Source organism: Diceros bicornis, chromosome 14 (genome assembly GCF_020826845.1).
Source record: "Diceros bicornis minor isolate mBicDic1 chromosome 14, mDicBic1.mat.cur, whole genome shotgun sequence".
Lineage (NCBI taxonomy): Eukaryota > Metazoa > Chordata > Mammalia > Perissodactyla > Rhinocerotidae > Diceros > Diceros bicornis.
The window spans coordinates 40,414,118-40,486,206 of record NC_080753.1 but is presented as its reverse complement, the minus strand read 5'-3'; the positions used below and the strand labels follow the sequence as shown (position 1 = coordinate 40,486,206).

Below are 72,089 nucleotides of genomic sequence, written 5' to 3'. Positions count from 1 at the left end.
TTAAGCAACTTCCAATCTCTTTGTTTTTGTCTTTGATTCTTTTCCATTTTGGTTGTTTCACCATCCTAACCTCCAAACATTAATTCTTATTTTGTCCTGAGATCAGATGCGCATGCAGGCACTGCCCTTCCATAGCAGGCATTCCTGGCTTTAAGAGAGCTCTTAATTCATAAAATAAGTGGATACAAAGAAACTCCTATTCACTCTTTCATTAATTTCCTTGATGATCTAACAAACATGTAACTTTAAAAAATGTCATTTATAAATCATGGAGTCCTATATAGGTTGGTGAATTCTGTGCTTAATCTTGACTAGACTATTTAGTGGAAATCCAATCAGGATATTTAAGAGGTGCATGGTAGGTTGTGAGTGTAAGGTGTTCACTGGCCAGTTCCTCACTCAGTGTCTGCAGCAGGATGGAGACTTTTACCCATGTACTTGACATTTACAGGACCAGAAAGTGTGTGTTTCCACCTCTCTGTAAATCCATTCATCAAGAACTTACTGAGCACTGGCTACACACTAGACACAATGTCTAGTAATTCTCAGAAAAATAAAAACAGCAGCAGCTGCTATTCATTGAAGAGTTACTAAGGTCTAGGTCTTGCTCTAAAGAGTTTACATATATTAACTCATTAACTAATTTAATCCCCACAGCAGCCCTATGGATTATAGTAGTATTATTACAATCCCCATTTTCACGTGAGAAGACTTAAGAAGGAGTTGTAGTCACAGATTTCAGGAATTTCTTAGCCAAAAAGGGAAGGAAAACTTGGACAGACTAGGAGAACTCCACGTCTTGAGTTTGTTGTGTTGGCTCCTCTTCCTCTATATCCCTCACTCTGATTCACTATGTCTATAGGGTTCCATATCCTCCTTGGTCCTATTCATTAATGTCTAGGTCTTTAATTCCTTTAGGCAAATGAGCATCTGTCTTTCCCTGAGATAGCATTAGAGGCTGCACATACAACACTTAGCTCAATTATCTGCAATATATAATGGATTCTATGAATGTCTTCTATCAGGATAGGAATCTTATTTAAAAGGAAGACTTTGTTTTCTCCACTGAATGTGTCCAGAATCCAGATACAGAAGGAATTTGATCCTTTAGTGGATGCCTAAGTATTTGCTGGATGATTAAATATTATGAAGACAACTAGAAGGCTCAAAGGGAAGCACATTCTAACCAACTTTGCAAAGAATGAGATGCTTGAGCTACAATTTGATATATCCAAAGTCTTCCTTTTCCTAGATCTGAGTATCATAGTCGTGAAAACAGTGGGATGACAGTAGGACAGAGAGGAGGAAGGTTGCAGGTATTCGATAGTGGCTCTAAGGTGGTTTCCCAAAGCTGGATCGAATTTAGATTACCATTCAGAGTTCTTAGGGTGCAGGCCATATAATTAGTTAGTAGGTGTCTGACTACTTACTGCATCCTGGAACTGACTTGCATTTGCCCATTTCTCATCAAGGGCTCAAGAGGTCCCATCACACAGGAAGTGATGGCTGGTTTGCAGTTGCTAAGGGTCTAACACGTTTACCCATGGACTTGCAGGTATCTGGAAGGGGATTAGGGGCTCCTCCTCCAGGAATTATGTCGCCTGGAACCTGGTGTAGGACAAGTCAGACAGCTGAGGTTTATAGGGTGGGGAGAGTTTAAGCACCGGCTGGGACAGTTGATAACGTTTCAGACAGATGTAACAGTCTTGGTAAGGACTTCCTGTCCTAGGAACGAAGACCAGTGAGGCTAGTGTGAGGACAGAAAGGAGCCCTATCTGCAGCCATAATCCCCATCTTCCTTCAGAGTAGAGGAAAAGTCACCATGCAGAGGAGGAGGAGGATCAGATGTTGCAGTGAGTGATCATATAGCTGTGACCGACCTGGTTGACCTCCTTCGAAACTGAAACTAGAGCCTGCAAACCACTCCCACACCCAAGCTCCAAACGTGCTGGGGGCATGTCGCTCCCCACTACGTGGAACTTCAGAAGGAAATAAGGACCCTCAATTGCAGGGATTCAGTACAGGATTAAGAGCTCACCACATAGACCACAGCACACAAAACTGAAGGATGTTTTTTCTTTGATCTGGGAACCCAAAGGAAAAAGAGAGGGAAGTAAGAAGGGATGCGCAACTCTCCTGACTCTGAGAACTTGCATCTTAACCCTCACAACAGTACTTCCTTCCTGTAGCAGCAGTTGAATCCACTGGGCATTTTTTCTAACACTTGCAGAAGGTGGAAAAACTTCTTCTCATTCAGAACCACTATAGCCTGCTCTTCTTCAGAGGTCTAGGTCCAGAGTCCCGGGTCCCTTCTTCAAGATTAGAGATACCAGGACTAGCTAGTTGGCTCCTTTTCATTGGAGGTCTGAGTTTCAGCAACATGGGTGTTCCTCCTCTAAGTTTCTGTTTCAATAATTCTAGCCTCTTTCTTTGTTCCCTCAGCCCTAGAGATAGTAACTGCTTTCTGTAATTGCCACCTCTGTTATACCTGCTTCTCTCTTTTACGCTTACAGTTACCTTGCAAATAACCTTATAATTATTTAACAATTCTTCATATTAAATTCACCCTGTTGAAATAACTGATATAGTTTCTGTCTCCTAATTGGATCCTGACAAGCTGATGCAGTCAGTAAAACTAACTCCATAAACACAGTGCTACAGAAATAGTGTGTATATTTGTATATCACTATCTTTATCCCCATATCTGTCTGTCTATATAAAATTTTGAATTGTGGGGGCACTTGCATTGCCCTACTTGCCTAATGACTAGGGCATGCTGGGAAGAAAGGTGACACTGAAGGGAAAGTGGATAGGCAGGGGAAAGTGCAAAATTTGGGGGCAGTTCAGGAGGAAATCTCATGAAAAGATTTTTACTGAGAATATAATCTACTCTAGTATTTAGCTACATAAATGAATAAGAGAAAATAATCTTGCTTTTGTCTAGAAAGGAGAACAGATATGTAAGTATTTAGTTATTACTGGTAGCCAAATGCTTTAGAGACTGCAGATTGTTTGGCCTGAATATCTTTATAACCTAAAGATCAAATCATAAACATTAGATAATCAGTTGAATACATTTTAACTGGAATATTTTATAACTCATATCTTTTCACTTTCCTAATGTCGATGCAAATAATCCATAACCAATCTATAAATAAGAAAGAGTGATATTTATTGAGCCTAATGTGAGAACTAGCACAGAAGCCCTCTCTTCCAGAGGGAAGAAAGCACTCTGGAGAAGTGTGGTTTACAGCACAGTTATATACCATTTCAGAACAAAGAACAGACATCAAGCATGACAAGAATGCAATTTTTTTCCCTCAAAGTCACAGGGATATGTTTTGCTGCAGGTTAGCACATACATAGAAGACCAACTTGACCTTTGTTTTCTGGGAAGAAACGCTTATCTTCAAAGAAGTGCTGGTATCAGTGTCAGAGAAAAGGAGACATTACAGTCCTATCTTTCAAGAGTGCGTTCCTTGCTTTGGGAAAATGTTTGAAGCAGATGTACAATGCATGTTCATTGGGCCATAAGTCAGGCTGCCCTGGGAAAAACAAGTTTTAGACCAAATTAGATTTAAAGCAGAATGTCTTCCCCGTATGTGAAAACTTCTTATTATTCTTATTATTTTCATCACTAATTTCCTTTTGTAATTAGTTGGTAGGTGTCTGAGTACTTTCAAAGAGGGAGAATCCTTACTGGGAAACATATATTCTGCAAAAAGTCAGTTTTCTCCACAGTGACCAAACTCTGTCCTATGGATAACTTAGTAACTGGACAGGCAACAAAGAACAAAGGACAAACAGTCATAATTTCAACATACATATTCTAGTTTCAGATTAGAGAATGTAAGGAGGGGGCAGAACGGAGTAGAATGATGGACTAGATGTCCTAGGAGTCCCTCTCACTGCAAACCAAATAGATCCTGAAAAACATATTTCCTTCCAAACGTTGTTTGAAGTACAGGAAACTGGGGACATATTCAAAAACATGCTTTTTGAAAAGAACAATCTCAAACTTCTGTATAATAGAGAAAGTTATCAAGAAACTAACATACAAAAATGACCGATTCCAAGTGGTTTCACCTGGGCATTCCACAAAACTGTTAGAGAACAGAAAGTCCGAATACTATGTAAATTGTTTCAGATGATAGGAAACGAAAGAAAACTTTCAAGTTCTTTTAATGAACAAATATAACATTAATACCTAAACCTGATAAAGTTAGCACACAAAAAAAGAAAATTTCAGACTAATCTGTTATGAATATCAATGCAAAATCTTAAATAAAACGTTAGCCAATATTAAGAAAATGATATACCATGAACAAGTAGGGTTTACACCAGGAATGGAATGATGATTCAATATTAGAAAAGCTATTCATATCACACCATATTAATAGTTTTAAAAAGAAAAAACCCCACATGATTACATGATTACCTCCATTGATCTTGAAAAAGCCTTGGACAAAATTCAACACCTATTCTTAATAAAAACTCTTGAGAAAATATAAACTAATAGATTCTTCCTTATCATGATAAAAAAAAAGTATGTAATTCAATCCTAAAGCCAACATTTTAATGAGGAAACCTTGGAAGCATTTCCACTAACGTCTAAAATGATGCAAGAATGTCTGTTACCTCCACTACATATAACAACATTTTCCTGAAGGTACTAGACTAGAGATAGCAGTTACAGGCATAAGAACTAGAAAAGAAGACATAAAACTATTTCTATTTACAGATGACATAATAGTATACCTGGGAAACCCTAGAGCTGCAGTGTCCAATATAGAAGCTACTATCCACACTTGGCTATTTAAATTTAAATTAATTAAATTAAAAAAATTGGTTCCTCAGTCATACATTTCAAATGTTTAGTAGCCACATATAGCTAGTGTCTACTGTATTGGATAGCATAGATATAGGATATTTCTGTCATCATGGAAATTTCCATTAGGCAGCGCTGCCTTAGAGAATCAATGCTAAAACTAACTCAGACAATAATACAATTCAGCAAGACAGTGGGAGATAAAATTAAAATGTAAAAATAAATAGCATTTATATACTCAAATAATAACTGGTTAGGAGATATATCAGGAAGAAACCTCGCTTATAATAACAACAAAAAAGAAAAACATCTTAGGAATAAACTTAAAACACTATTGAAAGACATAGAGTAGTCTTAAACAAATGAAAAGACATCCCTTGTTCTTGATTAGGATGTCAACATCATCAAGAACTCAGTTCTCCTTAAGCTAATTTATAAAGGTAACGCAGTCCCAATAAAAATTTCCAATGAGCTTATGGGATGGAGCTAGAAAAGTTTATCATCGAGTTAATAAGTAAATATAAACATACAGGAATAGCTAGGAAAATACCGAAAAGAAAGAGCTCTGAGGGGAGACTGGCCCTTTCATTAAAATATACAATACAATCTCTATAATTAACAGTGTGCTACTGGCACACGAATAGGCAGACAGACCTGTGGACTAGAACAGAAATTTCACAAATAGATGCAACTGCATATAGAAATCTAGTACATGATAAAAGAGGTATTTCAAATCATTGAGAAAAGGTTTTAATAAAGGCTTTTGGATCAATTATGGAGCCATTTGGAAAAATATAAAATTAGAAATTCCTCACACCAAACACAAGAATAAACTTGGTGCTATAAATATAATATCTTTTCAACTTTTGTCTCTTTGAAATACTTTCTAAATAAAAAAAAGTTAAATAAAAATGAATAATCCCTGAGCCAAACACTGAATCTGGGGAGAAGTAATTCCAAAGCATGAACTCTCAGGGATTCCTCACCATGCCTCTAAACACCGAGTGCCTCACTGCCTTTGCTCAGGCCCTTTCCTGAGCCTAGAACACCTTCATTCTTCCACACCTCGAAAAAACTTGTTCTTCAAGAATCACCTTCAATATTACCTTCTTTTCCCAGGCATTTATGATTCACTCTGATTAGTCAGAATTAATTCCTATTCTTGTTTCTTCATCTGTTCTTTGTATTTATTCTTATGAAACAACAAAATGGAGCTGAAAAATTTTGTTCTCCTCTCTTTTCTTGAGTCATTTTCTCGTTAGCAGTGAATTTAGCGTTTTCAGTTCCAGATCTCTTGGAAAATCGAATAAAAGTTGGGCAATCTCTCCCCTAGAAAACCAGGTATTTTAGGGGAAATCAGAATTCACGGTGCCTCTGATGCCGATGTCCCGGGATGAGAGCCCCACGAGTTAAGGATTCTTCTATATGTAATTTCACCCTACATTATTGAAGAAGCGGCAATAACACTGAATGGAAACGGAACACTGCCCTACTCAGATCCATCATCTTATTTTCCAGACTGTTGTATTAGTCATGAAGTAGGAGTCTGGATTCGCCACTTCCCCTGAGGTCGACTCCAGTGGGACTGACGCCGGGAACCTCTGCCCTCTGCGGGCTCCGGGACGCACTCTCAGTCGGCGGGGATCCCACAGCAGCGCAGGACCAGGCTCCCCGCAAGCGGGAGGAGGACTATGAACTCCTGTTCGCCCCTGGCTGTCCGGACCACGCCCACAGCCTGCCCAGATTTGACGCTGATGCGCCTCCAGCCTGGAACCAGGCAGCCCGAAAAAGGAAGCGAAGACTCAGGCAAATGCGTTTCTATCACGTCTTGTATGACTCCTTTGAAAAGCTAAGCCAATTTTTTTCGTCCTCGCAGCTTTCCCACTCCAGTTCTTTGTCCATTCGTGTGGAAGCTAGCCCTCTCCACATCTCCTAGACGTCTCCAAGCCATTTTCTAAAAGTCTTTCTATTCAAGACGTCCGGTGAGTTCTCAAGTATAAACTCTGAAGTGAAGTGATCCAGAATTGGGGTACAGCATGACGAGGTGGCCGAGTGGTTAAGGCGATGGACTGCTAATCCATTGTGCTCTGCACGCGTGGGTTCAAATCCCACCCTCGTCGATTGCCTGCTTTTTGGTATGAAAAACTTCAGAGTATTTTCAAAAGTCTCCTGCTGGCATTTCCAGTTTGGAGCATATTCCCTTCAAATATCTGCTCAGTGTCCCGAGTTTCTCCTAGTGAAGGCTGCCTTCTTCTCCACTCACTAAGACCTCTGCTATTCCCTCCCTTCTGTAACTGTGAGTATTCTTGCATTTACGACATTAATTTTTTAGAGAAGATTTGTGGATTATTCCTCAATTTTACTCCATCTAACATATTGTTCTCTTGATATTTAGCAGACTCCTTGAAGGGGCTTTTGTTTTCAATCAATTCATAACTAGGAGATTAGTTAGTCAAAGGCTTTGAACTCTATGGACCATTTTAGCAATTGATCAATTTTGTTTCCAAATTTGTTGTTTCTTTTCACAATGTCATCACTAATGCTTGAGTAAGCCAGGTTCTCTGGTACAATATACAATGTACTTGCACAATGATTTAGTATTTTTATATTTATATAACGATAAGAGTATAGGTTATATATGTATAGATGTGTGAGATCTATCCAGTTAGAATGATTGGAGATTTTTTCCTTCTCATATTTCAACAGTTTTTCCAGTTACATGGTCTTCTGTCTTCTGATAGTCTTTTAAAACTATCACCTTTAAGATTATTTAGTAAAAATATTTTCCGAACTCTTTTTTTTTAAAAACAAAAAAAGTGAAAACACTTAGTATGACAATTTTAAAACACATTAAAAATTAGAGATAACAATATAAAAATATTCATAAACTCATCTCAGAGCTGCAATAGCCCCCTCTATTGTCTCACCCAGCCTACAGGCCTCCTCCCTGTCAGCTTTTTCCAGTTCTTCTCTTTTGGAAACTATTCTGTCATCAGGAAACTGAAAATCAGCAACACCTCTTCCCCATTCTCTAGAGCAGTTACCACCTAAAAACTTCATAGGCCTGCTTGCAAATATATTTAGAGTCTTTGGTTGTTTATGATGAAGAGAAAAAGAACTGCATTAATGGGAAAGAAAATCTGAACACATGACTCCTTGATGAAACACTTGGCTTCACAAAAACAAGTGGTCTGTGGAAAGCCAATCCAAACAAAATACTCTCCTCTCAAATAAAGGTACTCCACTGTATGGTATCACTTTTAGTGAAGATAATATACAGGCTGCATTTTTATGATGGTGCAATAAGGCAGTGTGTTTTTATATCTAGACATGGTGGTTCCAGCTGATTGCAGTGTTCCTTGCCAAATTTCCCCTTATTTTTCAACCTTCCTCCCTCATCTTCATACCCCAGATGATTCTTCTTCATGTCATTTCTCTCTACAAACACTGTTTATGCTTGTCCCAAAGAGTAACTGGAAGAGAACTTTATTTTATTTTACTCACCCATCCTGTATGATATATATTTTAACTCATTTATTCATTCTCACATTTATTCAATAATTACTTCTTGAAGTCAGAAAATTGGCGCCTGGTGATGAGATGAACAAAGTGCTCCTGCCCTCATCAGTCTCAAAGGCTGGTGTGGGGGTTTAAATCTAAAACAAGTCTCAAAGTGTTAGGAAGGTTTACTGAAGTATTGGAGGAGCAGTGAGACGTGTAGCATTGGAAAGTAAGGAAAGAACAAGTTGCTTCTTTAAGATCCGGAGAGCAAGGAGGGAAAGGGTAGAGGTAAGATTCGCTGAAGCTCATTATGAATCCCTGAGAGGAAAATGTCTAACACCGACAGCCTTTCTGAGCGTGGACCAGAGGTCATTCCCCACTGCTACCTCCGTGTTTTCTTTTATGACCCACAAACTTTTTCTTGGAGAACTGGTCAATCCCCTCAGCTTCCTCTGTTCTACCCTGATCTGGGAAAACCCAGAAGCTTATAAAATACAAGCCGCACGTGGTCCCTGCTGATTGCGCTGCCACAGACACTAAGTTCCATGAAGAAGGCATCCACCGACCACAAGGAAGAGGAGGAGCTTTGGAGAACGTAGGCGTTGATCCTACTGCTTCGCGCACTCTCGCGACTACCATTTGAACTATTCCACCCGAGTACCTGTTTTCTCCTTATAATTGCAGAACCTCAGACGCCACGCCCCACCCGTACTTTGGAGGCAAACCCACACGGACGATTTTGGCTGACGTGGATTTAGTCTCACTTCCATACAACTCCACCTGGACTTAAAGAGTTTTTAAGGCTTCAAAAGGAGGCTTCGGCCAAGGCCGAGGGGACCCCTCATTGCTCTGTGCATGGGAGCCTGGGAGCAAAGTGAAGGTGAAGACGGGAATGCTCTGATTCGTCAGTTTCAAGATCCTGCTTGTTAAGGGTCACTGGGGATCAAGCGCACCCCAGCAGCGGAGGACGTTGCCGATGACTGTCGGGCTATATAGCACCACAGAGCCCTAAGGCTCTATTTTCTTATTTTTAAAACAATTACAGTTGTAATGTGATTGTTACAATGTGTCCAGAGGGTGGAGGCGCTGTCTTTCTGTTGCCTTTGGTCCTCAAGATCCTCTGACCACTCTGTTTTCACGAGACTTTGGTCAGCCCCAAGCTCTTCTGCCAAGTCCCAGCAGGCTAGGGCGAGCTGTGGAGCCCCTTCAATCCTCAGCCTGCCAGAACATGCCACTTGAGCCTTTCTGTGTTTATTATGGAAAATGTGAAACATAGACTCAAATACAGGACAGTATCAAGTCCTACAACCACCATGGACCAACTCCTCAGCTTCAGTCATTACCTTGCAGGACATTTGGTCCTGTCCAAAACGTCTACAAGACATTTGGTCCATCAGACATTTGGTCCATGCCAAAAGGTCCTTGATATCTGGTTTTGTCAAAAGGCATGTAGCATGGACCAAATATGCTCATGGATGTTTTGGACAGGACCAGATATCTACTAATCGTTTACCAGGGCCATAAAACCGATAGGATAGAGGCATTCTTAAAAACGAGATGGAAATTGTGCATATCAATTCTAAGATTTTGTACTATGAATATAAGAAATTGGTAAAATAGCATCAGGTATTTTTCAAAACAGTTTGATGACATATCTTATTGCCAGAACTATGACTTCTACCAAAATGCCTATTTTAGTTCTAATTAAAAAAAAAAAAAAAAAAGGAAACCAAATTCCTCATTTAAACTAATATAGAACCAAATTGTTTTTTAGATCTTTGATGATAGTGAAACTGATATTATTGTGGGGAGTGTCCACGCACTAAAGAATTGTGTCTTGTAACAAATAACAAATTATTTTCAAAATTAATTTTTTATTCATTTTATTAAAAAAAGATATATTTAAATGTTTTAAATTTAAATACAATTCAGAAAATATAGAAAGATATAAAATGAAATTCTACCTACTGACCTTGATTTACCTAGTTTCTCTTAAATCAGGTAACGCTCTTTTAGTTTCTTTTGTATTTTTGCAGAAATTCATGATGTAGACAAAAGCAAGTTAAAAAGATTATTATATTCCATTTTTTTTTTTTTTTTTTTTTTTTTTTTTTTTTTTGTGAGGAGATCAGCCCTGTGCTAACATCCGCCAATCCTCCTCTTTTTTTGCTGAGGAAGACGGCCCTGGGCTAACATCTGTGCCTATCTTCCTCCACTTTATATGGGACGCCGCCACAGCATGGCTTACCAAGCAGTGCGTCGGTGCGCGCCCGGGATCCGAACCAGCGAACCCCGGGCCGCCGCAGCGGAGCGCGCGCACTTAACCGCTTGCGCCACCGGGCCGGCCCCTATATTCCATTTTTTAATACTATTGTTCTTGCATTGCTTTCTTTTATTAGTTAAAGTTTCACCATGGATATTATTCAGTATCAATACATTTTTAGCTCACCCATTCTTTCATAAGTTCAATAAAATCCCTTTGTGTGGACGAATCCTCTAGGATATTTTCAAATAGCCAACAAAACAGGCCCTTTTGCTGGATATTTAGACTAGCTTTTTAAAAAAATGCTGCAATGAGTAATAATTTTTGTACTGTAATTCACACATGAACAATATATGTATGTGATCATCCTACAAGTGGAACTCCTGAGTCAAAGGGTGAATAAATTAGAATTTTGATAGACTTTGCCAAATTATTCTTCTCCTCCTTACTACTGGAAGCTTGCTAGTAAAAGACGCTTCTTATCAGCAGGAGAATTTAAGCCACTTCTTGAGGGTGGCAGGATGGACAATGAGAAGATGGTGGAGTCCCTGTAGCTTATTACGATCTCATGTGTCAGCTCAGGGATGCCGGTCACCAGTTTGTTGTACGACAATATACTGTGATGTGTTTAAGCTACTCTTACTTCATTTCTTTTTTTACACATAGCATAACAAAACTGTATTTAAAAATTGTTTTCTAAGGAAGCAATGAAACAGATGTTTTCTCAAGTCTCAACGAGTGTGCCAACATTCAACCAGATGTCTGTCTCTGTGAGTCAGCATAAATGAGATGAGAGTTGCATAATCAAGGCTTAGAATTTCTAGCATATTTAATGCTATAGAATTATTCTCAAAGGAAGAATTTAAGTATAAAGAAATAATACAATCTGTCCAATGAAAGAAAAGAAAACAAAGCATCAGAAGGAGAACACTTTGAGCTGCTCTTATCTCAGGGAGAGTTTGGTAGACAACCTTGGAGTTCTGAGGTAGAGGAGATGCTTGTGGTGCTTGCAGAGAAGAAATACCATGAAACATTACACACTGAAACAGGGCATCTTGCATGACCACTATAATAAGAAATATCCACTTTATTATCTCGATTTTTGGTAGAAAATAGCAATAGTTGTCTCTTTTACTATTTTGTGATCTGTTTATGCTGTTGATGTTTTAGATGTAATAGAGTAAGTTCATGCTTATCAAGGAATTGAGGATCCAAAAGAGAAAAAAGGGAAGGGTATGCCATTTGGACCTTGGCTTCACCTTTACCCACACAGGGTCTCTGGGACTGATGGTGATGCCTTGGGCCACAGTGAGGAGAACTGGTGGCTCAGATTGAAAGTCCCCAAGTTACCCCATCCAGATAAACAACAATTTACAGCCTATATCAGCTAGGAAGTTTCTCAAACCAAAAGTCGCTACTGTCTTTGTCATTCCCTTGGAAAAAAGTATGATACTTGTAAAAGACAGTGCATGAGGATTAGATGTGTAAACTTCTCAGTGCCCCAAAAGAAAATGCACGTGTAATTTACAAAAACAAAGATGTTCCCCACAATGCCAGGTCCAGTTATAAGGAGGAATATTGTTCCTTTAATAATGATCTAAACCATTTCTTATTTCCCTGGCAGAAAAACTTTGGACCCAGCAAACACCTCCTGAAGAAAGCAACAGTAATGATGATATGTATCTGCAAAGAGTATTTCATATCATAGGCTTTTCTGGTGTATCAGAAACACTGACTTAAGGGTCATGATATATGCAATGGAGCTGATTTTTGTCCAAAGAACTCTATTCCTTTTCCTGCAGGCACTCCTCGTGGGTGATTGTATGTGGCCTGAAATGCCATCCTGGGGATCAGTATACAAGAATCTAAATTTGTAACACAGATTTTTTTTTTCTGTGCTCCACATCAGCAAAACCAACCTGCTTGTTGAAATCCGTATATATCTCACGTATGCTCAATTTAAGCAAGTGCTAAATTGAACTAAAACTTACCCGAATCTGAATGTCTTCTGGTGTTTTTACTTCATTTTATGATATTCCTACCAGCCAATTCCAAAAACTGGGGCTTATCCTTAACACCTCTACCTCATCACACCACAGATACTTTAAAAGTCCTATTGCTTCAACTTCTCTTATATCTCCTAATTTTAGTCCATTTTTTTATTCATAGAACCCCTTCTTATGTTCAACATCCATTATATATCTCATTTTGGTTAGTATAAAATTTCCTGGCTTGTCTCCTTAATCTAATTTCTATATCTCTGATATATATACCTTAATATTTCCACAATTGCCTTCTAAAACCCCACAGACTTTTTCTGTGAGTTCACTGTTTATAAATTTTCCGCAACTTTCCTAGTTCTCAAGATCAAATTAAACTGCATGATCCCAACTTCTGAAGCCTAATCAGCCAAGGGCCTCCAGAAGCAAGCCTGTGAGTGGAACCAAATGAGATCTACTGACTGGACACAGCCTGGGCAGGGGTCTAGGGGAACCTCGGAATGATGCTGTAAAAGGGTTTTTGTGAGAGATCTGTGTCCCACTGAGGAATCTGAGGAGACTCTAAGGAAAGCCTGGATCAGTTCAGGATGTGTTGATGTTTCCCAAGAGGGATTAAGAAAAGCTGTTTAACTAGGAATTTGGTGCTGTCACGAGACAAGGGCAGTTTATCAATTAGGGATCCCCAATAATCGCTGGGTATAGCAAAGCGAGTGGGGCATCATTGGTAAGAAAAGAGTAATCACTCACACAGAGGTCTTGATGGCATTTTACAGCTGCTGGATAACCTTTGGAGCAGCAATGTTTTCAGGTAATTTAGCAGCAAGCTTTACCTGTGTGTATTCTCCCAACATAGTTAAAAATAGGACTGGTTTGATCTTTATCACTCCAAGCTGATTTTCACTCTTTCAGGTTGGATAAGAATTTACTCTTTTATCATTGACCTCTTCAATCTAATTTCTCACCTAGAAATTTATATCAAATTACTGACATTTTTTTCCAAATAAAAGAAACCAGACTGTTTAATTAAACCCCCAGGATTTACATATGTTTTATATACTTGTAACACCTTTTCTACAAGCCTTCATCCTCCTCCGTATCCTACCAATCGTTAAGGGCTTGTCTTAGATTTATCTTTATCTTGAATATCTCTGGCAGCATGAACTGCATGAACCTAGGCTTGTGTCCATATTTGGTACTAGGTAGCCTTATGATTTGGGGAAAATTGGTTATTGCCTTCAGTCTCCATTTCCTCCTCAACAAATGGGGAGACAAATGCCTGCACCAAAGTGTTACAGAAAGCATCACATAAACCTAAATGCCTAGCACTTAGTGAAATAAACTATCAGCCTAATACCAAGAAAATCGGTATTAACCGATGAGTCTGGAATAAGAATTGATTAAATATTTAGTCAGAGCCTTGGAATCTGTTAAGAATGACTGTACTCAGTACACCTCAATGCCCTGATGTCCATATCAAATATTTTCCCATTTATTTTTGCTTATCGCTATATAGGGTTTCCTTTTTTTCTGGCCTTATCTTCACCTTCCTAAAACTTCAGAGCTCTGAATCAGAATTGAGACCAGTTTCTGTGACACCTGATAAATTACTTCTCTTTCTTTCTGCTTGAATAATAGGAACCATATCAAAGGAGGGAGGGATGATGACTTTCCCAGATGATTTTTTGGACATGTTAAACTATTTAAAAAGACATGCCTTGCATTCACATAGATGTGTAATGCCCAACCTGAATCTAATACCTGCTGGCTTAGGCAAGAATGTGTATCTGTCTCAGACCATTTTCTGAACTAAAAAATGAGATTAGTGCTTTCTGCTACATAAGACTGTGGTAAAATTAAAGTGGGTTACCTCAGTTTATACTACCTTACAATCTTGCAATTAAAAAGTAGGAATTCACTAAAAAGCAACTATAATTTTAATCATAAGTGTTGTTAATAGGTGCCCCATCAAGCTGGCATGTAATGAATGAAGTCGACTTACATATATGGTATAATATAGTGTATTAGGATAGGGAGACTTTAAGGATGGATGCAGGAAGAAAACCTTCAAATTAAACACATGCACTTGGGGAATTTGCAGCATAATGGGAAAGACAAAGTTGGCTCATATGCAAAAAACAGACATGCATCGAAATAGGTGTACAAATTTTACATAAACTAATAATGCTGACAGAGTCATAATGCAGGTGAAAATGTAGGCTGAAGAAAACAGAGCTATTCCTAGAAACTTGAAAAACTCTCATGTCTTCCTGATTTCTGCATAAAAGAAAATGGCAACCTTATATAAGAACCCACCGCAGAGGTCTCTTGCGGTACCAGATCCTGAACTCGGGGACAAAATGCTCAAGCATTCCCGGAGTCATATACGCTGAAACTAGTGCCCATCAGCTTTCTGGTACCAGGGACACATCTTTGAACTCAGAAGAATCAAGGTCCGCAGGCTCACAGACCCTTCTCATTAGTTCCCTCTCTTAGTCAAAGAAAGAAGCAAGATTTATGCTTCCCAGGGAAATTTTATATGGCACAAGGAGTAATAAAAGAATTGGTCAAGTGTATTCACTCTGTTACTTGAAATGCAGTCAAGCTCTTTGTTATTCCTTCAGGCAGATGAGGCCTCCTAAGCTGTATTTGTACCTTCTTGATTTGTAGAGCTCTTGTCTAACATAAACTGTAACCAAGACTTCAATTTTCAGAGTTATCACCTCATCAGGGAGAAGGAAATCCTTTGCAGAATCTCAATCCCTGAAGTACAACTCTTTTTCTCCCTCCACAATTACAACAATTATTTTGCTCAGAAATTATCTCAGTCTTAATTAAGGTTTAGTTATATTAATAGGAAGGATGTGCAGTGAGAAAACGAACAACTAGTCAAGCTTTTGTATCTAGCATCTCCCATTTTTCTGGCCCTCTCTTCATCTTCCCAAAATTCCAAAGCTGTGAATCAGAATTAGGATCAACTTCTGAGATGCATAATAAGTCACTTACCTTTCTTTTTTAAAGCCTTCTTTATGCATACGATATGATAAATAATGACTGGAACTGGAGATTCTGTTTTCTGAGCACATCCCAACCATGGATCTGGAGAGGATAAGAGTCACTTTGCTCTTCCTCTGCACATTGTGGTTAAGGGAGGAAAAATGATTTTCCCTATAACCTTCTGTGTTCTAAGCTCAAACCCCTGTAATAAAAAACAGATTAACAAAAGAAAAACAAGCAGATATTTATTATCATGTATACCTCATGCATACATAGAAGATACCCAGAGAAAAATGAATAACTCCCTGAGGTGGCTTAGAATACAGGCTTAAATACCGTTTTAATAGGGAAAGTGGAGAGAGGATGTAGGCCTCTTAGAGAGGAGTAGAGTATTTTTAAGAGAGATGAATGGGCCTTTAGAAGAATAAATGAGAGGTATGATAGTTTGTGACAATGTTTTCCAGTGCGTGGTGTAGACTTCTGTCTCCTCTCCTGTGATATGAACCAATCCTCTCTGGTTAATGAAACTCTCCAGGAGGCGATTTATGACAACTGAGTTCCTTTTGGAGGATGTGTCTTTAGGCAGATTAGGGGAGTTCAGAGAAATCTTCTCCTTGCTTTTGCTGTTTTCCAAGTACATACAGCTCAAAATAATCAATATACCAAACGAGAATATTTTGGGATGGCATGTCCTGAACTTCTACAGCCATATTTTGGGGTGGCACATTCTGCTACCTTCAAGGAGTTAGAGAGCTTTTCTGGAAGTGATTGTTTTATTCTTTGTCTATTAAAAAACAAATGGAACTCGAAAACTAGAAGGACCTCTCTTTTTTTGTTGTTACAGATCACTCCTGCCCTACAAAGCTTCATTGAAACTAACTTCTCTCACCTATAGCAACTTTCTACTCTCAAGAATGACTTTTGTGGTTCCTGATGCAAAAGAATATAAATAAAATGGACATAGTGTTGAGATTAGAGACAAGAATAGAATTATTTTTCAAGAAGTGAGAGCAGCACTGAGCTAGTCTGAGAAGGCAAGACTTCCTCTCATTTTCTGGGAGACTGTATCCTCATTAGTGACAAAGGTTCTTTGCTTGACCAAACTTTAATCATGCTCTTGAAACTTCTCCCAGGATCATCTGTGTACTTTCTTATAAAATCTAGGTTTAGCAAGAAGTCAGTTTAACGAGAAGCCCCCACCCTCAAGATCTGATCACGTTCTTATTTGATGATGTTTCTCATCCTCCACCATCCCCTAGGAGATGTCCAATCACCCTGGCCTGTCTTCAGTAAGAATCCTGTTAGGTTGTTTAAGCCAGAATTCCTTACTCCTGAGGTTTCCTCTTGGTAACTTTTAATCCACTAACACCTGCCCACACTCTGCTACTTGGCTATAAATTCTTATCTCTCCCCCAATCTGTAAAATCTCATGCAGTGGGCCCTATACCTTTCACAATGCTCCTGAATAAAGTCTGCTTTACCATCTTGAACAAGTGTCATTGAATACATTTTTTCTTTTACGTTACCTACAGAGGTACCTGAAACCAGCTAAAAAATACTTGTGTAATAAATAAAAAATAGCCCTTTGAGGCTAGCCCCAGTGGCCTGTTAGTTAAGTTCCACGTGCTCTGCTTCAGTGGCCCAGGCCGGCTCCAGGCACATACCTACACCACTCGTCTGTCAGTGGCCATGCTGTGGCAGTGGCTCCCATAGAAAAAAAAGAGGAAAATTGGCAGCAGATGTGAGCTCAGGGAAAATCCTTTTCAGCAAAAAAACAAAAAGAAAAAGAAATAAAAGAATAAATAGCCCTTTGAGATAAAGTAATATTTTCATTCCTGATTTTGAATGAGGAAATTCAGGCACAGACAGAGTGCATAAGTTGCCCAAGGACACTTCTAAAGGAAATAGAAAAAAAATAATTTACCCTGGTGCAAAAAGAGAGACTTCCTTTTCTCCCTTTTCTTACAGTATTTTTTTTTCTTTTTGGGTGAGGAAGATTGGCCCTGAGCCAATATCCACTGCCAATCTTCCCTGTTTTGCTTGAGGAAGATTGTCCCTGAGCTAACATCTGTGCCAATCTTCCTCTATTTTGTATGTGGGATGCCACCACAGCATGGCTTGATGAGTGGTGCATAACAGAGCATGTGAACTTAACCACTACGACACTGGGGCAGCGGCTAGAACGTTTTTTTTTTTTTAACTTGTAATTGTAAATTTTTTCTCTGCCCCTTTGAAATGTATGCATATCTTTTAAAGAGCTAAAAGGCTCTTGCTAGTTTTACAACCCAGCAATGTTTCTCTCAAGGATCTGTGAGCCATCTTTTAAAATGTAATCCTTAAAGAAGACAATGCCCCTATCTCCCAGTTTCTCTGGAAGAGTAGGAGCCCAACTTCCATGGAGACCTTATGCCAAATTGAAAACTATATCCTGCCATCAAAATATGAGAAATTTATTTTTTCGTTGGATAAAACCAATTAATTTACATAGAAAGTCACCCAAATCACCAAGTGAATTTAGGATGAACTATGTGTGACATGTGGTGCTGTCATGTCCTCTTATTTGAGGGTTAGTTATCATGTATCTTGAGAAAATGTATGTAATGGGTTGTATTTGCTCAGCTATATAAAAGGTGAGATTTTTTTTTGTTCTTGCAATTTCTTTAGTGGATTGGCTGTGATGCACATTGCATTATGGTTTAATACTTTTTCAATAATAAAATAGTTTTCTTTCTTTTTTACTTTTACAGAGAGGTCTTGTGGGTTGGCAGGAGATTTAGTTTCTAATTATCTTTCCTCAACACACATACATAATAGATAGGTGAATCAAGAATTGAACCCAGAAAAATCTAACACCAGAGGATGAGCTCCTGACTATCAATCATAGCTCCCTATGCCTATTGCTTCATATGTGTCCTTCTGGGTCAGTCTCTCTTTCACTCTGTCTCTCCTTCTCAGAATGACTCCCATCTCTTCTAGCCTCTGCCTCCATCTTTCTCTCTGCATCTCTAAATGTGTGTCCCTCAGACTTCTATTGGGAGTAACTGCCATTGGTGGCAGCTCTGGAGTTTAATGTGGACTCCACTGATTCTTGGCTAAGTCACAATGGATGAGTGACATTTGATGAGTCATTTGGCCTATACTTTCTCTTATGTTATGTGAAATGGCAATGAAAAAAGACCTATCTCTGTGAGTATTTGTGAACATTCAGGAAAAGGTTGTAGGTCAACAATCAAGAAATCATTGTTATGTATGTTTAAAAGGGAGAAAAATCATGTCTTCAATCTATATCTTCCTTTTCTTTGTACAAGGCACATCCACCAAAGGCTGTTATTTGAACCACATTCTTTACTGCTTATTTCCTTGCTATAAATTTAAGACAAACAAAAACACTATTAAAAACTGTGGCATATGCCAGTAATTTATTTGATAACTTTCATTTAAGAGTTATGATCAGACAGTTTGTGTTAAAACTCTTTCTTCTCTCCTCTCACCCCCTGGTGTGTAGAGATTTCAGGATAAGGACACCATGCCCCTGTACATCCCCTGTAGTGCTAAGGAGAGCACAGAACTCAGCATGAAACTCATGTTGCCCCTCTCAGGATTCTGTCCACAACCCTATCTCTGATTCATCCTGATTGAGCATCACTTTTGATGCTGTGCATAAACCTCCTCTTTGTTCTTCCTGTCATCTTTTCTCTTTATGGGTACAAATGTTTATTTCTTCCTAGGCCCAACGGCTCCTCCTGAAGTCCATATAATAATATAAGTAGCTATCAGTTCCCAAATTTGAAGCCTGAGATTTCTTTATAAATACAGGCAGCTAAGCAGTTAGATGAGCATCCTGAAGGAAACTAGAAGCGATCTCCTACTATTAAACTGCCAAAATAATTTTTGGTCCAATTGGTTAAGAAGTTGTCTCTGATGTGCAATCAGGGAAAAAATATTGTTTACTCAAAATTCACCTAGTACCCAGATTTTAGTCCTACATACCATTCTCTGCTAAAAGGAACCAAAGCTTTGTAGAAAAAAGGTTGATTCAAGGGCTAATTCAGGGAAAGTGCAAGATGAGAACAGAGTATGTTGTGTCAAAAGTAAGGAAGTATTCAAAGAATGATGAGGATATGTCAAATAGGGAACCAGCCTGAGGGGACTTCCTCTGGTCAAATCTAAGAAAATCTGAGAATCACATTTAATAATGATTTGAAAGATTATAACCTATTGAATAAATTAAGAATCTATTAGTCCACCATTGAAATGAATGAATTAATGAGGGAGAAGGAAAAGCCCTAACTTTTAAAGAAAATCCAACTAATAAATATAGAAGAAATAATAAATTAAAAATCACCATTAGGTTGCTTCCAAGTCTTGGCTATTGTGAATAACGCTACAATGAACACAGGGGTGCATGTACCTTTACAAATTGGTGTTTTCAAGTTCTTTGGATAAATACCCAACGGTGGAATAGCTGGATCATGTGGTAGTTCTAACCTTGATTTTTTGAGGAATCTCCATACAGTTTTCCATAGTGGCTGCACCAGTTTGCAACCTAAGTGCCCATCAAGGGAAGAATGGATAAAGAAGCTGTGGTATATATACACAATGGAATACTACTCAGCCATAAGAAACGATGAAATCCAGCCATTTGTGACAACATGGATGGACATTGAGGGTATAATGCAAAGTGAAATAAGTCAGAGGGAGAAGGTCAAATACCGTATGATTTCCTTCATTAAGTAGTAGATAATAACAACAATAAACAAACACATAGGGACAGAGATTGGATTGGTGGTTGCTGGGGGGGAAGGGGGGAGAGAGGGGGGTGAAGGGGGTGGTTCAGTACATGTGTGTGGTGATGGGTTGTAGTTGGTGTTTTGGTGGTGAACATGATGTAATCTGTGCAGAAGTGGAGGTGTAGTGATGTACGCCTGAAATTTTTACAATGTTGTAAACCAATGCTACTGCAATAAACAAAAAAACAAACAAACAAACAAACCAAAAAGAACATACACACAAAAAAATTACCATTAGGCAACCACCATAATAATAATTTATTCAGTCTGGAATCATCAACAGATGATAAAAATAGTGAGTAAAAATTTAAGCGAAGCAGGCTATTTATATAGTATCAATGTGTCACTCTCAAAGATTTATTCATGACAGATGTCATTATTAAAGACAAAAATGTGGCAACTTTACATTGGAGAAACCCAGCAAATACCAGTTGAAACAGTTAACAACTCCAGGAATGGGACAAAGCAACAGGATGGAAGCCCTGATGTTATGTATTGAGAATGTAGTATCACTTCTATGGTATTCCTGCCAATAGAGTTTAACTTGAATCTAATCACAAGGAAAAATAAAAAAATAATAATAATTGAATAATTGAAGTACATTCTAAAAGTTAATTGGCCTATGCTTCTCAAAAATTTCAATATAGTAGGAGCTGGCCCCGTGGCCTAGTGGGTAACTTCAATACGCTTCATTTCGGTGGCCCGGGTTCAGTTTCTGGGCACTGACCTATACCACTCATCAATGGCCATGCTGTGGCCGCAACCCACATACAAAATATAGGAAGATTGGCAACAGATGTTAGCCCTGGGTGAATCTTCTCAGCAAAAAAAATATATTTATAAAGTATATAAAAGAAAGACTCAGGAGTTTTATAGGACAAAGCAGACTGAAAATATGTGGCAAATGAATGTTAATGTATCACATGATCTTGGATTATCTTTTGCTATAAATGATAACATTGGGACGATTGTTGAGATCCAAATATAATCTATTAAGTGAAAAGAATTATAATATTAATCTTAATTTCCTGACTTTAATAATTGCACTGTTGTCCTGTAATGGAATATTTCATTTTTAGGAAATAAACACTGAAGTATTTGGGATTAAAAAATAAATAGGCAGGACGAATATGTTAATAATTTCAGGAAAAAAAATTTAGCCAACAAGGTGAATTGCTAAAAGTAAGGCAACATTCATCCAATGTTTTAAATTAAGCAACATAGTACTATTTGTTATTTTAAAATCTCCATAAATGGTAAAACTCACCAAAATTTCTGGTCACAAAGACTTGAGTTTGACCCATTGAATACCTGCATGCCCTTGGGCCACTCACTTAACTTCTTTTGACTCTGCCTGCCTTAGATTGTAAACCAGAGATTAAGATGTAAAGATCTTACAGGTTTTAAAAGCATTTATTTACAAAAAAAAAATTAACTTATAGGTTCTCAATATTTCCGTTCTGTGATCATAACTGTGTATGCATACTAGTTCCTTATATTTAAGGAAATGTCTTATTCATTGTTTTATCCACATCTCATCAGAGGAGGTGATAATGAAGCTATCAATTGAGTGGGTTTAACAATGGGGTTTAGCTGGAGAACAGCAGAAGAGCCTATGGATTCAACTCATTTCTTCACCATTTGATCCACATATGAAACCTCTACTGTTGTAAACAAACTTCATTGTATCAGAGGATAAAAATAGAAAAATAATTATTTTGAGAAAGTGAGGTATGGGCTAGGTAAAGGGATATACACATTTCTATAGCTACATAATACTGGCAGAGTTTGTGAAAGGATTAGTTATAAATAACTAATGTTTCTTCAGTATATTGCAATTTTTTTATTCTTATTGGTTGTCTTGTGTTACAAACTTGTTAATGTATAAATACTCATATTTTCTTTTTGGTATTCTTTGACTATGCTCGGAGTAAAATTCAGTGCCAGAAAATAAAGAAATATATTCATACTTTTGAACTTCAAAGTGATAATACTACCTAGCACTACATGTATCAAGACTTCTTGTTCACCATTAAGCACACTGTACCTCCTTGCATTCCTCCTACACAAAGTAGGTGCCAAGTCAAAATTTAGAATATGGTTAAATATCCATTTAACCTAGAGAAGCATCATCCAAAAATCCTGGAGTACCATATAGATGAAGCAATTCCAGGATTTATTTTCACTTTATTTTTTAAATTGATTTTATTGAGGTCACATAAGTTAATAACATTATATAAATTTCAGGTGTACATCATTATATTTCGACTTCTGTATAAACTGCGGAGTGTTCGTCACCAAAATTCTAGTTGTCATCCATCACTATACACATGTACCTCTTTATCCCTTTTGCCTTCCCCTCTAGTAACCACCTCTGTTCTCCATATCTATGTGTTTGTTTGTTTATCTTCCAGATATGAGTGAAATCATACAGAATTTGTCTTTCGCTGTCTGGCTTATTTCACTTAGCATAATACCCTCAAGGTCCGTCCAGGTGGTCACAAATGGCACAATTTCATCTTTTTTATGGCTGAGTAGTATTCCATTGTGTGGATATGTGTGTGCATGTATATATATATGTCACATCTTCTTTATCCATTCCTTCACTGGTGGGCACTTAGGTTGATTCCAATTCAGCTACAGTGAATAATGCTGCAACAAACGTAGGGGTGCATATATCTTTTTGAATTAGTGTTTTCATGTTCTTTGGATAAGTACCCGTAAGTGGAATAGCTGGACAATTGTAATTCTATTTTTAATTTTCTGATATATCTCCATACTGTTTTCCATAGTGGCTGCACCAATTTACATTCCCACCAGCAGTGTATGAGGGTTCCTTTTTTTTTCTACATCCTCTCCAACACTTGTTATTTGTTGACTTTTTAGTAATAACCACTCTGATGGGTATTAGGTGATATCTCATTATATTTTTGATTTGCATTTTACTAATAATTAGTGATGTTGAACATCTTTTCATGTTCTTTTTTCCCAGGATTGCTTTGGCTAATCAAAGTCTTTTGTTGCTCCATATGAATTTTAGGATTCTCTGTTCTTTTCTGTGAAAAATGCCATTGGGATTCTGATTGGGATTGCATTGAATCTGAAGACTGCTTTAGGTAAATGGACATTTTAACTATGTTAATTCTTCCAATCCATGAGCACGAAATATCTTTCCACTTCTTTACGTCTTCTTTGGTTTCTTTCAATATGTCTTATAATTTTCAGTGTTGTATAGGTTTTTCACCTCCTTGGTTAAATTTATTCCTAGGATTTTATTCTTTCTGTTGCAGTTGTATATGAGATTGTATTCTTTATTTCTCTTTCTGCTAGTTCATTGTTAGTGTATAGGAAAGCAACTGATTTTTACATGTTGATTTTGTACCCTGCAACTTCACTCTATTCATTAATTATTTCTAATAGATTTTTGGTGGATTCTTTAGGGTTTTCTATATGTCTAGAATAATATCATTCACAAATGGTGACAGTTTTACTTCTTCCTTTCCAACTTGGATCCCTTTTATGTCTTTTTCTTGCCTAATTGCTGTGGCTAAGACTTCCAATACTATGTTGAACAAGAGTGGTGTGAGTGCATATCCTTGTCTTGTATCTGTTCTTAGAGAAACAGGTTTCAGTTTTTCACCATTGAGTATGATGTTGGCTGTGGGTTTGTCATACGTGGCCTTTATTATACTGAGGTACCTTCCTTCTATACCCATTTTATTGAGAATTTTAAACATAAATGGATGTTGAATCTTGTCCAATGCTTTCTCTGCATCTATTGAGATGATCATGTGATTTTTATTCTTCATTTTGTTAATATTGTGTATCACATTGATTGCTTTGTGGAAGTTGAACCATCTCTGCATCCCTGGACTAAATCCCACTTGATCGTAGTGTATGATCCTTTTAATTTATTGTTGTATTTGATTCACTAATATTTTGTTGAGGATTTTTACATCTATGTTCATCAGCAGTATTGGCCTATAATTTTCCGTTTTTGAGTTGTCCTCATCTGCTCTTGGTATCAGGGTAGTGTTGACCTCATAAAATGAGTTAGGAAGCATGCTGCCTTTTTCAATTTTTTGGAAGAGTTAGAGAAGGATGGGTATTAAATCTTCTTTGAATGTTTGGTAGAATACACCAGAGAAGCCATCTTGTCCTGGACTTTTGTTTTTTGGGAGGTTTTGGTTACTGTTTCAATCTCTTTACTTGTGATTGGTCTACTCAGGTTCTCTATTTCTTCTTGATTCAGTTTTGGAAGGTTGTATAATTCTAAGAATTTATCCATTTTTTTCTAGGTTATCCAATTTGTTGGTGTATAGCTTTTCATTGTATTCTCTTGTAATCCTTTGTATTTCTGTAGTATCCGTTGTAATTTCTCTTCTTTCATTTCTGATTTTATCTATTTGAGCCTTCTCTCTTTTTTTCTTAGTGAGTCTAAGATTGGTGAGCTAAGGGTTTGTCAAATTTGTTTATCTTTTCAAAGAACCAGCTCTTAGTTTCATTGATCCTTTCTATTGTTCTTTTGTTTTACTTCTATTTCATTTATTTCTGCTCTGATTTTTTATATTTCCTTCCTTCTACTGACTATGGGTTTTATTGGTTCTTCTTTTTCTAGTTCTTTTAGGTATAATATTAGATTGTTTATTTGATATTTTTCTGGTTTCTTGAAAGCCCTGTAAATTTCCCTCTTAGTACCACTTTTGCAGCCTTCCATAAGTTTTGGTGTGTTGTGTTTTCATTTTAATTTGTCTCCAGGTATTTTTTTGAAATCTCCTATGATTTCTTTATTGATTCAATAGTTGTTGAGTAGTGTGTTGTTTAGTATCCACATATTTGTGACTTTTCCAGCTGAACAGGTACATTTCTAGATATAGGAATCCCTACATCCACACCTATTCCTTCCATCTTATGTTCACTCCTCATCTACGCTCCTCTAATATGATTCCATCTCTTATTTCTTATGGCTCTTTGCCTGTAATATTTTGTAATGTTTTGCTGTTCTCTCGTAGGGTGTGGATATATAATTGCTACACGACACACCTTCACAAGAATGAAACACATATCTCTAGAGGTAGGCTAAACATTGAGCTTCCATAGTGTAGTGGTCATCATGCTCGCCTAATACATGAAAGGTTCTCAGTTCAAAACTTAGTAGAAACACTTGGTGACTTTTTCGCCCTCCAGAATTCAGGAGAAATCAACCCAACGCCTTCTTCTAGGAGGCCCCAACTAAAAGAACTAGTGCTAACCCCACTTTTGTTGTAGCTCTTTTTTTTAAGAAACTGATAATCATCCTGATATAGCTGTGCTATATTACCTGGCCTTTCTAGGTGAGTCCTCCTAATGGAGACACATGTTCTTCAGTGCCAAAAAATTTGAAATGTCAAATTGCGGTGCCACTAGAGTTTTCCCATGGAGATTTTATCCTCTTTTCCCTCTCAGAGGAATAGGTAGCCACCACTCTCTTGCCCTGGGTCATCTTTCAGAAGATGCGCCCTTAGTGGAGTCCTGGTTTCCCATTAATGGCCCTGACATGTCCTGTATTTTGGACTGCCCAGAAGACTGAATAATTAAGTAGAGACCAATATTCTTAAAAATGGGAGAAATAAAAATAAACCACTGAGGAAGTGGGGAATTAGCTCAGGTGGTAGAGTGCTTGCTTAGCATGTGAGAGGTGGTGGGATCGAGGCCCACATTCTCCAGCTTTTATTATTTCCACCTCGGATCTCTAGGTGACAACTTCAAATCTTCCCACCTATTGAAATAAATAACAAAATATTAGACACTTTGAACAAAATACAAATTTGGGTGCTTCCTCATTTATGACCTATGGGCAAGAATGAGACAGGGCTGCTCTGCCTCTTACTGGCGTTCAGTATGGAGATCTACTCTCAATTTACCATTTGTTTTCTGTTTTCTCAAAGAAGCTGTGATCCCGAGGGACATACCCAATTGATCTTTTTTCCCTTTTTGTCCTGCAGTTTGTCCCTAAATGCAGCACAATCTTGAGAAGTGCAGGGCAGAGCTGGGTAAATAATGCCTCAGCTTGCTTGTCGGTGAACTGAAATGGGGAACCCCAGGTAACCAGAAAATATAGGAAAAGACACTGTGAAAAGCGAACACGTAAAGTTGTTTGTGAAGTCCTGGAAGCACTAGCGAATTGTGAAGAAGTGGCTCTGCTTCTAGGCAACAAACCATAGACTTTGAAAATTGAAGTAAGTGATAGCCCACTGCGCAAGTCCACAATGGCCACTGGGTTGCACACACTCCAGAGATCTCCAAATAATGTTATAAACACTTTGAAAATGTAATGGATTTTGAAACCACAACATTTAGAAGGCTGGTTGGTACCTGGATCTTGGAACTTAGAGCTTCAAAATTCATTTTAAAAAGCTGACAAACCTGAAAAGAAAAATAGAAAAATCTACAATTACAGTTGCAGATGTCAACACTCCTCTCTCCTTAATTGATAGACCTAGTAGATAACAAATCAAGAAACACATTGAAGAATTAACAACATCACCCACCTATGGATCTAATTGACCTGATAGAGTGAAATCACAACGTAGGTAGAAAGAAGGACCAAAGATGGAGAGAAAAGCAAGATCATATGAATACTAAGAACTCAAGAATGGTCAGAGTGCAGAAGAGTAACATGAATGAAACTGTTATTTCAGAAAGAGGTATTTAGCTGTAAATTCCAGGGAAACTGAAAGCGGTGAAACTGGAAGTGAATAGTCCATATTTATCCTTCCATCTCTTGAGGTCTGGGGCCATCAGATTCATTCTGAATCACCTGAACCTAACTGCAGTGCCTGGCACAGAGCAGCTCTCCCATGGATACGCACTGAATGAATGGAAGGGAAGTGATGGATTCAAAAGAGTTGCACAAGATCACTGTTCAGAATTTGACAAGCCATGGATGTAGTGTTTGAAGGAGGAGATTGAATCAAAGTTGACTTGGAAGTCTAAGCCCAAAAGGCTGACACAGAGGAGGTTGAGAATCAGATATTTGGTATATGGATGCATTGGCTACTGTGGAGAAGAAGAGGCAGAGAGATCATGAGCTGGAGCAGAGAAAGAGCTCCCAGTTTGGAATCTAAAAGTCTGCTTCTTAATTCAGGCTTTGACACTTAGCTGCTGTGAGACCTTAGGAACATTACTTAACTTACCTGGGACTCTATTATACTGGAAAATGCAGATTATGCTACATAGTATTGTTGCCAAAATTCAATTGGACTATACAAAATAATCTCCACAAACATCTTAGTATAATTAATGGTACATGACTCTAAAAACAAACAAACAAAAAACAGGAAGATTTTTATTAAGCTTGAGTTTGTGGGTTTTGTAGGGAAAATGTCTCCAGTAGTGTAGATGCAAGTAGGAATATACAGTCAGACAGAGAAGTATAGACATAGACAAATTTGAGCACTATTTATGTGTTCATTCACTTATTCATTCATTCATTCAGTGAACTAAAATGTGTTAACTGGGGACTTTCATTCATTCAGTGAACTAACATGTGTTAACTGGGGACTTTTTGTGTTTATTTGCAACAAAGAACATCATGGAAGCTGTAAGACGGACTGAGATCTCTGACGGCAGGAAAGACCACATCATTAAAAAACAAGAGCGAAAAAGACAGGAACTATTGGCCCCAGCCCATAGCCCAGATTGTCCTATCCTTGGGTGGATACCAGAAAGGAGTGGACTTGGGTGTGAAATTCTTTGGGTGCAGGAGTGGGTTATACGGTGTTATGTTCAAGTAATATTCATTGTATTCTTAAAAGTTGAGAACTGATAAAGTAGTGGTGTTTGGAAAATCATATTTGATATTTCACTGTAACGAGATTTATGAGCTGCCTTCTTGGTGCAATTGGGGGTGAATCGTCTCATAATCTGAAGGTTGTAAGTTCAAGTCTCAGAAAGGGCAGTTCTTTTCTCATGTTTCCACAATCGACCAGGCTGAATATTTTGTTGATAAAAACAAGGAATATGTCAGGTGCACTAACAAAACAACACAAAGTAAACTGCCATATAAGGATTTGAAGACATCCAATATTTGCTGAGGATGATGAAATCAGTTTTATAGTTTGTTGGGCTTCCTGATGTTCTGAGTAAAATGAGTAGAGAAGAAATTTACATTACACCAGAAACTAAAACTATACTATATTTTTGCTCTTCCTCTCCATCAAATGGAAGAAGCAAGGGAAGTTTCTCTTCCAACTTCATGTTCTGAAAGTTGCCCAACTGCAGTTAAGGGGTAGAGGAAGTATAAAATCATTGATTATTTTAATCACCCAACAAATATTTCTTGAGCACATATCTTATTAATGGACTGTTCTGGATGCAGTAATTCAACAGTGATTAATGTGCAAATATTCCCTTCCTCATGGAGCTACATCCCAGTTGGGAGGAGTGGGAGAAACACACAAGAAACAAATAAGAAAAATATATAATAAGCTAGGTGGTAATGTTTACTGTGGAGTAATCATTAAGCAGTAAATGGGGTCTGGAGTGTGGAAGTGGCACATTTGGCTTTCAGGAGAAGAGTCCAGAAAGTTGTCACCTTGAAGATATCTTTTAGTCTCTCCATCGTTCTTGTTTGCTGACATCTTTGTACCCAAAGGTTTTCTAACACTGTCACCAGAGTAATTTTTACCTATGAAGACAACTGGGGGTTATGAGAGCTTTTTGCACATCAGACAGGTGGGCTTAGTTGGATGAATAGTGGTACTTGACAAATCCTTCACATGTGTCTTCATATGGAAAATGAGAAGTGAGGGATTCTCTAGGGGGATTCTCAGCATCTGGAGCAGAGTCAGAGCAATAGTGATTGATTAGTAAGCGTTAGATTCTGCTTTGGTTGCCTTTTCCCTGTGGAATGCTGGCTACTTACACTTAGCTTGTATTCACAGATGCTGTTAGAGGCTTGAAGAATGGATTTACAGATCGAGGTTGGAATGCACCAGGATTCTGTTCTTGGAAACAACATGCTTCCCTCTAAGGTTCACGTAGTCCCTGGGTAAGGAAAGAGCCCTAAATGAGCTTGAGAAATGAGTGTTCTCTGGAAAAAGCTGGAAGCCTCATTATGGAATAGCATAATCTGAGCATCTAGCAGGGTCTCAGCACACAGCTGAGTGCTCAGGAGGTCAAGATACTTAAGCAACAAATCTGATCATAATTTCCATGATACAGAGAAACAATCTTTGTTTTATATCCACAGTTCAAAAGACATACGCACTACAGTTGTTATCTATTGACCACAGAAAACAGAAGAAGAAACTTATTGTGTCTTTCGTGATGGAGAAAAGCTTTTCTCCGTTATTTCTGACTCAAAATCTCAAAATTTCTGACAGATGATTAGACTGAGAAGGGATTCTGACCCCTAGAGCATCAGTGATTTTGTTGTTGATCTTACCTGACCATTCCTTAATATCTCTAAAATTAAATGCCAAGTAAAAACCCTGGTGTCCAGTTTCCAATGTTCCCTGAAAATTTCTTCCTCCTCTTCCTCCTACGTTATCCTTTTTCCAGAATCCTAGTGTCTTCCTATGCCGATGCTACCTTTCTCTGGAAGATAGAAGGAGGGATCAAGTCCTACCCAGCAACCTGGGCCACATTGAGAGGGGACAACTGTGCAGATGTGATCCTCCCAGGTGGCTATATTTCCAAAATCAGGTACCAGTCATAACTTTATTTTATGGTAAGATGCACAATCTGTGGAAGAGTCCTGTAATTCCAACTGGGTACTCCACCCAGCTGTGACCTTCACTTGTCTTTTGGCGTTCAAGATAGTGAAACTGTTTCAGAGCTAGATCCTTCCTAAGGTGACATTCTTTTGGTCTCCCTTTCCCCACACTCCCTGACAGAAACAGTAGTTTTTCACTGTGTCTTTATTGAGGTCATGTTTGAGATGGTACCCTCAGCCGAGTTCTCTTAGGTGGCAGTGAAGTAACCCTGCGGTACCGAGTTAGGTCCATACAATTGTTTAGGGCACATATCTAGAAAGACCCCTGGTCAAATAGAGGTTTAGAGCATTAGAATTAGGTCAACTGTTAGAATGTCTTCTTTGCACTCAGAGCTGGTGGAAAAGACACCTGTTTTCTCCAGTTTTGCTCCCTCATCTCTTCTTCAGAGGCACCTGCAATCATCAGATCTTTTCTGAACTCAGTTCCAAGAAATATTGAATCTTTTTAAAAAATGGCAATTTATGCATTTCTGATTTTTTTATTTCACACACAAGTCAGCTCATGTTCGGTCTTTGACCAATACTCCCTGTCATTGGGCTATAGACAAGGAAAGAAAACCTGAAAAATCTGTACTGGGCTGTGCTGGGCATTTTCATCTCAAGATTCACAGTTGCTGTCTAGTGGGAGGGTGGACCTCCTATCCTTGATTTCTGGACAGAGAGATACTGGTGAAAAGAAAGCCTCTACACTGTTTTGTAACTGAGAGTACTGGGGTCGTTTAGCCTGGACATAAACAAGGAAGGTGGGTGAAAGACGCCTAGAGAGACAATCTGACACCAAGAGAATTTGTGAGTCTGAGGTCTCTGAGTAGCATGGGTCTGGAAGGAGATCATATAGACCCCAACTGTTAGAAAATAAGAAACCGTGAAATCCAGGGAATTCTTAGAGAACCCTCATGAAAGAACAATAGAAGTAAGATCTTTGTGTAGTTCCTAAGTAGATTTCTTACCCATCTAGTGGAACCCAACCACCACAGTACAGTGCACTGTAATGACAGTGAAGAACAAAACCTTCAGAAATGTCTGCAAAATTATGAAACAACCAGGTTGTATTTAATTTCCACACATAGAACCCAAGATAAAATTTTTCTTCTTTGCAGAGACAGCTGAAATCTGATTAAAATATGGAAAAAAAATCTCAACAGGTAATGTTGGAAAGGTATTTCACCCTAATTAGTGATCAGAACCTGATGAGGACCAAAATCGTGAATGGAAGAGAAAGAGGGTCATAATTCTTCCATGCTGAGCTGTGGAAAGTCTTTGCATTTGCTCTTCACTGAAAGACTTTCCTCTTCTTCAATCTGAGCTAAAGCTCCTTCAGACACAAAGAGTCCTATGGATGACGCTCTTGGAGACTCAGTGAATGGGTGGTCCTTCAACAATCCCAGCATTTGGTTAGGACTGTGATGTATGGTCTTGAAAGGAGATGAGAAATTTCTTACATTTTGTCTCTGCTGTGTGTATCTGGTAACCAGACTCTGTTTGGGCTAGTTTGCCAGCAGTCTCCAGAGGCCCTTTCATCAGCTGCCAGCTCCTCAATAATCTCTCTTCTAATCTCGACTCAGATTTCGTAAGGTGTCTACTCCTTGGCACTCAGTCCCCAAATCAAATATCACTTTGCTATAGAGACCACCTCCCTAGCTAAAGCCATGTACTTAGTATCTACCACATCAACTTATTCCATCCTCCTCATAAACGCTATGTGCTTTAGGAAGTCTCTTATGAAGTTTTTCTTTCCAAATTTTCTATCTCTCCTCTATAATATAAGATTCCTTAGGCTCAAAGCACTGTTTTGACCTTCCTGTATCCTCAGTGCCTAGAGTTAAGCCATAAAATATGTTTTTTTTGCCTTCAAATGGAGGTAATAGGTAAGGATAAGGTACAGGCAATCAAACGCAAGTTAATCATTCAATAAACCTTCCTATCACACTTTTAAATAATTAATCTCTGCATCTACCAATTCATTTTTCTCTTTCTTTGTGCCTTATCCAATGTTTTGAATTTTACCGATGGATGGCAATTTGTTTATAATGTATAATTTTTATTTTTCCCCAAATAGAATTTTCTATTTTCTAATTAGTAAATAACAAATGAAGATGTAAAAGACCAGAGATGTTTTGTCCCCTTGTATCCCAGTCACAGCTAATAAACATCTGAATGTAGGGTGAAAACTAGACCAGAATTCAAAGCCTGGTTCCTTTGCATTCATTTTCTTTTAACCATTTTCTTCTGCATGGATCAATTTCCAGTTTCTTTCAGTTCTCCAATGATGAAGCCCTAAAATGGTCCCTCTATCTTCTGCTTCTGATAGAGGGTACCAGGATGCAGAAAGTTTGAGGATTTAACTAATGTGGCTTGTGAGGATTCTTACACTAAGTAGAGAAGAAATCTTTAACATTCTGTGAGTTTGGGAGCTACAGGGAGGAAGAGGAGACAGTAGTCACAATCAGAATGGTGACAATGTAGACAGAGCAGTAGCCCTTTCAGTACAAAGGCAATCTAACAATTGGGAGAAGATATTCATAAACCATATATCTGATAAGGGATTAATATCCAAAATATATAAAGAACTCATACATCTCAACAACAAAAAACCTAACAACCCAATTAAAAACTGGGCAAAAGATCTGAACCAACATTTCACCAAAGAAGATATACAGATGGCCAATAGGCACATGAAAAGATGTTCAACATTATTAACTACCAGAGAAATGCAAATCAAAACTACAATGAGATATCACCTCACTCCTGTCAGAATGGCTATAATTAACAAGATAGGAAACAACAAGTGTTGGAGAGGATGGGGAGAGAAGGGAACTACACAGCTGGTTGAAGTGCAAACTGCTGCAGCCACTATGGGAAACAATATGGAGATTCCTCAAAAAATTAAGACTAGAACTACCATACAACCCAGGTATTCCACTGCTGGGTATTTATCCAAAGAACATGAAAACACAAATGCGTAAAGATACATGCACCTCTATGTTCACTGCAGCATTATTCACAATAGCCAAGACTTGGAAAGACCTAGGTGCCCATCAAGGGACGAATGAATAAAGATGTGGTATATATACACAGTGGAATACTACTTAGCCATAAGAAACATGAAATCTGGGCATTTGTGACAACATGGGTGGACCTTGAGGGTATTATGCTAAGCAAAATAAGTCAGAGGAAGAAAGTTAAATACCCTATGATCTCACTCATAAGTAGAAGATAAAAACAACAACAAACAATCACACAGAGACAGAGATTGGATTGGTGGTTACCAGAGGGGAATGAGGGAGGGAGAAGGGAGAAAGAGATGATTAGGCACACGTGTGTGGTGATGGATTGTAAATAGTCTTCGGGTGGTAAACATGATGTAATCTATGTAGAAATCGAAATATAATGATGTACACCTGAAATTTATATAATGTTATAAACCAATGTTACAGCAATAAAAAAAATATCCTTGAAAACACTTTAGGACTAGTGACAAAATGGTAACATATCTGATTATGGGTTGTAGGATTCCAACTTTGCCTCCTTGATTTTCTCTTAGGGAGTGGAAAGGAGATGATGTCTTGTTTCATTCATTATTTACATGTTACCAAAATGACCCACAGAAATGGACTTCTGAAGGTTAGCTTGTCCAGAGCTTGCTCTCTGCAGATCAGACTGTGCTGCTGCTTCCCCTTAAAGGCTGGATGAAAGGAGGCTTCTGCAGGCTGGAGAAAGCACCACAGTGGTTCCTGGGAGATTCTCTCTTTTCTTTCTTTGTCATCTCTCTGAGCCTGTGAGAGAAGGATAACAATTGGAGACTTGGAATACAGGCTAAGAAAGATTGAAAAGGAATGAAAAAATCATCCAAACACAAACCCTCTACCTGGATCTTTGGACAAAGACATTTTCCCTGAAAAAATCATGTATTCTTCGCAATGAATATATACTATTTATCCACCTTTCTTTTTATGTTTTGAGAAGCCTTTTACTACAAACTAAATGAGCAAATTAGCTGGTGGCAACCAACCTTCAATAAATTCTCTCATCAGATCTTCAGAGCAGTTTCCTGAAAGGCAAACAATAGTCCATGTACAAGGATTTTTTCAGTACTTTATGCTAGAAATTGTAAAGATTTTATTAATTTTATGCAAGTTGGTTGATTTAGTTTTGCAACTAGCCTAAATATAATTTTTCCCATTTCTGGAGATGAAACTGAAGCTCAGAGGGGTTGAAACATTTTTCTCAGGTCTCATGACTGTCAGAAACAAAACCAGATATGGAAAGCTGGTGTTTTCTAAATTAAAAATGTGAGCTTTTCCCTTAACCTAGGGCATTGTCTTACCATTTGTTTTTCTCCATACCAGTTCTTTCATGTATCCATTCATGTGAAAATACTTACAAATGAGTGGATTTATTCTACCCTTTGTCAGATGTTAATTCAAAATCTCTTCTGTGTCTGCCACCCGAGTTCAAGACTTCTAAGTGCCTTTGACTTCTTCTTCTGGGTGTCAATACACCCAGTGTATTGACAAATACTGTAGATCTTTCTACATGACCTGTTCAGCAACTCTTCCTCTCATTCAACTATCCCTTCATCCACTCCATGATATTTATGGAAAGTGTATTCTGTGCCAGGCAGTATACTGGGCATTGGAGTTACAGAAAGTCTCGTGCTAGCACTCATCTCAGAAGCTAACAGGATACACCTCAATCCTTTAATATCTTTATAACTTCTTTTCCTCTCTCTCCAATTCTAGTTTACCCATTTCCAACCTCTTTGGCATTCAAAATAAGAACACTTTTCCAACATTTTACTTTGCTTATGTAAGCCATCTGTCTGGAATATTTTCAAAGGTTTTTAAGCCTCCAAAATATTCTTCCCAACATATCTCCATGTGTCCTGTCTTTCAACCACTATTTTTCTCTATTTCTGTTTTACAAACACACACACACATCACTCCAACTGAACAAGTATATTTCTTAACACAGGAATTTCTACATCCATGCCTGTTCCTTCCCCCATATGTTCACTCTTCCTCTGCACTCCTTAATAGCCATATTTTATTTCTTCACTCCGATATGATCTCGCCTCATTTCCTATGGCTATTGCCTGTAGTATTTTGTATTTTTTGCTGTTCTCTCATAGGGCATGGATATGTAATTGCTACATGACATGCCTTAGCAAGAATGGAATATATATATTTAGAGGTAGGTCTAAGTATGGGTTTCTGTAGTGAAGCGGTCGTCATGCTCACCTAACACACTAGAGATCCTCAGTTCCAAACCAAGCGGAAACAGGTGATGTTTGTTTTACCTTCCAGGATCTGGGAGAAATCACCTCACGGCCTCCTTCTACAAAGCCCCATCTAAAAGGAACAAGTGATGATCCCACTTGTGTTGCTGTTTTGTTCTGTTTCCTTATAAGAAACAGATAATCATCCTGAGATAGCAACGTTACATTAGCCAGACTATTTTGGGTGAGTTGTCCCAACTGGTACTTGTTCTCCTCTGTCCCGGAAAATTTGAAATGAAAAATGGTGGTGGCACTACAGTTTTCCCATGGCGATTTTCTCCTCCTTTCCCTTGCAGAGGAATAGGTAGCCACCACTCTCTTGCCCCGTGTCATCTTTGAGAACATGTGCCTTTAGTGGAGCCCTGGTTTCCCATTAATGGCCTTGACATTTCCTGTAGGTAGGGCCACCTGGAAGACAGAATAAAAAAGCGGACCTGGTACACTGCAAATTAATGGTGAAAAGAAAAAAAAAAAGAAATGTGGGGAATTAGCTCAGGTGGTAGAGCGCTAGCTTAGCATGTGAGAGGTAGTGGGATCGATGCCCACATTCTCCAGCTTTTGCTATTTCTACCTTGGATCGCCAAGTGACAACTTCAGATTTTCTAGTATATTGAAATAAACGACAAAATATTAGATACTTTGAACGCTTCTCTCATTTATGACCTATGGGCAAATATGACAGGATTGTTCTGCCTCTAACTGGTGTTCAGTATGAACAACTACTCTCCAAATATAATTTGTTTTCTGTTTCCTCAGAGGAGATCTGATCCCAAGGGACATACCCAATTGCTCTTTTTCTCCCTCATTCTCCCTCAGCTTGGCTCTAAGTCTTTGGGAAGTGCAGGACAGAGCAGTAAAAACAACACCCCAGCTTTCTTGTCACTTTCAGTGGACTGAAACGCTGAGTCCCAAATAATGAGAAAATATCAGAAAAGACACTGTGGAAGTAAACATGTAAAGTTGTTTGTGAACTCCTGGATGCACTTGTGAATTGTGAAGAAGTGGCTCTGATCCTACAAACATACCATAGACTTTGAAAACTGAAGTAAGTGATAGCCCACTGCCCAGGTCCACACTGGCCACTGGGTTGCACACACTCTAGAGATCACCAAATGCTATGCTAAAGTCTTTGAAAATGCAATGGATCATGAAACCACAATACACAGAAGGCTGATCGGTACTTGGAACTTGAACGCAAGACAGTCAATTGCCTACAAAAACAAAATTGGCAATATTCTCCATAAGATTTGAAGGAGACACAAAATTTTATAACATAATACAAAAACGGCAAGGTTATAATCCAAGATTATTCAGCATTTGAAGAACCAAGAAAACCTTAATTCACTTGGAAAAGAGAATCAATAGATCCCAATACTGAGATGACACAGATGTTGTGATCATTTGACAGTTACTTTAAAACAATGATTATTCAATGTTCTGAGAATTAGAGGTGAGAACTCTTTGAAATGGAATGTTAGAAAGTCTTAGCAAATAATAGGAAGATTTAAATCCAAATTGAAACTTCAGAATTGAAAAATATATTAATCAAAATTATAAACAATAACACTGGAGTGTCTTGATAGCAGGATATGACTGGGAAAATGTCACTAAATGTGAAGATAGAACAATACTAACTACCCAATCTAAATGACAGAGACAACAGTGTATTTTAAAAGATGGACAGAGTCCCAAGGACAAATAGGAAAATAACAAAGTTCTTATATCTACATCACTGGAGATCCAAAGAATAGGAAAAAGAGGCCCTTGAAAAGAGAAAGCAAAAACATTTGAATTATTAATGGTTGAAAACTTTCCAAATTTGGCAAAAGACATAAACCAGATTCAAGGAGTTCAGCAAACCTCAAGCAGGATAAACCCAAATAAATCCACACTCGGATGTATCACAATTCAATTGTTGGAAACAAAAGAAAAAAAAGTCTTGAAAATAGCCAGAGGAACACAAAAGGGAAACTACAATCTGAATGATTTTGGATTTCTCATCAGAAACCATGGGGACCATAAAAAAAATGATGTAATGTGTAGCAAATGCTGAAAGAGAAGACCTGTTAACACAGAATGATAAGTACAGCAAAAATATCCTTCAGACATAAAGGTGAAATAAATACATTCCCATTTGAAGGTAAACTGACAAAATCCATTGCTAGCAGAAGTGCTAGAAGAGAGTTAGTAAGTCTGCAATTGAGACTAGAAAAATGATACCAGAAGGAAACTTAGAATACCATGAATGAGGAAACAATAGCAGAGATAGGAAACATCCGGGTAATATGATAGACTACTATTCTTCTCATGATCTCTTTAAAGTGTGTTTGATGATTGAAAGTGAAAATTATAGCATTGTCTGAGGGAGTTTTCATTGTATCTAGAAGTACTATGTACATAACATAAGGGGTTATGGTAAAGGGGCTAAATGGTGGTGAGGTTTCTATATTTAATATGAATGATAATTTACTGATTCTAAGTATACTATGAAATCTTAAGTATGTATATAGTAATCATTAGACTACCACTAGCAATGTTTAAATATGCCAAAGGAACGTAGGAAAAGAAAAAAAGAGTAAAAAAACAAAGGGAACAAACCATTAATAAATTATTAAATAGTAAATCTACGCAAACTTATCAATAATAACATTAAACGTAAATAATCTAAACACATCAATTAATCATCAAAAGTTGTCAGAATATATTAAAAATAAATATGCTGACTATAAGAAACTGACTTCAAATATAGTTATATGTGAGATTAAAAGATATCTACAAGATTAAGAGTTATATATAAGATTTAAAATTAAAATATGGGAAAAGATACCCCACAAAAGCACTAATTGAAAACATCTGAAGTTGATATATTAATATCAAAGTAGATTTCAAAGCAAAGAAAATTTCCACATATAAAGCCAGATGGCACTTAATTATAATGTGTTAGCTCACCAAAGAATCAACTGTCCTGAATGTGTGTACTTCTGGATATAGAGCTTCCAAACTCATTTTAAAAAGCTGACAAACCTGAAAAGAAAAATAGAAAAATCCACAATTACAGTTACAGATATTAACACTCCTCTCTCATTAACTGATATATCTGGTAGATAACAAATGGGAGACAACATTGAAAGAACTAAACAACACCATCTACTCATGGATCTAATGGACCTTATACCTTATAGGGAAAACTCAAAATGTGGGTAGAAAGAAGAGCCAAAGATAGAGAAAAGAGCAAGATTATATCAAAACGAATAACTCAAGAATAGTCAGAGTGTAGAAGAGTGACATGAATGAAACTGATATTTTAGAAACAAGTATTTAGCTGTAACTGCAAGGGAGACTGAAAGTGGTGAAACTGGAAGTGGATAGTCCCTTGTCCATGTTTATCTTTCCATCTCTTGAGGTCTGGGGCCATCAGATTCATTCTGAATCACCTGAACCTACTGCAGTGCCTGGCACAGAGTAGCTCTCCAATGAATATGCACTGAATGAATGGAAGGGAAGTGATGGATTCAAAAGAGTTGTACAAGATCACTGTTCAATATTTGGCAAGTCATGGATGTGGTGTTTGAAGGCGGGGGATGAGTCAAGGTTGACGTGGAAGTCTAAGTCCAAAAAGGTTGGCACAGAGGAGGTTGGGAATTAGATATTTGGTATATGGATGTGTGAGCTACTGTGGAGAAGAACAGGCAGAGAGATCATGAGCTGCATCAGAGAAAGAGCTCACATTTTGGAATCTAAAAATCTGCTTCTCTATTCAGGCTTTGCCATTTAGCAGCTCTGGGACCTTAGGAGCATTCCTTAATGTATCTGAGCCTCCGCTATGCTGGAAAGTGCAGATTATAGAGTAAGATAGAGAAGTATGGACTGTAAAAAATTTTGAGGACTATTTATTCACTCATTCGCTCATTCATTCATTCATTCAGTTAGTCAATCCGTCAGTCAGTGAACTAACAGGTATTAACTGGGCACTTCCTACGTTTCTCTTCAGCAAAGGAGACCATGGAAGCTATAAGATCAACTGAGATCTCTGAGGGCAGGAAAAACCACATCATTACAACAGAAGATCAAAGAAGACAGGTAATATTATCCCCAGTCGCACAACCAAGATTCTTCTATCTTTGGCTGCGTCAGAAAGGTATGGACTTGTTATGAAATTCTTCAGGTGCAGCAGTGGCTTAGTGGAGTTATTTTCATGTAGTATTGATTGTATTCTTTAAGTCAGGAATTGATAAGGCATCAGTGGTGGGAAAATGATAGTTTGTATTTCTCTTTAATATGAGTTACTGATACAATGTGCCCTCTTAGTGCAGTTGGCAGCATGTCAGTTTCATAATCTAAAGGTCCTGAGTTCAAACCTCAGAGAGGGCAGGAGTGTTTTTCCATGTTTTCAAAGTCTACTGGCCCTAATGTTCTCTTTGCAAAAAGAAAGGATAGGTCAAATACACCAAAAAAAAAAAAAAAAAAAAAAAAAAGAACACAAAGTAAAATTAGCAAATGCTGCCAGAGAAAAATTTGAAGACTCATCCAATACTTGCTGAGGAGGGTGAGATCAGTTTTGTACTTTGTTGGGCTTCCCAACCTTTGAGTAAAATGAGTGGAGAATAAATTTACATTATCCAGAAACTACAAGCTCTACTATATTTTGGCTGTTCCTCTCCATCAGATGGAAAATCAGGAGAAATTTCTCTTACAACTTTGTTCTCTGAAGGTTGCCCAAACACATTTAAGGAAGGGGAGGAAATGTAAAATCATCGATTCTTTTAATCATCCAACAAACATTTTTTGAGCACATACCTTGTTAATGGACTGTTCTAGGGGCAGTAATTCAAGATTTATTAAAATGCAAAAATTCTCTCCCTCCTGGAGCTATATCCCCATTGGGAGGAGTGGGAGAAACAGACAAGAAGCTAAAAAGAAAAATGCGTAGTAAGCTAGGTGATAATGTTTACTGTGGGGCAATCATTAGGTACTAAGAGGGTCTAGAGTGTGGAGGTGGCACCTTCAGATTTCAGGGGAAGAGTCAGAAAAGTTGTCACCTTGAAGATACCTTCTAGTCTCTCCTTCCTTCTTGCTTGAAAAAGTCCTTGTGCCCAAAGATATTTCTAACACTGTCACTAGAGTAATTTTTACATACAAAGGCAACTGGGGGTTATGAGAGCTTTTTGCACATGAGGCAAGCAAGCTTAATTGGATGAATAGTGGTACCTGATAAATCCTTCACATGTTTCTTCATATGGAAAATGAGAACCAAGGGATTCTTCATGTGGAACAGAGTCAGTTTAAAAGGAACTGAGTAGTAAGCATTAGCTACTGTTCTGGTTGCCTTTTCCCTGTGGAATGCTGCCCCCTCACACTGAGCTTGTATCGCAGATGCTTATTAGAAGCTTGTAGAATGGATTTACAGATTGAGGTTTGAATCTACCGGGATTCTCTTCTAGGAAAAAATGGTCTTCACTCTAAGTTTTCACTTAACACCTAGGAAAGAAAAGAACTCTAAACAGGCTTACAAGATTGAGTGTTCTCTGGGGAAAGCAAGAAGCTCTGCCAAGCTATAGGCTTAGAAGAATATAATCTGAGCATATAGCGGAGTCTCAGTACACTCAAGAATACTCAGGAGGTCAAAATAGTTAAGCAGTGAATCTGACCAGAATGTTTGTGGTAGAGAGAAACAACTTGGTTTCACGTCCGTGATTTGAAAGACATATGCACCAGAGTTGTTGTCTATTGGCCTCAAAAATAATGGAACTTATTGTGTCTTTCATGATGGAGAAAAGTCTTTTCCCATTATTTCTGACTCAAAATATCAAAAATCTGTCTGATAACTAAAATGAGAAGGGATTCTAACCCCTAGATCATCACTGTTTCTGTTGTTGATTTTTCCTGACCATTTTTTAATTTCTTTAAAATTCAATGCTGATTAGAAGCCCTGGTTTCCAGTTTCCAACAGTCCCTTCAAAATTCTTCCTCCTTCTCTCCATACCTTTTCCTTCTCCCAGGACGCTAGTGTGTTCCTATGCCAAATCTCCCTTTCTCTGGAAATTAGAGGAGGGATCAAACCCTACTGAGCGACTGGGGCCACAGTGGGAGAGGATAATTGTCAAGATGTGAGGTCAAGAGATGCTGCCACTCCTCCTCCTCCCAAGTGGCTGTATTTCCAATCAGGTAGCAATTGCAACCTCGTTTTTATGGTGAGATATATGACCTGTGGGAGAGTCCCGAAATTCCAACTGTGTCCCTACCAGCTGAAAACTTCACTTGCCTTCTGGCAATTCAAGATAGTGAAATTGTTTCAGAGCTAGATCCTTCCCCTGGTGACATATTATAGGTCTCACTTTCTCCACATTCCCTGACAGAAACAGTAGTTTTTCACTGTGCTTTTGCTGAGGTCATGTTTGAGATGCTCTTCTCTCAGTTGAATCCTCTTCAATGGTAGTGAAGTAACCCTGTGGTACAGGGTTAGACCCATACAAGTGGTTAGGGCATATGTCTAGAATGACCTCAGGTCAAAAAGAGGGTTAGAGTATGAAAAATAGGTCAACTGTTAGAACACCTTCTTTGCACTCAGAGCTAGATCCTTCCCATGGTGACATATGTCTAGTGGAAAAGACACCTGTTTTCTCCAGTTTTGCTCCTTCATTTCTTCTCAGGAGGCACTTCCAATCCTCATAGCTTCTCTCCTGAACTCAACTCTGGGAAATATTGTGTGTCTTTAAAAAATGGCAATTTATATATTTCTGGTTCTTTTATTATTTCACAAACAACTCAGCTTAGGCTCAGTCTTTGACCAATACTCCCTGTCAATGGGATATAGACAATGAAGAAAAACTTGAAAAATGCTGTGGAGAGAGAAAGTGTCATCTCTAGTAAGTTGTGCTGTGCATTTTCATCTCAAGATTCACAGTTTTTGGCTGCTGGGTAGGTGGATCTCTCACCTCTGTTTTCTGGACAGAGGGACACTGGTGAAAAAAAGGCCCCTCCTCTACTTTGTAAGTGAGATTACTGGGTTCATTTAGCCTAGGAGTAAACAAGGAAGGCTGAAGAGGGACACTTAGAGAGACAAGATGTACTAGAGAATTTGTGGGGTGAGGTCTCTGAGTAGCATAGGTCTTAAAGGAGATCATAAAGACCCAGATTAGGATGGTGTCAAAATGGTGGTGTAAGTGGACTCTGAACTCACCTCCTCCCATGGACACAACAATTTACAACTACTCTTGGAACAATTACCCTTAAGAGAGTCTGAAAACTGGATAAAAAGAACCCCCACATCAAGGGACGGTACTTACTGAGGGAAAAGAGGCAGAAATTCCTTTCTGGAGAGAAAAAAGCCACTCTCTAGCTGCAACACTGCATGGCCAGCCAGTAGCACCCTTGAGGTACGAAGCCCTCCCTGGAGGAGTGGGGGATCTGAGCAGGGGAGCGTTACCACAATAAGCAGGTTTTGGACTCAGCACACCCCAGACGAGTGTCATAATACCTGGGTCTGCCAGCTATTAACTACAACAGAGAATACCCCGAGAAAAGCTATCAGATATAAGGGGGAGGGGAGCCAGCTCTTAAACAACCCACACACATATTCACCTGTTTCAAAAAGCAACCTAAAATCATCAGGAAGAAATGTGCGCAGTCCTTTGGTGAAAACAGACTCTCCTGATAGCTCTGGGAGCATCTCAGTGAGAGGTGAGTCCTCTCCAGGGACTGAGACATTGGTGGCAGCCATTATTGTGACCTAGTACAGACCTGCTGACACAGACGCTGGCAGACACCATTGGAGTTCTTCCCCTGGCCTGTTACTGCAGGGGTTTGCCCCACCCACTAAAGCACTGATTTAATCCAGCTTAGCCAGGGCAGGTAGCCCACCCTAGGGATTGGCTCCACCCAACAGCAAGCCCTGGGGCAACTTGTGGGCCTACATAGGCAGGGTGCCTGGAACCTCTGCAACAGGGTGAGTGGGTCTGCCTCTGTGGGGCAGGGCATGCACGAGGGGCAAGCCTGCATTGGTAGAGTGTGTGGGGCCTCTGCAGTGGGGTGATTGAGCCCACTTCGGTGGGTCGGGACACATGCACAGGGCAGGACTGTGTTGACGGGTTGCATGGCCCTGTGGGTGGTGGGGCCTGTCAGCCTTAGCAGACTTGTGCTTCTCAAACAGCTACATAGGGGGTTGGTCCCTCCTTCCAAAGCCTGAAACAATTGGGTACTCCAATGCCTCGCCCCACTCAGCTGCAACCCTGAGAGAGCCTTGGAGGCTGGAAGGCTGCAGCAATTGTAAGCCCCTAATGCTAGAAAGCAGCCACACTGGGGGCCTACTCACTTAACAGAGAAACTGCAACAGGAATGTGCTATTACATGTTGAAGCCAACTCTGATGGGGCACCCCACACCCAATACAGTGACTGAAAGGACCATAGCAGCCACATGCAGCTGAGCATTACAACCAGCCAACCAGGTGGACAGCCTAGCCTCCCTGGACAGCGGCAGCAAGAGCAACCCTGCCATAACAGAAGGAAACATGTAGCCCACACAGGGAACACTCCTAGAACATTTGGAACTGGTGATGAGAAGGAAGCACACTGCTGGGCCTCATAAGACATCTATTACATAAGGCCACCTGTCCAAGATAGGGAGATGTAGCTGACCTACCTAATACATAGATATAACCACAGAGAAAGAGACAAAATGAGGAGACAAAAGAATATGTTCCAAGTAAGGGAACAGGACAAAACCCCAGGAAAAGAACTAAATGAAACAGAAATAAACAATTTACCTGAAAAAGAGTTCAAACAAAGAATCATAAGGACACTTGGGAGTCCTTGGGAGAAGAATGGATGAACTCAGTGAGAACTTCAGCAAAGAATTGGAAAATGTAGAAAAGAACCAATCAGAAATGAAGAATACAATAATAGGAATGAAAAATTCAGTAGAAGGACTCAATAGCAGAGTAGATGATACAGAAGAATGGACCAGCGACCTGGACAAAAAACTAGAGGAAACAACCCAAGCAGAACAGATAAAAGAAAAAAGAATTTAAAAAGAATGAGGACAGTCTGAGGGACCTCTGTACAACAGCAAGCACACTAACATCCATGTTATAGGTGTCCCAGAAGGAGAAGAGACAGACAAAGGGGCAGAAAATATATTTGAAGAAATAATAGCTGAAAACTTTCCTAACCTAAGGAAGCAAACAGACATCCAGGTACAGGAAGCACAGAGAACACCAAACAAGAAAAACCCAAAGAGGCTCACATCAAGACACACTATAATTAAAATGTCAAGAATTAAAGATGAAGAGAGAATCCTAAAAGCCGCAAGAGAAAGGCGACTAGTTACATACAAAGGAAACCCCAGAAGGCTATCAGCTGACTTCTCAGCAGAAACCTTACAGGCTAGAAGGGAGTAGTATGATATATGTAAAGTGCTGAAAGGACAAAACCTACAGCCATGAATACTCTACCCAGCAAGGTTATCATTCAGAATGGAAGGAGAGAAAAAGAGTTTCCTAGACAAGCAAAAACTAAAGGAGTTTATCACCAAGAAACCAGATTTACAAGAAATGCTAAAGAGACTTATTTAAGCGGAAAAGAGAAGACCACAAATAGGAATAAGAAAATTATCTCCCAAAAAAGCAATAAAATCACTGATAAAGGCAAATATACAATAAAGGCAGCAGATTACCACCTTTGAAGCTAATATGAAGGTCAAAAGACAAAAGTACTAAAATTGCCTGTTTCCATGAAAAGAGGCTAACAGATACATACACACACACAAAGAGGCTAGACATGATATCAAAAACATAAAATGTATGAGGAGGCGAGTAAAAGAGTAGAGCTTTTAGCAAGAGGTCAAACTAAAGAGATCATCAACTTAATATAGGTTGCTATATATGTAAATTATTATATATGAATCTCATGGTAATCACAAACCAGAAACCTATAATAAATGCACAAAATATTAAGAGAAAGGAACTCAAACAAAATACTAAGGAAAGCCATCAAATCTTGAGGGAAGAGAGCAAGAGAAGAAGGAAGAAACAGAGAAGAACTACTAAAACACTCAGAAAAAATGTAACAAAATGGGAATAAGTACTTTCTTATCAATAGCAACTTTAAATGTCAATGGACTAAATGCTCTAATCAAAAGACATAGGGTGGCCGATGGATGAAAAAACAAGACTTATATATATGCTGCATACAAGAGACACACTTCAGACGTAAAGACACTCACGAACTGAAAGTGAAGGCATAGAAAAAGATAATCCATACAAATGACAATGAAAAGAAAGCTGGGGTAGCAATACTTATATCAGACAAAATAGACTTTAAAGCAAAAACTGTAACAGGAGACAAAGAAGGGCATTACATAATGATAAAAGGAACAACCCAACAAAAGGATATAACACTTGTAAATATCTATGCACCCATCATAGGATCACCTAAATATATAAAGCAATTATTAACAGACATAAAAGGACAAATAGACAGCAACACAATAATAGTAGGGGAATTTAACACTCCATTTACACCAATGAATAGATCATCAAAAAGAAGATCAATGAGGAAACATTGGCCTTAAATGACACATTAGACCAATTGGACTTAGTAGATATACACAGAACATCCCATCCGAAAACCACAGTACACACATTCTTCTCAAATGCACATGGAACATTCTCCAGGGTAGTTCACATATTAGACCACAAAACAAGTCTCAATAAATTTAAGAAGATTGAAACAATACCAACCATCTTTTCTGACCACAACAGTGTGAAACTAGAAATCAACTACAGGAAGAAAATCAGAAAAGCCACAAATATGTGGAGATTAAACAAAATGCTACTTAACAATGATGGGTCAATGAAAAAATCAAAGAATAAATCAAAAAATACCTGGAGACAAAGGAAAATGAAAATACGACTTGCCAAAATTTATGGGATACAGCAAAGGCGGTTCTAAGATAATTGCTATTGTTTATAGCAATACTAGCCTACCTCAACAAACAAGCAAAATCTCAAATAAACAATCTAGCAGTGCACTTAAAGGAACTGGAAAAAGAGGAACAAGCAAGGCCCAAAATCAGTGAAAGGAAAGAGATAATAAAAATCAGAGCAGAAACAAATAAAATAGAGATTTAAAAAACAATAGAAAAAATCAATGAAACTACGAGCTGGTTCTTTGAAAAGATAAAATGGACAAGCCTTTAGCTAGGCCCACCAAGAAAAAAATAGAAGGCTCAAATAAATAAAATCAGGAATGAAAGAGGAGAAATTGCAATGGACACCACAGAAATATAAAAGATTATAAGAGAATACTATGAAAAGCTTTACAAAAAGGAATTGGATAATCTAGAAGAAGTTGATAAATTATTAGAATTATACAACCTTCCAAAACTGAATCAAGAATAAGTAGACAATTTGAATAGACTGATCACCAGTAAGGAGATCAAAAGAATAATCAAAAATATCCCAAAAAATAAAAGTCTGGAACCAGATGGCTTCCCTGGTGAATTCTACAAACCATTCAAAGAAGAATTAATACCTATCATTTTCAAACTTTTCCAAAAATTTGAAGAAGAAGGGAAGCTGCCCGACTCATACTATGAAGCCAATATTACACTGATACCAAAACCAGACAAGAACAACACACAAAAAAGAAAATTACAGGCCAATAGCTCTGATGAATATCAACGCAAAAATCCTCAGCAAAATAATAGCAAATTGAATACAACAATATGTTATAAAGATCATACACCATGATCAAGTGGGATTTATTCAGGGATGCAGGAATGGATCAACATCTGCAAATCAATCAACGTGATACACCACATTAACAAAATGAAGAATAAAAATCACATGATCATCTCAATAGACATAGAGAAAGCATTTGAAAAGATAGAGCATCCATTTTTGATAAAATCTTGAATAAAATCAGTATAGAAGGAAAGTACCTCAACATAATAAAGGCCATATCTGACAAACCCACAACTAATATCATTCTTATTTGCAAAAAACAGAAAGCTATCCCTTTAAGAACAGGAACCAGACAAGGATGCCCACTTTCACTACTCTTATTTAACATAGTATTGGAAGTTCTAGCCAGAAAAATCAGGCACGAACAAGAAATAAAAGGGATCAAATGGGAAAGGAAGAAGTGAAACTGTCACTACTTGCAGATGACATGATTTTATATATAGAAAATCCTAAAGAATCCACCAAAAAACTTTTAGAAGTAATGAACAAATATGGTAAAGTTGCAGGATACAAAAATCAACATACAAAAATCAGTTGTGTTTCTATATACTAACAACGAAGTAGCAGAAAGAGAAATTAAGAATACAATCTCATTTACAATTGCAACAAAAAGAATAAAATACCTAGGAATAAACTTAAACAGAGAGGTGAAAGACCTGTACACTGAAAACTATGAAATATTGTTGAAAGAAATTGAAGAAGACACAAAGAAATGGAAATATATTCTGTGCTTTTGGATTGGAAGAACTAACATAGGTAAAATACCCATACTTCCTAAAGCAATCTACAAATTCGATGCAATCCCTATCAAAGTTCCAATGACATTTTTCACAGAAATAGAGCAAAGAATCCTAAAACTTTTATGAAACAACAAAGGACCCCGAATAGCCAAAGGAATCCTGATAAAAAAGAAAAAAGCTGGAGGTGACACACTCCCTGACTTCAAAATGTACTACAAAGCTATAGTAACCAAAACAGCATGGTACTGGCACAAAAACAGACACACAGATCAATAGAAGAGAATCGAGAGACCAGAAATAAACCTACACATCTACGGACAGCTGATTTTTGACAAGGGAGCCAAGAACATACAATGGAGAAAGGAATATCTCTTATAACTCTTCAATAAATGGTGATGGGAAAACTGGACAGCCACATGAAAAAAAATGAAAGTAGACCATTATCTTACACCATACACAAAAATTAACTCAAAGTGAATTAAAGACTTGAATGTAAGACCTGAAATAATGAAACTTCTAGAAGAAAACATAGGCAGTACGCTCTTCGACTTCAGTCTTAGCAGCATATTTTCAAGTACCATGTCTGACTGGGCAAGGGAAACAATAGAAAAAATAAACAAATGGGACTACATCAAACTAGAAAGCTTCTGCACAGCAAAGGAAACGAACAACAAAAGGAAAAGACAACCTAACAATTAAGAGAAGATATTTGCAACCCATATATCTGATAAGGGGTTAATATCCAAAATGTATGAAGAACTCATGCATCTCAACAACAACAAAACAACCCAATGAAAAAATGGGCAGAGGATATGAACAGACATTTTTCCAAAGAAGATATGCAGATGGCCAACAAGCACATGAAAAGATGTTCAACATCACTAACTATTAGGGAAATGCAAATCAAAACTACAATGAGATATCATCTCATTCCAATCAGAATGCTTATAATTAACAAGACAGGAAACAACAAGTGTTGGAGAGGGTGTGGAGAAAAGGGAACTCCCATACACTGCCTGTGGGAGTGCAAACTGGTGCAGCCACTATGGAAAACTATAGAATAGAACAACCATACGATCCAGCTATTCCACTGCTGGGTATTTACCCAAAGAATGTGAAAACATGAATGCACAAAGATATAGGCACAACTATGTTCACTGCAGCATTACTCACAATAGCCAAGACTTGGAAGCAACCCAGGGTCCCACCAAGAGACAAACGAATAAAGATCATGTGGTATATATACACGATGGAATACCACTCAGCCATAAAAAATGATGAAATCTGGCCATTTGTGACAAGATGGATGGAATTTGAGGGTATTATGCTATGCAAAATAAGCAAGAGGAAGAAAGCCAAATACCCTATTATCTCACACGTAAATAGGAGATAAAAACAACAACAAGCAATCACATAGAGAGAGATTGGATTGGTGGTTACCAGAGGGGAAGGTGGGAGGGAAGAGGGTGAAAAGGCTTATTAGGCACACTTGTATGGTGACAGACTGTAATCAGTCTTTGGGTGGTGAACATGATGTAACCTACAGAGAAACTGAAATATACTGATGCACACCTGAAATTTGTATAATGTTATAAACCAGTGTTATCAAAATAAAAAAGACCCAGATTGTCAGGAAAAAAAGAATATTGTGAAACCAAAGGAATTCTTAGAGAAAATTCATGAAAGAAGAATAAAAGTAGGATCTGTGTGTAGTTCTTCCTTAAGGAGATTCCTTACTCATCTGCTGGGACCAACGATCACAGTACCTGTAATCACATTGCAGATCAAAACCTTCAGAAATGTCTGCAAAATTCTAATCCAACTAGGTAGTGTTTAATTTCCACATGCAGAACCCAAGATAGAATTCCACTTCTTAGCAGATGTGGCTGTAATCTGATTAAATTTTTTAAAAAATCCAAGCAGGTAATTTTGGAAAAATATTTCATCCCCAGGGCCATCCCCGTGGTTTAGCAGTTAAGTGCCCGCGCTCTGCTGCTGGCAGCCTGGGTTGGGATCCCAGGCGCACACCGATTGCACCGCTTCTCTGGCCACGCTGAGGCCGCGTCCCACATACAGCAACTAGATGGATGTTCAGCTATGACATACAACTATCTACTGGGGCTTTGGGGGGAAAAATAAATAAAATCTTAAAAAAATTTTAATATTTCATCCCCATTTGTGATCAGAAACTGATGAGGCCCAAAAATATGAGGAGAAGAGAAAGAGGGTCATGATTCTGCCATGAGCTCTGGGATAGTCCTTATATTTCTCTCCTCACTGAAAGACTTTCTTCTCCTTCAACCTGAGCTAAAGCTCCTTCAGTTGCAAAGAGTCCTATGGATGATGCTCTTGGAGACTCTGTGAATGGGTGGTCTTCGGCAAAACTCAACATTTGTTTAGGCCAGAGGTGCATGGTCTTGAAATGAGATGAGAAATTTCTTACATTTTGGCTCTGCTGTGGGTATCTGGTAACCGGCTCTGTGTGGGCTACTTCTCCAGCTGTCAACAGAGGCCCTTCCTTCAGCTGTCAGCTCCTGAATAACATCTCTTCTAATCTTGACTCAGATTTAGTAAGGTGTCTAGTCCTTGGCACTCAGTCCCCAAATCAAATGTCACTTTGCTACAGAGAGCACCTCCCTAACTAAACGCATATACACAGTATCTATCACATCAGCTTACTCCATCTTCCTCGTTTTCACTATGTGCTTTACAACGTGTCATATGAAGTTTTTCTTTCCAAATTTTCCATCTCTCCTCTAGAATTTAAGCTTCTTCGGGCTCAAATCACTGTTTTGACCTCACTGTATCCTCAGTGCCTCGAGTTAAGCCATAAAATATGGTTTCTGACTGGAAATGTAGGTAATAGGTAAGGATAGGGAAAGGCAGATCAAATACAAATTAATAATTCGGTAAAATTTCCTATAACACTTTTAAATAATTAATCTCTGCATCTACCAATTCATTTTTCTCTTTCTTTGTGTCTTATCCAATGTTTTGAATTTTACTAATGAATGGCAATTTATTTATAACATATATATTTTATTTTTCCCAAACAGAATTTTCTATTTTCTAGTTAGGAAATAACAAAGGTATAAGGATCACAGATGTTTGGGACTTCCCTTATAACCCAGTCACAGCTGATAACCATTTGAACGTTGGGTGAAAACTAGAACAGAATTCAAAGCCTGGTTCCTGTTGCACGTATTTTCTTTTAACCATTTTCTTCTGCATGGATCCTTAATTTCCAGTTTCTTTCTGTTCTGTAACAGTGAAGCCCTAAAATGGTCAATATTTTCTGCTTCCTCAAGAGAGTGCCAGGATGCAGAGGGCTTGAGGATTTGACTAACGTGGCTGGCGAGGATTCTTACGCTAAGTAGAACAGAAATCTTTAACATTCTGTGAGCTTGGAAGCTAGTGGGAGGAAGAGAAAACAGTAGTTACATCCAGAATGGTGAATGGTGACACCATCGACAGAGCAGTAGCTCTCTCAGGATAAATTATCCTTGAAAACACTCTATTCTTTGTGTAAGCAGTGACAAAATTGTGACATATCCGATTATGGGTTGTAGGATTCCAACTCTGCCTCCTTGATTTTCTTTTAGGGAGTGGAAAGGATATGATGTGCTGTTTCATTTCTTATTTACATGTTACCAAAACGACGCACAGAAATGGATTTCTGAAGGTTAGCTTGTCCAGAGCTTGGTCTCTGAAGATCAGTCTGTGCTGCTTCCCCGTAAAGGCTCCATGAAGGGAGATGTCTGTAGGCTGGAGAACGCACCACAGTTGTTCCTGGGAGATTCTCTCTTTCCATTTGCTATCTCTCTGAGCCTGTGAGAGAAGGATAACAATTGGGGACTTGGATTACAGGCTAAGAAAGACTAAAAAGGAATGAAAAAAGAACCCAGACACGAATGCTCTTCTTGCTCCTTGGACTAAGCCATTTTGCCTGGAAAACAATATCTTATTTGCAATGAATGTATTCCATTCCTCTACTTTCCTTTTTGTATTTCAAGAAGCCTGTTACTACAAACTAAATGAGCAAACCAGCAGGCGGCGAAAGACCTTCACTAAATTTTCTCATCACATCATGAGAGTGGTTTCCTGAAAGGCAAACAATACTCCAATACAAGAACTCTTTGTGCACCGTATGCTAGAAATTGTACTGAGAGTTTATTAATTTTATGCAAGTTGTTTGATGTAGCTTTGTGGCTAACCTAAATATTATTTTTCCCATTTTACAGATGAAACTGAATCTCAGAGGAACTGAAACACTTTTCACAGGTCACAAGGCTGTAAGGGGCAAAATCAGACTTGGCAAGCTGATTTTTTCTAAATAAAAATACAAGTTTTCCTTTAACCAAGTTCACCATCTGTTTTTCTCCATGTCAATTTATTCGTTTATTCACTCATTCTTCCACATAACAAATAGGTATAAATGAGTGACTTTATTCTTCCCTTCATCAGATATTAATTCAAAAATCTCTTCTGTGTCTGCCACCTGGGTTTAAGACTTTTAAGTGCCTTTGACTCCTTTTTCTCCCTCAAATCTGTACACCCAGTCTCCTGACAAATGCTGTAGATCTTTCCCACACAACCTCTCCAGAATCTTTCTCTTTCTTCTCCTTTATCTACCCTTTTATCCAATATATGATGTTTATGGAAGATGATTCCTGTGCCAGGCTGTGTACTGGGCACTGGAGATGCAGAAAAACTCATGCTACTGCTAATCTCAGGAACTAACAGGATACACCTCAATCCTTTAGTATCTTTATAACTTCTTTTCCTTTCTCTCCAATTCTAGTTTACCCATTTCCAAACTCTTTGGCATTCACATTGAAACTCTTTCCTAAAATTTTACTTTGATTATGTAAGTCACTTGCCTGGAATTTTTTCACAGGTTCTTAAGCCTCCACAATATTCTCCCCAACATATCTCTGTGTCCAGGCTTTTCAATTACTATTTCCCTCCATGTCTATTTTACACACACACACACACACCACTCCAATGGAACAGGTATATTTCTTAACACAGGAATTCCTATATCCTATATTCACTCCATCCTATGTTCACTCCTCTTCTGCATCCCTCAATGTCCATTTTTTATTCCTTCACTCTGAAATGATCTCGCTTCTTATTTCCTACGACTCTTGCCTGTAATGGTTTGTTTTGTTTGCTGTTCTCTGATACGCTGTGATTACGTAATCGCTAAATGACGCGCCATCGCAGCTATGAGGCTTTTATCTCTAGACGCAGACCAGCGAACGAGTTTCCGTAGTGTAGTGGTCATCACGCTCGCCTAACACGCGAGAGGTCCTCGGTTCGAAACCGAGCGGAAACAAGACGTGCTTTCTTTCGCCTTCCTGAATTCAGAAAAAATCACCCCACTGCATTCTTCTAAGAGCCCCGCATAAAAAAGACCTAATGGTAATCCCATCTACGTCGCTGTTCTTTGGTTTTGTTTTTAAAAGCAGATAATCATCCCGAGATTGCTGTGTTACGTTAGTGATGTTGTTGTGGATGAGTTCTCCCGACTGAGACGTGTTCTCTTCTGTCCCGGAAAATCTGAAATGGGAAATAGTGGCGGCGCTAAAGTTTTCTTATGGCGACTTTCTCCTCCTTTCCCTCGCAGAGGAATAGGTAACCACCGCGCTCTTGCCTCGCGTCATCTTTGAGAAGATGAGCCTTTAGTGGAGTCCTGATCTCCCATTAATGCCCTTGATATTTCCAGTACTTCGGGCTGCCCAGAAGATTGGATAATAACGTGGAGACCGGTACACTGAAACATGGGCGAAAACAAAAGACAGTAAATGGGCCGTGAGCCGGTAGCTCAGGCGGTAAAGTGCCTGCTTAATACGTGGGAAGTGGTGGGATTGATTTCCACTCTCCAGCTTTTACTGTTTCCACCTCGGACCTCTAGGTGGCAGTCTCAAATCTTCCAACCTGTTGAAATAAATGAGGAAATATTAAACTCTGAACGCGGTAGGAAACTGGACGCTTCTGTCATTTATGACTAACGGGCAGCGATAAGACAGGGCTGCTTTGGCTTTTACTGGGGTTCAGTATGAGGATCCACTCTCAATTTATAATTTGTTTTCTGTTTCTTCAGAGCTGTGATCTCAAGGGACATACCCAATTGCTCTTTTTTTCCCTGTTTCTCCTGCAGCTTGTCCCTAAAACGGCACAGTCCTGAGATGTACAGAACAGTGCGGGGTAAATAATGCCCCAGCTTTCTTGTCAAGTGCACTGAAATGCAGAGCCCCAGGCAACCAGAGAATATCGGAACAGACACTGTGGAAAGCAAATACGTGAAGTCGTTTGTGAACTCCTGGACGCACCCGCAAATTGTGAAAAAGTAGCTCTGATCCTAAGCAACATACCATAGACTGAAAACTGAAGTAAATGATAGCCCACTGCCCAAGTCAGCACCGGCCACTGGGCTGCACACACTTCGGAGATCTCCAAGGAGTATAGTAAAGGCTGTGAAAATGCAATGGACTTTAAAACCACAAAGCACAGAAGGCTGCTCAGTACTTGAAACTTGAACACAAGGCAGTCAAGTGCCAGCAAAAAACAAAAATGGCAATATTCTCTGTAAGATATGAACGACACACAAAGTCTGACAGCAAAATACAAAAACGCCCAGGTTATAATCCAAAATGTTTCAGCATATGAAGAACCAAGAAAATCTTAATCACAATGTAGGTAGAAAGAAGGGCCAAATATTGAGAGAAAAGCAAGATCGTATCAAAACTAAGAAATCGAGAATGGTCAGAGTGCCTAAGTGTGACATGACTGAAACTGATATTTTAGCAAGAGATATTTAGCTGTAAAGGCCAGGGAGACTGAAAGTGGTGAAACTGGAAGTGGATGGTCCCTTGTCCATATTTATGCTTCCATCTCTTGAGGTCTGGGGCCATCAGATTCCTTCTGAATTGCTTGAGCTACTGTAGTGCCTGGCACAGAGCAGCTCTCCAATGAATATGAATGAACTGAATGAATGGAAGGGGAAGTGACAGATTCAAAAGAGTTGGCAAGATCACTGTTCAGTATTTGCCAAGTCATGGATGTGGTGTTTGAAGGAGGAGAATGAGTTAAGTTGACTTGGAAGTCTAAGTCCAAAAGGCTGGCACAGAGGAGGTTGGGAATTAGATATTTGGTGTATGGATGAGTGGGCTACTGTGGAGAAGAACAGGCAGAGAGATCATGAGCTGGAGCATAGAAAGAACTCACCTTTTGGAATCTAAAAATCTGCTTCTATATACAGATGGCCAACAAGCACATGAAGAGATGTTCAGCATCACTATCAGGGAAATGCAAATCAAAACTAATCGCTCATTCATTCATTCAGTTGGTCAGTCAGTCAATGAACTAATACATGTTAATGGGGCACTTCCTATGCTTCTTTAACAAAGGAGACCACAGAAGCTGTAAGATTGACTGAGATCTCTGATGGCAGGAAAAAACCACATCGTTAGAACACAAGAGCAAAAAAGACAGGCGCTGCTGTCCCGGATCCGCAGCCCGGGTGGTCCTATCGTTGAGTGAATGCGAAAGGCGTGGACTCACTCCATTGCTCTTGCGTGTGAAATTCTTTGGTTGCAGCGCTGGTTTCTATGGAGTTATTTCCAAGTAGTATTGATTGTATTCTTTAAAACTTGGGAATCGATAAAACATGGGTACTTACAAAATAATATTTCATTTTTCTCTTAATTACGAAGGGATACCGAGCTGCCCTCTTAGCGCAGTTGGCAGCGCGTCAGTCTCATAATCTGAAGGTCCTGAGTTCAAGCCTCAGAGAGGGCAGGAGATTCTTTTTTTTCCCCTGTGTTTTCACAGTGCCCTGCCATAATGTTATCTTGGTAAAAAGAAAGCATAGGTCAAGTGCACTAAGAAAAGAAACACAAAGTAAAATTAGCGAATGTGTTAGATAAAGATTTGAACTCATCCAATATTCGCTGAGAATGGTGAAATCAGGTTTGTACTTTGTTGGGCTTCCCAGTGCTTTGAGTAAAATGAGTGGTAAAGAAATTTCCATTAGGGGTTGGCCCGGTGGCGTAGTAGTTAAGTGTGCGCTCTCCGCCGCTGGCGGCCTGGGTTCGGATCCCTGGCGCGCACAGACGCACAGCTTGTCCGGCTGTGCTGTGGCGGCGTCCCATATAAACTGGAGGAAGATGGGCACGGATGTTAGCCCAGGGCAAGTCTTCCAGAGCAAAAAAAAAAAAAAAAAAAGAAATTTACATTAGTCAGAAACTACAAGCTGTACTATAATTTTGCTCTTCCTCTCCATCACATGGAAGAATCAGGAGAAATTTCTCTTCCAACTTTGTTCTCTGAAGGCTGCCAACCACAATTAAGGGGTGAGAGGAAATGTAAAATCATTGATTTCTTTTAATCATCCAATAAATGTTTCTTGAGCACATCTTTTACTATTGGACTCTTCTGGGTGCAGTAATTCAAGAGTGATTAAAAGACAAAAATTCCTTTCCCCATGGAGCCATATCCCAGTTAAAAGGAATGGAAGAGACAGACAAGAAGCAAGTAAGAAAAATGCGTAATAGCTAAGTGATAATGTTTACTGTGGGGTAATCATTCATCAATAAATGGGGTCTGGAGTGTGCAGGTGACACTTTGAGCTTTCAGGAGAAGAGTCAGGAAGGTTGTGACCTTGAAGATTACCTAGTAGTCTCCTCTTCCTTCTCACTTGATGAGGTCCTCGTGCCCAAAAGTTTTCTAACACTGTCACTAGAGTAATTTTTACTTATCAAGGTAACTGGGAGTTATGAGAGCTTTTTGCACATAAGGCATGTGGGCTTAGTTAGATGAATAGCGGTACCTGATAAATGATCCACAAGTTTCTTCATATGGAAAATGAGAACCAAGGGATTGTCCATGTGGAGCAGAGTTACTTTAAAAGGAACTGAGTAGTAAGCATTAGCTACTGTTCTGGTTGCCTTTTCCATGTGGAAAGCTGGCCCCTCGCACCGAGCTTGTATCGTAGATGCTTATTAGAAACATAAAGAATGGAATATGCAAAGTGAAATAAGTCAGAGGGAGAAGGTCAAATACCATATGATCTCATTCATTGAGTAGTAGATAATAACAACAACAAACAAACACATAGAGACAGAGATTGGATTGGTGGTTACCAGAGGGGAAGTGGGGAGGGAGGAGGGCGAAAGGGATAATTAGGCTCATGTGTGTTGTGATGGATTGTAATTAGTATTTGGGTGGCGAACACGAGAACATGATGTAATCCATGCAGAAATAGAAGTATAATGATGTACACCTGAAATTTATACAATATTATAAACCAATGTTACTGCAATAAACAAAAAATTAAAAAAAAAAAAAGAATGGATTTACAGATTGAGGTTAGACTCCATCATGGTTCTCGTCTAGGAAGAAATAGCCTTCCCTCTAAGGTTTCACGTAGTACCTGAATAAGTAAAGAACTCTGAACAAGCTTGCAAAATTGTGTGTTCTCTGGGAAAAGCAGGAAACCCTGCTGTAAAAGAGCATAATCTAAGCATATAGCAGAGTCTCAGGCCACAGGTGAGTGCTCAGGAGGTCAAAATGGTTAAGCAGTGAATCTGACCAGAACATCCATTGTGGAGAGAAACAATTTTGTGTCATATCCATGATTTTAAAGGCATATGCACCAGAGTTGTTATCTATTGACCTCAAAAAGAAAGGAAGAAGAGAAACTTATCGTGCCTTTCATGATGGAGAAAAGCTATTTCCATTATTTCTGACTTAAAATCTCAAAATTTCAGACAAATAGTTAGAATGAGATGGAATTCTGACCCGTAGAGCATCAGTGTTTTTGTTGTTGATCCTTCATGACCATCCTTAATTTCTCTAAAATTAAATGTTGAGTAAAACCCTGATTTCCAGTTTCCAATGTTCTCTTAAAAATTCTTCCTCCTCCTAACCCTACTTTATTCTTGTCCCCGGATCCTAGTGTCTTCCTATGCCAGTGCTACCTTTCTCTTGAAGACTGGAGGAGGGATCAAGTACTACCCAGCGACCTGGGCCACACTGGGAGGGGATAATTGTAAAGATGTGAGGAGCAGTGAGGCTGTCTCACTTCATCCTCCGAGGTAGCTGTATTTCCAAAATCAGTTAACAATTGCAAGCTTATTTATATGGTGAGATTAAAAGATGTGTGGAAGACTCCCAAAATTCTAACTGGGAAGCCTATTCAGCTGGGACCTTCACTTCCCTTCTGGCAATTAAAGATAGTGAAACTGTTTCAGACCCAGAACCTTCCCATAGTGACATACTATAGGTTTCCCTTTCCTTACATTCCCTGACGGAAACAATAGTTTTTCACTGTGCTTTTGCTGAGTTCACGTTTAAGTGAACTTCCCTCAGTTGGAACCTCTTCAGTGGTAGTGATATAACCCTGTGGTACAGGGTTAGAACCACATAACTGATTAGGGCACATGTCTAGAATTACCACAGGTCAAAAACAGGGTTAGAGCATTGAAATTAGGTCAAATGTTAGACCTCCTGTTTTGCACTCAGAGCTGGTGGAAAAGATACCTGTTTTCTCCAGTTTTGCTTGTTCATTTCTTCTTGAGAGGCACCTGCAATCCTCAGAGCTTCTCTCCTGAACTCAACTCCAGGAAATATTGGACCTCTTTAAAAAATGGCAATTTATGCATTTCTGGTTCTTTTTTTATTTTACACACAAGTCAGCTCAGTCTCAGTCTTGGACCAATACTCCCTGTCTATGGGCTATAGACAAGAAAGGAAGAGCTGAAAAATGCTGTGGAGAGAGTAAGCATCATCTCTATTGGGTTGTGCTGAGCATTTTCATCTCAAGAGTCATAGTTTTGGGCTATTGGGAGGGTGGACCACCCACTCCTGTTTTCTGAACAGAGAGACCCTGGTGAAAGAAAGTCCTCTCCACTACTTTGTAAGTGAGATTTCTGGGATCATTTAGCATGAGAATAAATAAGGAAAGCTGCTGAGAGACACTTAGAGAGACAAGATGTACAAGAGAATTTGAGGGTGTGACAGCCGAGATACATGAGTGTGGAAGGAGATCATAAAGTCCCAGACTGTCAGAAAAAAAGAATATTGTGAAACCAGGGGAATTCTTAGAGAAAACTCATGAAAGAAGAATAAAAGTACGATCTTTGTGAGGTTCTTCCTTGAGGAAATTCTTTATCTGTCTGCTGGGATCCAACCATCACTGTACCTGTAGTGACAGTGCAGATCAAAACTTTCAGAGGTGCCTGCAAAATTAGGAAACAACCAGGTTGTATTAATTTCCACACATAGAACCCAAGATAAAATTATTCCTTTTCCAAGAGGCTGCTAAAATCTGATTAAACTTTAGAAAAAATCCCAGCAGGTATTGTTGGCTATGTATTTCATTCCCATTTGTGATCAGAACCTGATGAGACCCAAAAATATGAAGGGAAGAGAAAGAAGGTCATGATTCTGTCATGCTGAGTGTGGAACAGTCCTTGCATTTTGTTCGTCACTGAAAAATTTTCCTCTCCTTCAACCTGAGCTAAAGCGCCTTCAGACGCAAAGAGTCCTATGGATGATGTTCTTGGAGACTCTGTGAATGGGTGGTCCTTCAGCAAACCCAACATTTGCTTAGGACAGTGATGCATGGTCTTGAGATGAGATGAGAAATTTCTTACATTTTGGCTCTGCTGTGTGTATCTCGTAACTGGGCTCTGTTTGGGCTAGTTTTCCAGCTGTCTCCAGAGGCCCTTTCATCAGCTGCCAGCTCCTGAGTAATATCTCTTCTAATCTTGACTCAGACTTAATAAGGTGTCTACTTCTTGATACTCAGTCCTCAAATCAAATGTCACTTTGCTACAGAGACCACTTCCCTAGCTAAAGCCATATGCTCAGTATCTATCACATCAACTTATTCCACCATCCTCTTAAACACTGTATGCTTTAGAAAGTGTCTTATGAAGTTTTTTTTTTAAGCGTTCTATGTATCCTCTATAATATGAGATAGTCTAGGCTCAAATAACTGTTTTGACCTCACTATATCCCCACTGCCTGGAGTTAAGCCATAAAATATGGTTTCTAACTTGAAATGCAGATAATGGGTAAGGATAGGGAATAGGCAGATCAAATACAAACTCATAGTTCAATAAACCATCCTACCACACTTGCAAAATATTAATATCTTCATTTGGCAATTTACTTCTCTCTTTCTTTGTGCCTTTTCCAGTGTTTTGAAGTTTACTGATGAATGGCAATTTTTTATAATACATGATTTTTGTTTTTCCCAAACAGAATTTTCCATTTTGTAATAAAGGAATAACAAATAAAGGTGTAAGGACCACAGATGTTCAGGACTCCCTTTATAACCTGGTCACAGTTGATAATCATTTAAACCTTGGGGGAAAATTAGAACAGAATTCAAAGTGGGTTCCTTTTGCAGGCATTTTCTTTTAACCATTTTCTTTTGCGTGGATCCTTAATTTCCAGTTTCTTTCTGTTCTCTAACAGCGAAGTCATAAAATAGTCCCGTATCTCCTGGTTCTTCAAGAGAGTACCAAAATGCAGAGGGCTGGAGGGTTTGACTAATGTGGCTTGTGAGGATTCTTACACTAGGTAGAAGAGAAATCTTTCACATTCTGTGAGTTTGGAAGCTAGAGGGAGGAAGAGGAGACAGTAGTCACATTCAGAATGGTGACAGTGTAGACAGTGCATTAACCCTTTCTGGATGAAGTATCCTTGAAAACGCTCTATTCTTTGTGGGACCAGTGACAAAATGGTGACATATCTGATTATGGGTTACAGGATTCCACCTTTACCTCCTTGATTTCTTCTTAGGAAGTGGAAAGGAGATATGTGCTGTGTCATTTTTTATTTGCATGTTACCGAAATGACCCTGAGAAATGGATTTCTGAAGGTTAGCTTGTCCAGAGCTTGGTCTCTGAAGATGAGACTGTGCTGCTTCTTCCCCATAAAGTCTGGATGAAAGGAGGCATCTGCAGGCTGGAGAAAGCACCATAGTAGTTCCTGGGAGAGTCTCTCTTTCCATTTGCTATCTCTCTGAGCCTGTGAGAGAAGCATAGCAACAACTGGGGCCTTGGAATACAGCCTAAGAAAGATTAAAAAGGAATGAAAAAAGAATCCAGACACAAATGCCTACTTGGATCCTTGGACAAAGCCATTTTGTCTGGAAAATCATTTCTTACTTGCAATGAATATATTCCATTCCTCCACTTTTCTTTTTGTGTTTTAAGAAGCCTGTTACTACAAACTAAATGAGCAAATCAGCAGGTAGCAAAAGACCTTCACTAAATTTTCCCCTCGCATCTTGAGAGCAGGTTCCTGACAGGCAAACTATACTCCACATACAAAGACTCTTTGAATACCATATGCTAGAAATTGTACTAAAAAAATGTTAATTTTATGCAAGGTGTTTGATTTAGCTGTGCATCTTACCTAAATATCATTTTTCCCACTTTACAGATGAAACTGAAGCTCAGAGGAACTAAAACATTTTTCACAGGTCACTAGGTTGTAAGGAACAAAACCAGACCCAGAAAGCTGATTTTTTCTCAATCAAAAATATGAGTTTTTCCTTTAACCAAGTTCACAGTCTCATCATCTGTTTTTCTCCATGTCAGTTTCTTCATTCATTCACTCATATAACAAGTACTTATAACTTACTTATAAATGAGAGAGTGTATTCTTCCCTTCATCGTATATTAATTCAAAAATCTCTTCTGTGTCTGCCACCTAGGTTCAAGTCTTCTAAGAGCCTTTGATTCCTTTTTCTCCCTCAAATCTCTACATGCAGTCTCTTGACAAATACTGTAGATCTTTCCTGCACAACCTCTCCAGAATCTTTCTCTTTCTTCTCATTTATCTACTCTTTTATCCATTACATGATGATTATGGAAGATGCATCCTGTGCCAGGCTGTGTACTGTGCACTAGAGATGCAGAAAGACTCATGCTACTGCTAATCTCAGGAGCTAACAGGATACACCTCAATCCTTTAGTATCTTTGTAACTTCTTTTCCTTTCTCTCCAATTCTAGTTTACCCATTTCCAAACTCTTCGGTATTCAAAATTAGAACTCTTTCCTAAAATTTTAATGTGATCATGTCAGCCATTTTCCTGGAATTTTTTCAAAGGTTCTTAAGCCTCCACAATATTGTCCCCAACACATCTCCATGTGTCCACGCTTTTCAATTACTATTTCCCTCCGTGTCTATTTTACACACACACACACACACACAAACACACAGCACTCCAATTGAACAGGTATATTTCTTAACACAGGAATTCCTATATCCTGTGTTCACGCCATCCTATGTTCACTCCTCTTCTGCATCTCTCAATGTCCATTTTTTATTCCTTCACTCTGAAATGATCTCGCTTCTTATTTCCTATGACTCTGGCCTGTAACAGTTTGTATTGTTTGCTGTTCTCTGGTATGGTGTGATTATGTAATCGCTAAATGACGTGCCCTCGCAGCTATGTGGCATTTATCTCTATAGATGGGTCAGCAAGGGAGTTTCCGTAGTGTAGTGGTCATCACGCTCGCCTAACACGCGAGAGGTCCTCGGTTCGAAACCGAGCGGAAACAACGGTGTTTTCTTATGCCTTCCACAATTCAGAATAAATCACCCCACCTCCTTCTCGGAGGCCCCACGGAAAAAGAACGAGTGATAATCCCATTCGTGTAGTTGTTTTTTGGTTTTCTCTTTAAAAGAAGAGAATCATGCGGTAATTGCTCTGCTACAGTAGCGAAGCCGTTCTGAATGAGCCCTCTCAGCTGAGACGTGTTCGCTTCTGTCCCGGAAAATTGAAATGGGAAGCGGTGTAAGAGCTAGAGTTTTCCCGCGGTGACTTTCTCTCCTTTCCCTTGCAGAGCAGTAGGCAGCCATCGCCCTGTTGCCTTGAGTCATCTTTGAGAAGATGCGCCCCTAGTGGAGTCCTAGATTTATATTAATGGCCTTGACATTTCTTGTATTTGGGGGCTCCCAGAATAGTGAACAGAAAACGTGGAGACTGGTACACCGAAAAACTAAAGGAGGAGAAAGGAAAAAAAGAAAGAAAAAATGCTAAGGAGGCAGCAGGAGAACCAGTGCAGTAGGTAGTGGGGAATTAGCTCAGGTGGTAGAGTGCTCACTTAGCATGTGAGAAGTGATGGGGTCAATGCTCACCTTCTCCCGGTTATAATATTGAGACCTCTATTCTCGAAACTGTTAGGGAAGTTGGACCTTTCTCTGGTTTATGACCAAGTATGGGCAAGAATGAGACAAGTCTGCACTCCCTCTTACTGGCATTCGGTATGTTGACCCACTCTCAAATTATAATTTGTTTTCTATTTATTTGGAAGAGCTGTGATCTCAAGAGACATACCCAATTGCTCTTTTTCTCTGGCTGCTTGGCAAGAGAAGCTTTCTTTATCCTTCTATGTCTTGAGGTTTGGAGCCATCAGATTCCTTCTGAATCACCTGAACCTACTACAGTGCCTGGCACAGAGCAGCTCTCTAATGAATAAGTACTGAATGAATGGAAGGGAAGTGATAGATTCAAAAGAGTTGCGCAAGAACATTTTTCAGTATTTGGCAAGTAATAGATGTGGTGTTTGAAGGAGGAGAACTAGTGAAAGTTGACTTGGTAGTCTAAGCCCAAAAGGCTGGCCCAGAGGAGGCTGGAAATTAGATATTTGGTTTGTGGATAAATGGTCTACTGTGGAGAACAGGCAGAGAGATCATGAGCTGGAACAGAAAAAGAGCTCACCTTTTGAGTCTAAAAATCTGCTTCTCAATTTAGGCTTTGTTGCTTAGCAGCTCTAGGACCTCAGGAACATTACTTAACTTCTCTGAGTCTCCATTATATCTGGAAAGTGCAGATTATGATACATAGTTTTGTTTCCAAAGTTCAATGGGACTACATGAAATAATCTCCATAAATCTCTGGTATAATTAATGGCAGATAAGATTGAAAAAAACTTCTAAGTTCAGTTGTGTTTTTTATAGAGAGAATGTCTCCAGTCCTGTAGATGCAAATGGAGATATAAAGTAAGACAGAAAAGTATGGACTGGAGAGAAATTTAAAGACTATTTACTCAGTCAGTCTGTGAAATGAGTACCTCTTATATTTCTCTTGAACGTTGGGAATCATGGAAAGTGTAAGCTTGACTGAGATCTCTGAGGGAAAAGTCAGTTCGTTGGAACACAAGAGGGGGAAAAGCAGCAAAAGACAGGTACAACTGTCTCTGTTCTTGCAGGTCAGGGCTTCGGACTGCTGGGTGAATACTGGAAAGGCGTGAACTCCACCCTTCCTGGGTGTGAAATCCTTCAGGTGCAGCACTGGCATATATGGGGTGATTTTTCAAGGAGGATTGATTGTGTTCTTTAAGTGCTGGAAATTGACAAGGCAGCTGCACTTGGAGAATAAGATTTGATATTTTACTTTGACTTTGAGCAAGTCAGAAAGGCTTCCTCTCTTAGCGCAGTTAGCAGCACGTCAGTCTCATAACCTGGAGGTCTGCTCCAATTTTCGAGAGGGTTCATGTCTAATAGGACATTGGTATATGTATCATATTAAAAAAAAAAAAAAGATTGCAAATGGAACACAGAGTAAAAACACCCAAAAAGAAAATCAAAACAAACAAATAAAAATCCCGTCATCAGTCAACCATTTATAGTTTGGCCCTGGCCCCACTGAGAATGGTTAAATCACCTCCCAGTGTTTTGACAAAATGGGTAAGTGAAGAAATTAGACTACACTGGAAACTACAAGCTATATTATATCATCAATCTTCCTCTCCATCTGATGAAGGAAGTAGGGGAAATTACTCTTCCAGCTTCATATTTTGAGTCACCTAATCTGCAGTTGTGGGCTAAAGGAACTGAAAGTCATTCATTCATTTATTCATTTAACAAAACTTTCCTGAACACATATCCTGTGTGGGACTGTTCCAGGTGCAGTGATGCAAGAACAAAAAAACACAAAAATTCCCTCCCTTGTTGAGAGAACTGGGAGGAAACAGACAAAAAGGAAATAAGAAAAATGCATAATAAGCTAGGGGATAATGTTTAGACAGTAAACTGGGGCCAGAGCGTGGAGGTGGCATGTTTAGCTTTCAAGGGAACAAGCAGGAAAATTGTCACCTTGAAGATCCTATTTAGTTTCTCTTCCTCCTCGCTTACTGGAATTCTAGTGCCCAAAGCTTTTCAAACACTGTCACCAGAGTAATTTTTACCAGTCAAGGCAATTGGAGGTTATGAGAGCCTGTTCCACATAGGACTAGGTGAGTTAGTTGGATAAATGGTGTTACATAAAGCCCGGGGTGGTAAATCCTTAAAATATTTCTTTATATGGAAAATGAGGACTGTAGGATTCCCTGGGTGAAACCACAGTACCTGGAGCGAAGTCAGAGCAATGAGAACAATTTGTTGTTGCTTTTGTTTTTAAGAAACAGATAATCATTCCGAAATAGGTGTGCAACATTAGCTGGGCTGTTCTGGGTGAGTCCTCCCAACTGGGACGTGTTATCCTCTGTCCTGGAAAATTTGAAACAGTGAATGGTGTAGGTGCTGCAGTTTTCCCATGGCAACTTTCTCCTCCTTTCCCTCGCAGAGGAATAGGTAGCCACCTCCCTCTTGCCCATGGTCATCTTTCAGAAGGTACGCCGTTATTCGAGTCCCTGTTTCGCGTTAAGGGCCTTGACATTTCCTGTACTTCGAGCAGCCCAGAAGACTGAATAATGAAGTGGAGACTGGTACACTGAAAACCGGGAGGGGAGTAGTGGGGCAAGCCCGGTACACAGTGGGGAATTAGCTCAGGTGGTAGAGCGCTCGCTTAGCATGTGAGAGGTGGTGGGATCGATGCCCACATTCTCCAGCTTTTTACAACTTCCACTTCGGATCTCCAGGTGACAACCTCAAATCTGCCAACCTATTGAAATGAATGACAAAATATTAGATACTTTGAACACAGTAGGAATTTGGACGCTTCTCTCGTTTATGACCAATGGATGAATATGACAAGCCTGTTCTGCCTCCAACTGGCGTCTGTAGGTATGTACTTCCATTCTCAATTTATAATTTGTTTTCTGTTTCTTCAGAGGATTTCTGATCCCAAGGAACATACCAAATTGCTCTTTTTCTCCCTCTTTCTCCTGCAGCTTGGCCCAAAATGTGGCACAGTCCTGAGAAGAGCAAAGCAGAGCGGGGGGTGGGGGGGGGGTGGGGGGGGTGGGGGGGGAATGCCCCAGCTTTCTTGTCACTTTCAGTGGACTGAAACGCAAAGTCCCAGATAATGAGAAAATATCAGAAAACACACTGTGGAAAGCAAGCACATAAGGTTGTTTGTGAACTCCTGGACGCACCTGTGAATTGCGAATAAGTGGCTTTGATCCTAAACGACATATCATAGACTTTGATACCTGAAACAAGTGACAGCCCACTGCCCAGGTCCACACTGGCCAGCGAGTTGCACATACTCTAAAGATCTCCAAATAGTATGGTAAAGGCTTTGAAAATGAAATGGACTTTGAAGCTACAGTACATAGAAGGCTGCTCAGTACTTGGAACTTGGACACAAGGCAGTCAAGTGGCTACAAAAACAAAAATGGCCATATTCTCAGTAAGATATGAATGAGACACAAAGTCTTATAACATAAACGGAAATGGCCAGGTTATAATACAAAATTATTCACCATATAAAGAACCAATAAAATGTTAATTCACTTGGAAAAGAGAATCAACGGATCCCAGTACTGAGATGACACAGGTGTTGTAATCATCTGACAATACATTAAAACAATGATTATTAAATCCTCTGAGAATTAGGGGTGAGAACTCTTGAAAATCAATGGAATGTTAGAAAGTCTTGGCAGATAAAGAAAAGATATATATCCAAATTGAAACTTCAGAAGTGAAAAATGTGTTAGCCAAAATTAAAAACAACACTAGATTGTCTCAACAGCAGAAGTACATGACTGAGAGAAAGTCACTAAATGGGAAGATGGAACAATACTAACTACCCAATCTAAATGACAGTGATAAAAGTGTGTTTTAAAAGATGGACAGATCCTCATGGACAAATAGCAAAATAACAAAAGTCTTATATTCTCATCATTGGAGACCCAAAAGAAGAGGAGAAAGAGACCCTTGAAAAGAGAAAACAAAAACATTTGAATTATTAATGTCTGAAAACTTTCCAAATTTGGCAAAAGACATAAACCAGATTCAAGAAGTTCAGCAATCCTCAAGCAGGATAAACCCAAATAAATCCACACTCAGATGTATCACAATTCAATTGCCAGAAACAAAAGAAAAATAATTCTTGAAAACAGCCAGAGGAAAACTAAAGGGAAACTACAATCTGAATGATTGTGGATTTCTCATCAGAAATCATGGGGGATGTAAAGAAATGACATAACACTTATTAAATGCTGAAAGAAGAGACCCGTTAATCCAGAGTGCTAAGTATACCAAAATATTCTTCAGACATAGGTGGAAGAAATACGTTCTCATTTGAAGATAAACTGAGAGAATCCATTGCTAGCAGAAGTGCTAGAAAAGAATTAGTAAGTCTGCTGTTGAGACAAGGAAAATGATACCAGAAGGCAGCTTAAAATACTAGGCATGAAGAAACAGTAGCAAAGATAGGAAATATCTGGGTAAATATAATAGACTACTATTCTTCTCATAATCTCTTTAAAGTATGTTTGATGTTTGACAGAGAAAATTATAACACTGTCTGATGTAGTTTTCATTGTATCTAAAAGTACTACATACATAACATAAGGGGTTATGGTAAAGGAACTAAATGAAAGTGAGGTTTCTATATTTAACTTGAATGGTAATTTACTAATTCTAAGTATACTGTGAAATGTTAAGTATGTATATAGTAGTCACTATACCACCTACCGGCAATGATTAAATAAGCCAAAGGAAGGTAGGAAGAGAAGCAAAGAAGAAGGAAAAACAAAGGGAACAAACTATTAATAAACAACAATTAGTATGTGTATAAGCAAACTTATGGATAATAACGTGAAATTAAAATAATCTAAACATATCAATTAATCAATAAATATTGTCAGAATATATGAAAAATAAACATTCTGGCTGTAAGAAACTCACTTAAAATACAGTTATATGTGAGATTAAAAGTTATATACAAGATTAAAAGTTATATATAAGATTGAAAGTGAAGAATGTGAAAAGATACACCAAATAAGCATTAATCAGAAAAAGCTGAAGTGGATATATTAGTATCAGGCAAAGTAGACTTCAAAGCAAAGAAAATTTCCAAATATAATGTGAGATGTTACATAATTATAAGGTGTCAGCTCACCAAGAAATAACTGTCCTAAATGTGTATGACTCTGGACATAGAGCTTCAAAACTCATTTTAAAAGCTGATAAATCTGAAAAGAAAGATAGAAAAATTCACAATTACTGGTGAAGATGTTACCAATCCTCTCAAATTAATCGATAGATCTAGTAGATAACAAATGGGAACACACATTGAAGAACTAAACAACACCATCCACCCATGGATCTAATTGCCCTTATAGAGCAAAATCACAATGTAGGTAGAAGGAAGGGCCAAAGATTGAGAGAAAAGCAAGATTATATCAAAACTAAGAACTCAAGAATGGTCAGAGTGCAGAAGAGTGAAATGAATGAAACTGATATTTTAGAAAGAGGTATTTGGCTGTAAGGGCCAGGGAGACTGAAAGTGGTGAAACTGGAAGTGGATGGTCCCTTGTCCATATTTATCCTTCCATCGCTTGAAGGCTTGGGCTATCAGATTCCTTCTGAACCGCCTGAACCTACTACAGCGCCTGGCACAAAGCAGGTCTCCAATGAATATGTACTGAATGAATGGAAGGGAGTGATAGATTCTAAAGAGTTGCACATGAACACTGTTCAGTATTTGGGAAGTCATGGATGTGGTGTTTGCAGGAGGAGAATGAGTCAAGGTTGACTTGAAAGTCTAAGTCCAAAAGGCTGGCACAGAAGAGGTTGAGAACTAGACATTTGGTATATGGATGAGTGGGCTACTGTGAAGAACAGGCAGAGAGATCATGAGCTGGAGCTGAGAAAGAGCTCACGTTTTGAAATCTAAAAAACTGCTTCTCAATTCAAGTCTTGCCCCCTAGCAGCCCTGAGAGCTTAGGGACATTACTTAACGTATCTGAGCCTCCATTATACTGGAAAATGCAGATTATGATACATAGTTTTGTTGCCGAAATTCAATTGGACTATTTGAGATAATCTCCACAAATCTCTTAAGTATAATTAATGGCACATCAGGCTAAAAAATCCAGGAGGACTTTTAATCAGTTCAGTCTGTGGTTTTGTGGGGAAAATGTCTCCAGTCCTGTAGATGCAAGTAGAGATATAGAGTAAGACAAAAGTATGGACTGTAGACAAATTTGAGGACTATTTAATGGCTCATTCGTTCATTCATTCATTCATTCAATCAGTGAACTAATACATGTAACTGGGCACTTCCTATGTTTCTTTTCACAAAGGAGAACATGGAAGCTGTAATATGACTGAGATCTCTGAGGGCAGGAAAAAACCACATCATTAGAACACAAAAGCAAAAAGACAGGCAGTGTGTCCTCAGTCCCACAGCCCAGATGGTCCTATCTTTGAGTGAATACTGAAAAGGTGTGGACTACAACGCTCTTGGGTGTGAAATTCTTCAGTTGCAGCACTGATTTCTATGGAGTGATTTTCAAGTAGTATTGATTGTATTCTTTAAAAGTGGGGAATTGATAAAGCATGGGTGCTTGGAAAATAATATTTCATATTTTCCTTTAAATACAAAACAGTGTTGGAGGCTGCCCTCTTAGCGCAGTTGGCAGCGCGTCAGTCTCATAATCTGAAGGTCCTGAGTTCAAGCCTCAGAGAGGGCATGTGGTGTCTTTTTTCACCCCCGGTGTTTTCTCAGTGGCCTGGCATAATGTTATCTTAGTAAAAAGAAAGCATAGGTCAAGTGCACTAAGAAAAGAAACACAAAGTAAAATTAGCGAATGTATCAGATAAAGAAGCCATCCAATATTTGCAGAAGATGGTAAAATCAGGTTTGTACTTTGTTGGGCTTCTCAGTGCTTTGAGTAAAATGAGTGGTAAAGAAATTTACATTAGTCAGAAACTACAAGCTATACTATATTTTTGCTCTTCTTCTCCATCACATGGAAGAATCAGGAGAAATTTCTCTTCCAACTTTGTTCTCTGAAGGTTGCCTAAACAGAGTAAAGGGGAGAGAGGAAATGTAAAATCACTGATTCTTTTAATCATCCAACAAATGTTTCTTGAGCATATATCTTACTATTGGACTGTTCTGGGTGCAGTAATTCAAGAGTTATTAAAACACAAAAACTCCCTTCCTCTTGGAGCTACATCCCAGGTGAAAGGAGTGGGAGAAACAGACAAGAAGCAAATAAGAAAAATGCAATCTCTGTCTCTATGTGTTTGTTTATTGTTGTTATTATCTACTACTTAATGAAGGAAATCATACGGTATTTGACCTTCTCCCTCTGACTTATTTCACTTTGCATAATACCCTGAATGTCATCTATGCAGAAATAGAAGTATAATGATGTACACCTGAAATTTATACAGTGTTATAAACCAATGTTACTGCAATAAACAAAAAATTAAAAAAAAAAAAGAAAAATGCATAATGAAGTAGGTGATAATCTTTACTGTGGGGCTATCATTCAGCAATGACGAGGGTCTGTAGTGTGGAGGTGGCACATTTAGCTTTCAGGGGAAGAGCCAGGAAGGTTGTCACCTTGTAGTCTCTCCTTCCTCCTCATTTGATGAGTTCCTTGTGCTAAAGGTTTTCTAACTCTGTCACTGGAGTAATTTTTACATATAAAGGCAACCGGGGGTTATGAGAACTTTTTGCACATCAGTCGGTGGACTTAGTTAGACGAATAGTGGTACCTCATAAATCCTTCACATATTTCTTCATATGGAAAATGAGAAGTGAGGGATTCTCCACGTGGATTGGAGTCAGAGTAGTAGGAACTGATTAGCAAGCCTCAGCTACTGCTTTTCTGTGTGGAATGCTGGACTCTCACACGGAGCTTGTATCATAGATGCTCATTAGAGGCATGAAGAATTGATTTACAGATGAGGTTAGAATCCGCCAGGGTTCTTTCTAGGAAAAAAATAGCCTTCCCTCGAAGGTTTCACACAGTACATAGGAAAGAAAAGAACGTAAACAAGCTCAAAAACTTGAGTGTTCTCTGGAAAAAGCAGGAAACCCTGCTGTAGAAGAGCATGATGTGAGCATATAGCAGAATCTCAGTACACGGGTGAGTGCTCAGGAGGTCAAAATGGTTAAGCAGTGAATCTGACCAGAATGTCTGGGGTAGAGAGACATAACTCGATTTCATACTCATGACTTGAAAGGCAGATGTACCAGAGTCTTTGTCTATTGACCTCAAAAACGAAAGGAAGGAAAAAAACTTACTGTGTCTTTTCTGGTGGAGAAAAGCCTTTCCCATTATTTCTGACTCAAAATCTCAAAGTTTCTGACAGACAGTTAGAATGAGAAGGGATTCTGACCCCTAGAGCATCAGAGTTTCTGTGGTTGATCTTTCCTCATCATTGTTTAATTTCTTTAAAATTAAACGCTGAGTAAAGCCCTGATTTCCAGTTTCCAATGTTCTCTTAAGTCTTCCTCCTCCTAACCCTACTTTATTCTTGTCTCAGGATTCTAGTGTCTTCCTATGCCAAGCCTACCTTTCTCTGGAAGATTGGAGGAGGGATCAAGCCCTACCCAGCATCCTGGGCGACATCGGGAGAGGATAACACTAAAGATGTGAGAGGCCCAGAGAGGCTGTCTCACCTCCTCCTCCGAGGTGGCCATATTTCCAAAATCAGGTAACAATCACAACCTTGTTTTTATAGTGAGATAAATGACCTGCGGAAGTGTCCCAGAATTCCAATGGGGAAATCCATTTGGTAGCTGGGACCTTCACTTGCCGATTCAAGATAGTGAAATTATTTCAGAGCTAGAGCTTTCCCATGGTGACATATTATCGTTCTCCCTTTCCTCACGGTCCGTGACAGAAACAGTAGTTTTTCACTGTGCTTTTGCTGAGTTCATGTTTAATATGTTCTGCCCTCAGTCGGATCCTCTCCAGGGGCAGTGAAGTAACCCTGTGGGACAGAGTTAGACCCATACAATTGTTTAGGGCACGT

The 72,089-nt window shown here is 38.8% G+C and overlaps 7 non-coding genes and 1 pseudogene across 7 annotated transcripts; 7 read left to right on the top strand and 1 right to left on the bottom strand.

The window, feature by feature from the left end:
• Positions 1–6,866: 6,866 nt before the first annotated feature.
• On the top strand, positions 6,867–6,948 carry TRNAS-GCU (transfer RNA serine (anticodon GCU)). Its single transcript has one exon. It is a non-coding gene; the product is annotated as a tRNA-Ser (tRNA).
• Positions 6,949–11,323: 4,375 nt separating this feature from the next.
• On the bottom strand, positions 11,324–12,198 carry LOC131413350 (vomeronasal type-1 receptor 3-like; annotated as a pseudogene).
• A 27,511-nt stretch (positions 12,199–39,709) lies between these two features.
• Positions 39,710–39,782, top strand: TRNAM-CAU (transfer RNA methionine (anticodon CAU)). The gene has a single exon. It is a non-coding gene; the product is annotated as a tRNA-Met (tRNA).
• A 13,376-nt stretch (positions 39,783–53,158) lies between these two features.
• Positions 53,159–53,231, top strand: TRNAV-AAC (transfer RNA valine (anticodon AAC)). Its single transcript has one exon. It is a non-coding gene; the product is annotated as a tRNA-Val (tRNA).
• Positions 53,232–55,623: 2,392 nt separating this feature from the next.
• TRNAM-CAU (transfer RNA methionine (anticodon CAU)) lies at positions 55,624–55,696 on the top strand. The gene has a single exon. It is a non-coding gene; the product is annotated as a tRNA-Met (tRNA).
• A 6,710-nt stretch (positions 55,697–62,406) lies between these two features.
• TRNAV-AAC (transfer RNA valine (anticodon AAC)) lies at positions 62,407–62,479 on the top strand. Its single transcript has one exon. It is a non-coding gene; the product is annotated as a tRNA-Val (tRNA).
• A 3,199-nt stretch (positions 62,480–65,678) lies between these two features.
• On the top strand, positions 65,679–65,751 carry TRNAA-AGC (transfer RNA alanine (anticodon AGC)). The gene has a single exon. It is a non-coding gene; the product is annotated as a tRNA-Ala (tRNA).
• A 3,963-nt stretch (positions 65,752–69,714) lies between these two features.
• TRNAM-CAU (transfer RNA methionine (anticodon CAU)) lies at positions 69,715–69,787 on the top strand. Its single transcript has one exon. It is a non-coding gene; the product is annotated as a tRNA-Met (tRNA).
• Positions 69,788–72,089: the final 2,302 nt, after the last annotated feature.